This window comes from Vitis vinifera, chromosome 3 (assembly GCF_030704535.1).
Source record: "Vitis vinifera cultivar Pinot Noir 40024 chromosome 3, ASM3070453v1".
Lineage (NCBI taxonomy): Eukaryota > Viridiplantae > Streptophyta > Magnoliopsida > Vitales > Vitaceae > Vitis > Vitis vinifera.
The window spans coordinates 4,694,126-4,746,851 of record NC_081807.1 but is presented as its reverse complement, the minus strand read 5'-3'; the positions used below and the strand labels follow the sequence as shown (position 1 = coordinate 4,746,851).

General features: G+C 34.2%; 3 protein-coding genes, 2 long non-coding RNA genes and 1 pseudogene across 5 annotated transcripts; all 6 read right to left on the bottom strand.

Annotated features, from left to right (window-relative positions):
• Positions 1–14,376: 14,376 nt before the first annotated feature.
• LOC100248570 (jasmonate-induced oxygenase 2) lies at positions 14,377–15,863 on the bottom strand. Its single transcript, XM_002284904.5, has 3 exons — positions 15,353–15,863; positions 14,944–15,271; positions 14,377–14,849 (listed from the first exon to the last, which is right to left on the bottom strand). The coding sequence occupies exons 1-3, from the start codon at positions 15,793–15,795 to the stop codon at positions 14,592–14,594; spliced, it is 1,029 nt and encodes a 342-aa protein (XP_002284940.1). The 5' UTR covers positions 15,796–15,863; the 3' UTR covers positions 14,377–14,591.
• Positions 15,864–24,347: 8,484 nt separating this feature from the next.
• LOC109122054 (uncharacterized) lies at positions 24,348–25,138 on the bottom strand. Its single transcript, XR_002029496.2, has 2 exons — positions 24,925–25,138; positions 24,348–24,823 (listed from the first exon to the last, which is right to left on the bottom strand). It is a non-coding gene; the product is annotated as an uncharacterized LOC109122054 (long non-coding RNA).
• Positions 25,139–32,559: 7,421 nt separating this feature from the next.
• Positions 32,560–34,542, bottom strand: LOC100253676 (methyl jasmonate esterase 1). Its single transcript, XM_019218199.2, has 4 exons — positions 34,280–34,542; positions 33,354–34,203; positions 33,115–33,246; positions 32,560–33,025 (listed from the first exon to the last, which is right to left on the bottom strand). The coding sequence occupies exons 2-4, from the start codon at positions 33,735–33,737 to the stop codon at positions 32,744–32,746; spliced, it is 798 nt and encodes a 265-aa protein (XP_019073744.1). The 5' UTR covers positions 33,738–34,203; positions 34,280–34,542; the 3' UTR covers positions 32,560–32,743.
• Positions 34,543–34,916: 374 nt separating this feature from the next.
• Positions 34,917–40,042, bottom strand: LOC104878795 (uncharacterized). Its single transcript, XR_785440.2, has 2 exons — positions 39,815–40,042; positions 34,917–35,355 (listed from the first exon to the last, which is right to left on the bottom strand). It is a non-coding gene; the product is annotated as an uncharacterized LOC104878795 (long non-coding RNA).
• Positions 40,043–43,769: 3,727 nt separating this feature from the next.
• On the bottom strand, positions 43,770–44,750 carry LOC109122052 (protein DOWNY MILDEW RESISTANCE 6-like; annotated as a pseudogene).
• A 1,805-nt stretch (positions 44,751–46,555) lies between these two features.
• On the bottom strand, positions 46,556–48,003 carry LOC100258826 (jasmonate-induced oxygenase 2). The gene is made up of 3 exons (XM_003631571.4): positions 47,474–48,003; positions 47,066–47,393; positions 46,556–46,970 (listed from the first exon to the last, which is right to left on the bottom strand). Exons 1-3 carry the CDS (start codon positions 47,914–47,916, stop codon positions 46,713–46,715), a joined length of 1,029 nt encoding a protein of 342 aa, XP_003631619.1. The 5' UTR covers positions 47,917–48,003; the 3' UTR covers positions 46,556–46,712.
• Between the last annotated feature and the right edge of the window lie 4,723 nt (positions 48,004–52,726).

The window sequence follows — 52,726 nt, the reverse complement described above, 5'->3', positions numbered from 1 at the left end:
AATAAGGTGCACTTAATTAAAAAGTTGTTTAATTTAAAGATGTTCGAGAATGAGAACTTCAAGTAGCACTTGAATGAATTTAATGAGATCACAGATTAATTAAATTTGATGATAAGATTCAAGCTTTATTAATCCTCAATTAATTGTCTGAGAGTTGGAAAGACACAATTAGTAGTTCATCCAGAAAAATCAAAATTGGTGTTCTTGAAAGTAGTATACATGATTATAACCGAGGAGATTAGGAAGCATGAAGAAGGGTTTTCCGATTCATGATCAACATTAAACATGGAGAGCAAAGGTAGAAATCAAAATAAAGGTAACAGGTGTGATAAATCCAAATCGAAGAATGATAGGTTGAAATATAGAAATTCCATAAATTCCTAACACCAGACAAGTAAGAAAGATATCAAATGTTAGAATTGTGATTGGAGCTAAAATATGTGCTCTAATGACATATATTTGATATGATTTCTGCACCATAAGACACTCAAATCATCTAACTCTACCCAAATTGATGCTATGGCCTTAACCACGAGTTTAACTTGTATTTGGAGATTCATCTTAGGTTTAAGGGAATAAAAAGGTACAAGTTGAATCACTTTAGATTTTGAAAGAATAAGAAGGGGTTAAATGAGAAAATGAACAAGTCAAGACTCATGAAATATGAGGAAAGGCAAGATGAAGATATCACGAGTTTGAGAGATAAGGAATGACCATTATGAAGTAAGAAATAAGGCATACAAACATAGAAAATGAGGCATGAAGCTAAATTCATCAAGTTTGCATGGAAATTTGGGACCCAAAATCTGGTGGTAACATGTACTCTAACTTTAAGATGAAATTTGAAGCATTTCCCAAAGTCCATTTTAGGCAAGCTATATATTGTTTTGAAGCTCAGGAAGTTAGGAATTCAAAGCTTTAAATGATGTGCAAATTAGAGGTAAATAAAGAAGTTATGCACATTTAAAGCAAACTGGTTAGAGAGGAAAACTGAGTTCAAAATTGGTAACTTGGATTTGAAATGATTTTTGTCCATTTAAACTCAGAGGAATGAAATAAAACTTTTGGAATAGGCTAAGTTTGAATCTCTCTACCTATTTCAAACAAGAAGCATACATTTCAAAGCTAAACGAACATGCATGGGCAATGAGTGTGTTCGAAATTCATTGTGAATTTTGAACTCACCTTGTTGATTTCAAATTGGACCATTTATTTCCCACTTATGAGTTCAAAATTGATTTGGAACTCACCCAAATTTCGAACTCAACCACTAGTGACCGATTTTGAGCTCCGAGACATGTCAAAATGAGTTTCAAATGCCTCTATCCAATTCAAAATGCATCATACTCATTTAGAACTCGTAATTTTTGGGGCTTTTTTTAAAAGTTATTTATGACTTTTTGTTGTAATAAGTGGCCAATGAGAGTGTACCACATGTTAAGTCATTGAAGTTACTATATAAACTCTTTTAATTCTAGAGTTTAGGTGATTTTCCAAGAGTTAGACATTTTGTATGGAAGAATACAAGAACTTTGGTTTATTTCTTTTATTTTTATTGAATATATTGTTTGTAGTTTCTTTTGATTCAAATTATGAATTTTTACACTATTATGGATTGTGAATGTGACATTACCCCTAAGAGAGGATAAAAAGCTAACTTGGGGCTTAAAACATAAAAACCTAACGGTTAGAAAATTTATAAGGACACTAGGTAAATTATTATAATAATAAGATTACTTAATGGTTGAGTTACAATTTATTAATTTTTTATCCTATCATTGTGAGTTAGTTTGGAGAATAATATAGTAGGTTATTATTCGATACTAGTGATTCTTGGTAACTCTTTATCATTAGTTATCCTGATTTTCCTTATGGTTATCTGCCCCAAAACAAAGCTATAAGGAGTAGGAAATGTTAAAAAGCCAAACCTTAAAATGATTGTAATCTCATTCATTTGATGGCTTTAAGAATTTGTTTTTTGTTAAAAAAAAAAATAGGTTTTAGATGTAATTTTGAGTTATAAGGCTCAAGTTGATCGTAAGCGACCAAGAATTCTAAAACCTTAAGATCACTCTTGATTACTACTCAAAAAGTGCAATTTCATAGCTTATAATTAACTCTTTTAAACACTTTTGAGTAGTAGTTATTGCCTTTTAACCCAATTAACATGTTAAGGACCCTTGCAATCATTTCTAATCAAATTGTGTAAGTTTTGGTGTTTTTGTTAGTAATTTGATCACCAAAACAATCCAAGAATGAGGGAGAATTGTATATAGTTCATGGCAAAGCTTTTGGAAGCTCAAATTCATGAAGAACCAAGCTTTGGAGCTCCATAGCCCTTTGCCAAAGTCGTTCAAAGTATGCAAGGAGAGAAGCAAGGAGAAGAGGAAAACAGAGTGAAGAAAACAGAGGACAAGCAGCTTCAGTCTTCATGCGCACTTTTGGAGCACTTCCCGAAGTCCATTTTCTACATTCTATATACCATTTCAAAGCTCAGGAAGTCAAGAATCCAATGATTCAAACGGTGCGCGATTCGGAGTTGAAACGAAGGAGTTACAGCCATTGCAAGCAGATCACTCCAAAGTGTTGCGAAATCAGCCTTTTGTTGCGAGAATTTCGCAGCCTTTTTGTACAGTGCTATGGAATTCCTCCTGAAGCTACCCGATACATGCCGCAAGCTGGAACACTGAGAACCTCAAGGTGGAAGCCAATTTCGCAGCCCTCTTGAGTGTCTGCGAAATCTCGCAGACACCATTTTCACCTGCGAAATGTCCTTAGTGCTTCCTGATATTTGTGCACCGACTCTTTTAGATCTTTTCTTCAGATATTTTTGTATAAATTTCCATTCTTCTCCTTGTAAGCCACCAACCACAAGATTTCTTAGCTAGGAAGGTTGGAAAAACTCCTCTATATATATTCCCTTGCATCCAATGTAATCATATATATCATATATAGAATATACAGAGCCTTGCTCTGTTTTTCCTTCTCTTTCATTTTTCATTTACTTTTCTTTCTAGCCAACCAAACTCTGAGGATTTTTCCACAGAGGATGAGAGGCTAAGCTTTTTGTCTCTTGGAGTGAGGAAAGCCGGGTAAGTTTCCACATGCATAATTTGGAAGTTTTGTTGTTTTAGTTTTTAATGAAGAGAAAGTGTGACCCGTTAGTGATTTTTATCTTTTTAGTTAACTTAAAACGCCTTTAAATCACCTGGGCCAACACTTGGTAAGGCAAGTGATTTCCAACCATGGAAATGCACTAGTTTACCCCTTGCGAGCCTTTGGGAGGTGACTTGAAGGTAGGATTTTCTAGAATAGCCAACACTTGGTAAGCTTTTGGACTCCTAGGAGACATCCATTAGTTATCTCTTGCGAGCTTGAGAAGGGAAGTCCAAGGTTAAAGATCACCTTGAATGGTAAGTGCTCGTGAGAGGCATGAACCATTGCAAGTTGCATCAGTGAGAGGGATTTAGTGTTTGAATCCATTAATGGGAAGCATCTGTACAACACCGGTTGGAGAAGGAACTATATGTTAATTCTCTAATGCGAGGAAAATAAACAAGTGACCGGAACCCTCCATTTTGTATGAGGAACGAGCCTAGTGATCTGAACTCCAAGAAACATCTTTTCTTTATAAGTTAAAATCAGTTACTATTTTTAGTTAGCTTAAAACCAAACCTTTTTCATTTAAACATCTTTATGTTTTCTTTTAAAGCTAACCTTGAAATGAAAAGGCACCAATTCATCTTTGAATTAATATCAATTGTGAAGTGAAAACCCATCCCAGTGAACGATCCTAGAGCCACTATGCTATAGTAGCTTTGTCTTTGCTACCCTAGTATATGGTGTAATAGGTTATAAATTTTGTTGATCAATCCCTCAATCAAGGAGCACCAGCTGGACACGAATCAGCTGAGACACCAAGTGGGCACGAATCAAATGGCGCCGTTGCCGGGGATCGAACCCCGAATCAGATGGTGTCATTGCCACTGCCGCTGCTAGGGACGAATCAAATGGCGCCGTTGCCGGGGATCGAACCCCGAATCAGATGGTGTCATTGCCACTGCCGCTGCTAGGGACGAATCAAATGGCGCCGTTGCCGGGGATGGTGCCACTTTACAGTGATATCACCTTTTTAGAGTACTTGTGATCTTCATCACAAGTTTGGTGACTTTTCTTTTCCTTTAACTAACTCTTTTTATTTCTTTATTGTTCATATTTTAGTATACCTTTTATTTAGTTTTTAGTTTACCTTAATTTTCTTTCTTTGAATTGTTTTTCTTTTGTTTTCTTTTGTGTTCTCTGTTTTTAATTCACAAATTGCTAGTTGTGCATGCCATATTGAATACCATAGCAGAGGAAGCCATGAACTTCATGAGTTATGTGGTTGAAGTTTCAAGAGGATGGGATGAACCAAATGCTAGAGATATGGGAAGAATGACATCTCAACCTAAAGCTAAGGGTGAGATGTATATTTTGAATGATGGTATGAACATGAAGGCAGAAATTGCAGCTATGGAAAGGAGATTGGAAGAGCTAGAAATGACAAATATGCAACCAGTGCAAGCCATCTCTCAAACACCATTGCAAGCTATGCCTTGTGCCATTTGTCGATCATATGAGCACTTGGTGGATGAGTGTCCTACCATTCTAGTCGAGAGGGAAATGTTTGGTGATTGCAACACCTACAATTCCAATTGGAGGGACCATCCAAATTTCTCTTGGAAACCACAGCCACCTCAGTATCAGCAACCTACTCAAACACCACAGCAAGCCTCAAACCTTGAACAAGCTATGGTGAATCTTTGCAAGGTAGTAGGAGATTTTGTGGGAAAGCAAGAAGCCACCAATGCTCGAGTGGATCAAAGAATGGACAGAGTGGATCAAAGAATGGACAGAATGGAGAGTATGTTGAACAAAAGAATGGATGAAATGCAAAATGATATGGCCCAAAAGTTAGATATTCTCCAAGATTCAATCTCAAGGTTAGCCAACCTCAACACAATGCAAGAGAAAGAAAACTCTCCTTCTCAACCTTATCAAAATTCCATGAGTATCCATGAAATGGAGGCTAAGGAGGGAGAACCTTCACAAAAGAAGGAAATTGAAGAAGTGATCACTCTGAGGAGTGGTAAAGAGGTTGATCTGCCCACATGCAAGCTAGAGCATAAGGTAGAGAGTGAAACAGAGAAAGAAAAGAGGGAGGAAATCAAAGGAAAGAAAAAGGGGAAAAGCATAGAGAAAGATGGCTATGATGTTAATGTACAAAAAGAATCACAGAGGATAGTCATCAAGGAAGAATTGATGAAAAAACACATGCCTCCACCTTTTCTCCAAGCTTTGTATGGCAAGATCATACAGAGAAAGTCCCAAGTGGGAGATGCAAACTTCATATGGGATCCGGGCAAGCTAAATCAGGATCAAATTTTTTGATGGACTTAGTCTTTTTAAAGACTAGCTAGTCCATATCCTTTTGTTTTGTTTTTTTAGTTGTTTTAATTTTAATTTCAATGCTTTAATTTTGATTTCAATGCTTTAATTCTGTTTGTTTTGATGTAATATAGGTTTTTGGATGATCAAAATCAAGAGGAATTGCAAAGAAATTGAAGAAAAAAAAATCGGAGCAAAATCGGAGCAAAATTGGAGTCAAACGGAGCGAAAACAGGGGAAAAACAGGGGAAAAACAGGGGTCTGCGAGATTTCGCAGCCTCTGCGAAATCGGCATTTTGTTGCCAAACCATTCCGCAACACTGTAGAAGTCTCTGCGAGGGCATTTCGCAGCTGCGAAACCAAATTTGGCACACGAGTGCCACTTCGCAGCACAGGAGCCCCCATTTCGCAACTGCGAAAGCGGCTGCGAACCACCAAAGCATGAAATCCTCCATTTCGCAGGGAAAGCTCCATTTGGCAGGGTATTTCGCAGCTGCGAAAGTGAATTTGGCACACGAGTGCCACTTCGCAGTACAGTAGCATCCATTTCGCAGCTGCGAAACGCATTGCGAAGTGGTAAAGGCTGATTTCGCAACAAAAGTCCCATTCCGCAGGGTATTTCGCGGCTGCGAAGCTGGTTTTGGCACACGAGTGCCATTTCGCAGCACAGTGACCCTCATTTCGCAGCTGCGAAATGGCTGCGAAGTTCCAAAACGTGAAAAATCCCAATTTCACAGCCGCACCCATTTCGGCAACTGTTGGACACATCTCGATCACTTCCCGAAGCTCAAATTATGCATATGATATCTCGTTTCAAAGCTTGGGAAGTCAGGAGTCCATAGCTTCAAATGGTGCTCGATTTGGATTTGAAACGGAAAAGTTATGGCCGTTTGAAGAAGACTGTGCAAACCATGAGCGGAAATGTCGCACCTCAATTTCGCTACTGTTGGACACATTTTTGAAGCACTTCCTGGAGCTCAAATTATGCATACAATATCTCGTTTCAAAGCTTGGGAAGTCAGGAGTCCAGCGCTTCAAACGGTATGCGATTTGGAGGTGAATTGAAGAAGTTATGGTCGTTTGAAGATAAGCGCGCAAAGCTGAACGGGAATTTCGCAACCGAGACGCCATTTGGAAGGGTGTTTCGCAGCTGCGAAACCACTTTTTGGCACACGAGTGCCATTTGCAGCACAGTTCCCCTCATTTTGAAGCTGCGATACACCTGTGAAATAACCTTTGAGCTGCGAAATCACTTTTAAGCTGAGAAATGGGTTGCGAGAATTCCCCTGCTCTACGAAATCCACCCCCTGCTGCGAAAATGCTCCAAGCTTCAAAAATGGGCTGCGAAATTGCTCATTGCCTACGAAATGATCTCCAAGCTTTGAAATGGTTGCGAAATCACCTCCAAGCTTAGAAATGGCCTTCAAATTGCGAAATTGACTTGTGAAATGGAGGGTGATTTGCAAAAACACCTTGCAAAGCCAAGGGAAGTTGCTAAAATGCCATCAGAGCCCTGCAACCATGCATATGAAGAGGAGAGCCTCGCACACCCTGGGATCACACACACAAAGTCTCTCACTCCATTTCTGACCTCCTTAAACCATCAAATCTCATAGCTCCAGCTGAGAGCTCCAATTGAGGAGACTATGCCACTTAAGGAGACTACTTGAACAGAGGCCAAAGTCCTGATCCAACCCACTCAAGAGGCCATCACAGACACATCAGCTCCACAAGACCTTACCATTACTTGATCATCTTTTTATTTTTTTGTCTTTACATATTATATTAGTATACATAATTCCATGTTTTGATGTCTTACATTTTGGAATTGGATGTATTACTGATGATACATCATACATAGACATCAATTTTTGTTTAAACTTAGCATTTTTCTATTTCCTCTACTCACTAACTCTTATGTTTTCTTTGAAACATGTGGTTTCTCCTATACGACTCAAACTCCATGTCACTCAGGAGGTACCACTTCCTCCCTATTTTTTAATCGCTTTTGTCACATTGAGGACAATGTTCAACTTGGTTGGGGGGAGAGTTGAGGAAGTAAGTATTGTTAATAATGCTAAGTTATTTTGGTAATTTAGTTGCTTTTTGCTTAATTTTAAAAATTTTTGCTTTAAACTCCATGGATATTAAGGATTAACTCTCAAAATTAAATGAGAGAAGTCAAGTTTCAACTTGATTACAGGAGTCTTAGAGTTTGTATTATGCTCTTTTAAAAGTTGATGAATTGTTGAAACTCCCATTGCATGCAAACTTATCTCTTCCACCTTAAGCTATTCGCACACACATACATTAGATTCCGGTTATAAGATGTGAAACTATCTCACCCTCTAAGCTTGAGAAATCATAATTTGACACCTTTAACCTCTCTTTAATAGTGTTGGGACACCTCATAAAGACCAATGAGTCTTTGAAAAAATAGAAAAAAAGAAAAAAGAAAAAGAAAAAAAAAAAAAAAAGAATAAACTTCTTTACTTGCCTTGAAACCTGAGCATGGTCCGAAGGGGTGGCGAAAGCCTTTAAAGCCTGGTGCCCTAAGCCTTTATTGGTTGGGAGTCACCGATCCTCTGCTTGTTACATGGGTGAATTGGTTAAGTTTAGTAAGTGAAAAGAATTGTGAATAAGAGGTGCGTTCCTAGCCTATCAAGAGATGGTTAATTTTGCTAAGCTTAAAGAAAGACTTAGGTTGGGGGGAGATGATAGTTATCCATACTATACTCGAAAGCTAATCACATTAACACTTAGCTTTTAGTGGAAGAATTTGATTTGGATCTTTTGAGAGTGGAAATTCTTTTGATGCTTAAACTTGCATAATATCCATTCTTTGTACTCTAAGATCAAGTGAATGCTTTGACAACTCTTATTATAGGTTGAGTTTCACATCTTTATTGATCCATGGATGTCCATCATGCCACTCATATCATTTTTTGGAGTGATTTGCATGATCCCTTTTATGTATATTATTATAGTTACTTAGTTTTTATCTCCTTCATTGCTAAGGGACTAGCAATATGTCGGTTGGGGGGAGTGATTACTACTCAAAAAGTGCAATTTCATAGCTTATAATTAACTCTTTTAAACACTTTTGAGTAGTAGTTATTGCCTTTTAACCCAATTAACATGTTAAGGACCCTTGCAATCATTTCTAATCAAATTGTGTAAGTTTTGGTGTTTTTGTTAGTAATTTGATCACCAAAACAATCCAAGAATGAGGGAGAATTGTATATAGTTCATGGCAAAGCTTTTGGAAGCTCAAATTCATGAAGAACCAAGCTTTGGAGCTCCATAGCCCTTTGCCAAAGTCGTTCAAAGTATGCAAGGAGAGAAGCAAGGAGAAGAGGAAAACAGAGTGAAGAAAACAGAGGACAAGCAGCTTCAGTCTTCATGCGCACTTTTGGAGCACTTCCCGAAGTCCATTTTCTACATTCTATATACCATTTCAAAGCTCAGGAAGTCAAGAATCCAATGCTTCAAACGGTGCGCGATTCGGAGTTGAAACGAAGGAGTTACAGCCATTGCAAGCAGATCACTCCAAAGTGTTGCGAAATCAGCCTTTTGTTGCGAGAATTTCGCAGCCTTTTTGTACAGTGCTATGGAATTCCTCCTGAAGCTACCCGATACATGCCGCAAGCTGGAACACTGAGAACCTCAAGGTGGAAGCCAATTTCGCAGCCCTCTTGAGTGTCTGCGAAATCTCGCAGACACCATTTTCACCTGCGAAATGTCCTTAGTGCTTCCTGATATTTGTGCACCGACTCTTTTAGATCTTTTCTTCAGATATTTTTGTATAAATTTCCATTCTTCTCCTTGTAAGCCACCAACCACAAGATTTCTTAGCTAGGAAGGTTGGAAAAACTCCTCTATATATATTCCCTTGCATCCAATGTAATCATATATATCATATATAGAATATACAGAGCCTTGCTCTGTTTTTCCTTCTCTTTCATTTTTCATTTACTTTTCTTTCTAGCCAACCAAACTCTGAGGATTTTTCCACAGAGGATGAGAGGCTAAGCTTTTTGTCTCTTGGAGTGAGGAAAGCCGGGTAAGTTTCCACATGCATAATTTGGAAGTTTTGTTGTTTTAGTTTTTAATGAAGAGAAAGTGTGACCCGTTAGTGATTTTTATCTTTTTAGTTAACTTAAAACGCCTTTAAATCACCTGGGCCAACACTTGGTAAGGCAAGTGATTTCCAACCATGGAAATGCACTAGTTTACCCCTTGCGAGCCTTTGGGAGGTGACTTGAAGGTAGGATTTTCTAGAATAGCCAACACTTGGTAAGCTTTTGGACTCCTAGGAGACATCCATTAGTTATCTCTTGCGAGCTTGAGAAGGGAAGTCCAAGGTTAAAGATCACCTTGAATGGTAAGTGCTCGTGAGAGGCATGAACCATTGCAAGTTGCATCAGTGAGAGGGATTTAGTGTTTGAATCCATTAATGGGAAGCATCTGTACAACACCGGTTGGAGAAGGAACTATATGTTAATTCTCTAATGCGAGGAAAATAAACAAGTGACCGGAACCCTCCATTTTGTATGAGGAACGAGCCTAGTGATCTGAACTCCAAGAAACATCTTTTCTTTATAAGTTAAAATCAGTTACTATTTTTAGTTAGCTTAAAACCAAACCTTTTTCATTTAAACATCTTTATGTTTTCTTTTAAAGCTAACCTTGAAATGAAAAGGCACCAATTCATCTTTGAATTAATATCAATTGTGAAGTGAAAACCCATCCCAGTGAACGATCCTAGAGCCACTATGCTATAGTAGCTTTGTCTTTGCTACCCTAGTATATGGTGTAATAGGTTATAAATTTTGTTGATCAATCCCTCAATCAAGGAGCACCAGCTGGACACGAATCAGCTGAGACACCAAGTGGGCACGAATCAAATGGCGCCGTTGCCGGGGATCGAACCCCGAATCAGATGGTGTCATTGCCACTGCCGCTGCTAGGGACGAATCAAATGGCGCCGTTGCCGGGGATCGAACCCCGAATCAGATGGTGTCATTGCCACTGCCGCTGCTAGGGACGAATCAACTCTAGTTAAGAAACCTTTATTTTCTCTATTTCTATACCTTAGGTTAGATTGTGGAAAACCTCAAAGTTAAATCAATTAAATTAAAAATCAATATTCGTTTTATTATTAATTTAGCTTCTTTTACTTACTTTCACTTCATAAAAGTTAATTCACATATTGTTTTTCACTTTAGGATTTAAATAAAAACAATTCATTTATCATAGTAATGACAAATTCCATAAGTTAGTCCCTAAGGATAATACCCAACGTATTATAAAAGCCGGAGTGACTATTTCTCTGATTTTTTCTTGACCAAAGTTGCTACATAAAAAGGCTTAATATTTTAGATAATAGAGAAGATTGGTCAAATTGTGGAAAGAAGGGACATTATAAAAATGAGTGCAAGGCTGCCAAAGATAAGAATGGTGACAACAAGACCAATGAAAATGTTGTTTCAGAAGAATTAGATGATGCTCTTATTTGCTATTTGGAGAGAACAACAAAATCGTGGGTATTAGATTCAGGGACATCATTCCATGCTACCTCAAATGGAGAATTATTTGAGAATTATGTCTCAAGTAATCTAGGGAAGAAGTATCTAGGTGATGACCAAGCATGTGTTGTTATTGGCATAGGTGAAGTGTGGATCAAATTGAATGGATTTGTATGAAATTTAGACAACGTGAGGCACATTTCAAACCTCAGAGAGAATTTTATTTCCATTAGGTAGTTAGTAAAAGATAGCTATGTGACAACTTTTGTAGGTGACACATGGAATATCTCAAAGGGAGCTATTTTCCATGGCAAGAAGAATGATACTCTTTACATGACAATGGATGGTTGTGAGTTTATTGCAGTTGTTGAGAGCAAAGAAGATTCGAATTTATGGCATTAGAGGTTTGGTCACATGAGTAATGATGGGCTGGAAATTATACACTCGAATGGGAAGTTGTCAAGTTTGAAGTAAGTTGATGTTAACATGTGTGAAAGTTGCATACTTAGGAAACAAAAAAGGGTTAGCTTTAATAAAGTTGGAAGAACTCTAAAGGAAGCAAAACTGAAGTTAGTTCATACAAATGTTCGGGGACTTGCTTCAGTTTCATGTATCGGTGAAAGATCCTATTTTGTGACCTTCACTGACGATCATTTGAGGAAAGTGTGAGTATACTTTATGATACACAAATGAGAAGTATTTGATGTATTCAAGAGATGGAAAATAATGGTGGAGAATAAGAAAGGTATGAGAGTGAAGAAGTTGCGGTTTGATAATGGTAGGGAGTATGAAGACTTTGAGTTTAAGAAGTTCTATTATAAAAATGGAATTAAATTGGAGAAGACCATGCCAAGGACACCTTACCAGAATGGTATAACAGAATGAATGAACAAGACATTGATTGAAAGAGAAAAAAAATGTGTATACAAGCAAGGTTGTCAAAGGAGTTCTAGGTAGAAGCAATCAACACAACAACTTACTTGATCAATTGAGGACCGTCAACTTGATCACAAAATACCGGAAAAAGTGTGAACTAGAAAAACGGTAAAGTTTTCTCATTTAAGGGTATTTGGTTGTGTATCATATATATATATGTGTGTGTGTGTGTGTGTGTATACATATTAGTGATCATGACATAAACATACTTGATGCTAAATCACTAAAATGTACTTTCATTAGCTATGGTGTTAATGATTTTAGTTATCAGTTTTGGGATGACTATAATAGGAAAGTGATTAGAAGTAGGGATGTCATATTTAATGAGAAAGTTTTGTATAAGTAGAGAGATGCAACACATTCCAATAGTCTGGTACAACCTGAACTTATTTACTTTGAGCTAGATGATGTCCCATAGAATAACATGACAAATAAGACAAGTCAGAATCATAGATTGAGGAAAATACTACATAGGATGTTAATATATCACAAGATCTAGTTTCAATTCCTACTTTGAGGAGATCCAATAGGCCACATGTACCAAATAGGAAAAATTTAAATTATTTGCTACTAATAGATGGAAGTGAACCTAAATGTTATGATGAGGCACATCATATGGAAGATAATAGCAAGTGGGAGCTTACAATGAAAGACGAAATGAAGTCTCTTATTCTTAACCAAACTTGGAAGCTAATCAAGTTACCGGTGGGTAAGAAAGTTGTTCACAATAAGTGGGTGTATTAAATTAAGTAGGAGCATGATGGTTCTAAGATACATGAGGCTAGATTGGTGGTCAACGGGTTTTAGCAAAAAAAAATGGTTGACTATACATACATCTTCTCTCTAGTTGTGAAACTAACTATTATTTGATTTGCTTTGAGTATTGTAGTGATAGGGAGTCTACATATAGAGCAATTAGATGTGAAGATAGCTTTCCTCTATGGTGATTTGGAGGAGAAAATTAATATATATGCAACAACTAGAGGGTTTTGTAGTGAAGGGTAAAGAGAATGTGGTGTGCAAATTAACTGAGAGTTTGTATGGTTTAAAACAAGTCCCAAGACATTGGTATAAAATATTTGGCGATTTCTACAAAAGAATGGGTATCTCAAGTGCAATGCAGACCATTGTTGTTACTTCAAAAAGGTTGGTTCTATCTGTATTATTTTGTTACTGTATGTTGATGACATGTTAGTAGCTGACACAAATTTAGATGAAATTAACAAGTTGAAGAAATAGTTGTCTAGTGAATTTGAAATGAAGGACTTGGATGCAACAAATTAGGTACTTGGGATGAAGATTAACAGAGAAAAATAAATGGGCATTTTGTGGTTATCTTAGGCTAAGTATATATATTCATAAAGCATTGCAAAGATTGGACATGAGTAATGTTAAGGCAGTTAGAACATCATTAGCAAATCATTTCAAGTTGTCTAATTAAACATTGCCCATGGGCATATGAGGAAAGAGACTTCATGGCTAAGGTCACATATGCCTTAGCCATTGGAAGTTTGATGTATGTTATGATATGCACGAGACTAGACATTGCCTATGCAATGGAAGTTGTGAGCAGATTTATGCCAAATCCAAGTAAATAGCATTACGAAGCAGTGAAATGGATGCTTAGGTACTTACAGGGTACTACAAAAAACTGTCCATGTTTCAGAAGGGGTGAGTTAAAATTGCAAGGATATGTGGATATTGATTTTTCCAATGAGATAGATAATTGGAAAAGTACTATAGGGTATGTGTTCACTTTGGGTACTACTGCTATTAGTTGGATTTCTCAATTGCAGAAGATTGTTGTTTTATCTACAATTAAAGTAAAATATGTGGCTATGACATAAGCTAGTAAAGAAATGATTTGGTTGTAGAGTTTGTTAGCAAAGTTGGGATTCAAACAAGATATGAATGTTTTGCATAGTAATAGTCAAAGTGCAATACATTTGGCTAAGTATTCAGCATTTCATTCAAGAACTAATTATATTACACTTCGTTATGTACTTCATCAGGCTTTTGCTTAAAGATAGGGTGTTAACACTTGTGAAGATACAAGGTAGCAAGAATCTAGTTAACATGTTAACCAAAATAGTGATAACAGAAAAACTTGAGTTGTGTACAACTTCAATTGGTCAAGAGTGAGAATAGGTTGTTTGAGTGCACCCTCATACCCATTAATCATTGAAGGACAATGTTTACTTGTGGGCTCTCTTGAGAATTTATTTATTTATTTTTATGTAATGATTGACGATTTTAACCTTATTATATATTTTAACCTTTTTATGTTTTAGGGTTTTATTTTTTAATGAGTGTAGTCGCAATTAAGAGGTTTTTTGAAAGTTTTGTCATTTCCTTCTCATTCCTTTTGTAGTGAATTGTTGAGTGTTGGTGTACTCCATTGATGTAGGGATCAAATTGATTGTCAAACCATGATAATTTTTTTTTACCTCTGCTTATACATGTGTGTGTGATTTGGTTAACATCATTTATCTTAATAATTCTCTTCCTGGAATAGGAAGAAAATGATGATTCCATTAATGCAGCATGCATTGCTGCTTATTTATCAAGCAAATTACATTATAATTTTCACACCAAACCTCCAAATTCACCATGTACTTATCCTATATATTGCATGGTGAACTACAGAGAACTAAAACAAGCTCTTCTTGATTAAAGATAGATAATGTCCTACTGACTCTTTTACTCCGATGCCTTGAAATGAGAAATTTGGAGGTTTTCCACATCAAGCTTCTTGAGATTACTGCGCTTTCTCGTAGCAAAGAACTTTCCCCAGTTGTATGCTCTATACTTTGGTTTTCCCCCCTTCGTCAGCTCCTCCAACGGCTGCACCCAAAGATGGTGCGCGGGATTGGAAAAAAACGGAATCGAGAACCTTTCCCTCTCTGAATTCAGTATCACTCTGTGCTCTACACTCTCATAAGTGTCGTTGCTCCAAACCTGGTTTAATATCAGTATAATTAGTGGGTGCAAAATTCGGTGAGCGAAAGAACTGATAAGCAGGTACTTATAAATCAAAGTTCTTGGGTGGTACCTGAATTATATCCCCAACATTGATGATATAAGCATCTGGGGTGGGCTTCACTCGAATCCATTCTCCATCGGTTTTTCGCTTTACTTCCAACCCTCCGACATCATCCTGGCCAAGGATGGTTAAGGCTCCGGGATCCTTGTGGCGACCAACGCCCAGAGCTAGGTGAGGGACAGGGCAAGGTGGGTAGTGATTGAGGCGGACGAAGCTCGTTGATTCTTCAAAGAAAAGATTGAATCTGTTTTCTGGCAAACCTAAGCTCAGAGAGATGAGTCCCATCAGCTTGAAAGCTAGTTTTTCCGTTTCTCTAGCATATTCTTCACAGATCTCCCTGTATAAATCAGTTCAATTAGAATAAAAAAAACCAAGTAATTCACTGAAGTGACTGTGCCTTAGCTGGTGAAATTTGTACCTTAATTCAGGAGGGTACTGAGGCCACCGATTGGTCAGCTCTATGAGCTCCTTGTCGTCAGGATCATCCGAAGCAGGGCCGAAGGCGAGGGTTCTCACCACGAAATCAAAGACTTCTTTCCAGTCCCTAACGTTCTTGGTATGCTCAATATCAAAGTACCCCATAGGATTCACCTCATCTCTACTCACCTTCCTCTTCTCCTCCGCTGGCAGAGCGAAGAACTTCCTCGCGGCATCCAAAATTTTCCGGCGAGACTCCGAGGGCACCCCATGGTTGATGACTTGAAAAAAGCCCCAGTTCTTGCATGCATCAGCTATTTGAGAAACATGATTGGAAGCATTGGCGGAAGAGAGATCAATGAGGGGGATGCCTTCAGCTTCGATAACAGCGAGCTTAGGCCTATGTTGGGCGTCTTGGACGAAGGCTGGATCGACCTCTCCCATGGCTGTGGTAGTGGTTAGAACTTAGAAATGGCAATTATGCACTGGTAGCTGCAGGTGAAGATGGTTACAGGACTTGGGCAACTCGGCAGGTGGTTTTTATAGCTTAGGGGTGTTGGTTTAATACCTTGAACCTGGACATAATATGGGTTACGTGTTAAGTTTTAGTTCGGGGTGTGAGCTCATGGATTGCGCATATGTTAATGAGATTTGGTCAAGTGATACCTAGCTATTTCCAAAATCTCTGTCAATGATTTATTCACGGCACCCTCAATTTTCAAATATTTCATCCGTACTTGATTTGGAAGGTTGATTAGTAAATCTGATGGTGTAATGTCTATTTTTGAATTCAATGCTTTATATTTAACGGTGGAGATAAGAAAAATAGAAGAGTTGATAACGTTGAAGAAAAAATGCCAAAGTTTTAAGAAGGTAGAGTTTTGATGAGAAATAGGTAAAATTAAAATTGCATTATAATAATATAATTGAATCAAATCGTTAATCACCCATTTCATCTCATTCTTATTCACAATTGTTGATAGTTGATTCCTACAAAATTCTAAAAAAATCTTCCACAAAGACAAATCACAAGATGTTCAATAACTATGCTTTTGCACCAAAAATTGTATAAGGGAAAAAAAAATGATGCACAAATAATAATAATAATAATAATAATTGCTATATCTAATATTATTTCATAAGAAAACTAACTACAATAAATTTTAAAAGCAAATAGCGTTTAACCATATTTTGATTCTTTCAAATAATTTTTAAAATTAATATTTTTTCAATATAAAATTTTAAGAGTCTTTGTATTTTATATATAAATTACTAATATTCTCTTATTTTAAACATAGAAAATAAAAATGTAACCAAATGAATTAGAAAATAACAAAGTTGAATAAAAATTAGTCTAACCATATTAATGCTAATTAATAATGTTTGATAGAAAACGCTTAAATATACCTTGTATTTTTCCTCACTGGTCAACTCCTCCGAAGGCTTCACATTCACCTGGTGTGTCGGTAAGAAGAAGAATGGAATCGAAACCCTTTTCTTCTTGTGTTGACCCACATCGAGATCGAGCTGTGTCTTTACATCTTTAGTTGAGTTTGTTCGACTTTAAGTTGTGCCTTTATGTTTCGAGTTTAGTTTGTTCAATTTCGAGTTGTGCCTTTATGTTTTGAGTTGAGTCTATTTGGCTTCGAGTCACACCTTTATGTTTCGAGTTAAGTCTCGCTTCGAGTCACACCTTTACGTTTCAAGTTGAGTCTCTTTAGCTTTGAACTGCACCTTTATATATCTAGTTGAGTTTGTTTGACTTTTGAGTCGTGCCTTTGAGTTTTTAGTTTAGTCTGTGCGGCTTCGAGCCACACCTTTATGTCTCTTGTTAAGTCATATTTGGCTTCGTTCTACACCTTTATTGTTCAGCTTTGAGTCATGCCTATCTTTTCAAGTTTGTTATGCTTCGAGCCACATCTTTATCCTTAAAAAGTTTGTTTGAGTTTAGTTGTGCCCTCACCCATATCCTTAGTTTTAAGTTTATTTAGCTTCAAGCCATGCGTTTGTCCTTGTTAAGTCAGTTCGGCTTTGAGCCATGTCCTAGTTTTGAGTTTGTTCATCCTCGAGCTGTATCTTCCTTTCTTTTTTAGTTCATTTAGGGTTTTCTCCTTTTGAGTTGATCACTCCTTATCTTGGTCGTCCTTAAATTGTTCATTGTGTCATGATTCAGTGTTTTTCATTGCATATATACTCCCCACATTGTCTATATCTTTATCTTGATGAGTTTCTTCTCCAATACATGACCTCGATCTTCGAGTTTAGCATGTCATGTGCTAAGACAATTTCAAGTGCTCTTTTGTTCTTTGATGCAATTCACTTCATACTATTCATCACTCATGTTTCACTATTAATGCTCATTTCATTTGTGATCTACATCGGAGAGAGGCATATTTGTAGGTCCTTTATTTTGTCCTATAACACATATTTTCACATTTTTTTTATTTTTTTCTTGCCTTGTATTTATTTTTGGTGCTAGTTTTGGATCATTCTTACTTGATCATTCATGGTCCCTTTCTTGTCCACTTTTACTCGACTCATTATTCATTTTTTAGCCACATTTTAGAGGCCATGTTGGAGGAATTTTGAGTCCAAGCTTATTGTTTTTTAGAGACCCTTAGTAGGTGGCTCATATGAGGACACGTGTCCTCATTGGGTAGGTTTTTTCATTTTTTAAGAGGGGTTTTCTAGAGGCTTCTAGGGTACTGAGGACACTGTTCTCATCTTGGCCCCCTTTTTTTTTTTTTCTTTTTTTTGTCCCTTGTTAGAGGGGTTTTCTAGAGGCTTCTAGGATCAGCTAGGAGAGCACGTTGATTGATGCTTTGATATGGGTAACAGATGCCACATTTCATCTTGCTGAACACCGGTTAGCTATGGACTTGTTACTACTTTTCTCTTCTGTTTCGAGTTAACTTTGGAAATGAATCTGAATATAGACTGGTATTTGCAGCTTGATGTTTAGAGAATCATATTTTAGCTGTTGTTTAAAATTCATTTTGGCATGTTCGGTTGCTTCAAGCTCATTGATACAATAATGAAATGAAGCTTTATATATTTGTTACTGGGTTGGCTCTCTGTTTGGTTATCTTTAAGTTCTGCATCTTTTCTTTTCTCGTTGCCTTATCTTCTCTAGGGGGTGTCGTTTGAGAAATACATAGTGGAAGAAATGGGAAGCTGAAGGCTTATCCTGGCATCGACCTCGCGTTAGGGAACGACTTGATCGAAGAACATATGAGTTTTTCAGATACCCAGAACTCACATCAAAAGAAGCCTCGGAGTTTAGGTCAAACACATCATCTGACAAGGAGTATACCTTTGCCTCTGGTGATTTTATTGACTTCTGCATGATGGACATCCGAGGGTGGGGACTGGAAGAGAAATGATGAATCTGCCCGGCCAAGATAGTTTGTCTAGAAAGGAACTTGTATTAAATGATGGTTACCCACTATGTTAGATGCTGAAATTTGGGTATGAGTACTCCCGGTGGCATCAGAAAGATGAGTTGCACAATCCTTCTCACAGTAGAAAGCCTGAACTCCGAAGTTGGGCTTTTTCATGGCCGGACAAGAGGAGTGATCACAATAGTGCGAGCAAAGCCTGTCACGACCCAAATTCTGGGTGAACTTAAGGTTTGACTTTTAAGGGTTGTACCTATTCAATCTACCAATCAACCTTTGATAACTTGATTTTTTTTTCTCGATAAAACAATATCTAATCCCAAATCAATTTATTAAGCTAATAACTTGATTTTTTTTTTTTTCAATAAAACAACATCTAATCCCAAATTAATTTATTAAGTTAAGATTTACACTATCATATTATTTTATTTTATTTTTCAAAAATCAATCATTACACTATCACTTATTCACAAGTATAATAAATCTCTCAAACATCTTATCACCCAAAATGATAAGCCAAACATTTACAAAAAAAAAGTTTTACAAATTAATAAAATATAGTGTAAGTTATAAAAGTTCTTATAAATCAAATTAATAGTGCTAAAATATAATATAATTGAAAAACAACTATTATTATGGTTCTTTTACTTTTTGGAATACTTCTTATGGTTCCTTAAAAACTATATCTGCATCTAAAAATTTTAGAAAATAAAAGGATGAGTATTTCCACATTACTTAGTAAGGTGTTTTACGCCCACACAAAATATAAATTCTAATTCAATAAAACACAATCATATATCAAAGTGTAATTTTACATCTAATGTACTACAACTATATACATTTAAACTATTCAAAATTATCACTAACTATAATCAGACTCCAAATAATATAAATAATATTTATTTTCTCCCAAAAACATAATATGTAATTTTGTTTCAAAAAAAAATATTAAATAAAAGTTTTAGGGTTAAACCACCCTACATTAAATCTGAAAATCTAACTGTTAAAACTAAAATCAGATTCCGTGAAAATGTTCTTTACGTTAAATAGAGTGTTCTAAAATCTCATACAAAACGGAGCTCATTATTTCTTCTCTTCCTTTGTGTTTCCGTTTGCGCTCTCTCTTTTATATTCTTCTTTCTTACCCCACAAGACATTCCTATTATTATTATTTTTTTTCATTTTTCTTTTCTCTCTCTTTTCAACTTTAAGCCACCGTTTTGCCCCTTTTTTTTTTTTTTTTATTATTCTTTATCAACCATACCTTGTTAAGAAATTTATTTATTTTAATCCAAAAATCTACTTAAATATAATTTCACATTTTTCTTAATAAATTATATATATATATATATATATATATATATATATATATATATATATATATATATATTATTTCTTATTATAACAAATTTAAAATGTCACGCGTATCATTTTTTTAATGAATCAAATTATTATTATTTATTTCATATTCTATAATTATAAATTATACTCAATATATGATTTACTGTCTTACAAAAAATATTATTATATTCTTAATTAAATTTACTACAAGTCTACTTTTTTTAAAAAAAATAATTTGACTTTAATCACTTAAAATATTTTTATTATGAAATTCATTTAGGACATGATTTCATTAATTATATATTAAAAAAAAATTCAATTTTAGAAAAAATCTAAAGCATAAAATAATTCTTCAACATTAAGAAGCTAGAATTCATAATAATATTTAATCCTTTAATTTTACCAATATTTATTTACCAATAAAATTTAAGCAATATTCTAAAACTTAATTCCATTAGTTATTTAGTCATTCAATTTATACAAATCATATTCTCAACCTTTGATATAACTTTTATTTAATTTACTTTATTTTTCAAATTTCTCAATTGAATCAAAATTTCAAAAGTTAAATTCACTAAGTATTTAATTAATTTAGCCTTTTATATTCCCTAAATTCATATATCATAATTTACTCTTAATTTAATTTCAATTCAATTTTATTTGATGTTTTTTTAATTCTATAAGATTTAATTCTAATTATAAAATTATTGATTTGTTATAAAATTAAATTCGATTTTTTTTAATTATCCATTATAACCATTTGATATGATATAAATTTTTACCAAGTTTTTCTCACTACAATTCTCTATAATTAAATTAATGCTCATAATATACTTAATATTCAATTTTTCAAAAATAATATCAATAATTATTTGATGGTTGAATTTTTCTCCAAATTTAAATTTATTTTTTAAAATTTCTACTCTTTGCATCTTACCTAAGAAAATTTTATACTATTGACTTTTTATTAACTTTTTCAAAATATTAACACTTGGATTTTCGCCATTCTTTTTTACTATTCGACTATATGATAACTTTGCTGATCCTGAATCTGACATGTCATTAAAACCCCGGTTGTTATAGCGCCAGTCAAATTAAGCCTGTTATCCGAGGAGTGAAGCCACTGCCTTGTTCTTTCTCCGATGGCCTGCTCAGCTCATTCAATCCCCATCGCTCTCCTCTTTCCAAGTTCTCCATTGTCAGTCTAGAGCCAACAAGGGTCGCAGAAATCCTAAAGATTGACCTACATGGTATTGTGAGTACCGCGATGTGGATGTTCTTAATGTGTTGTCTACTAGAGCCAAATGGGTGTTTGATAAAACCCAGTAAAGGTGTAAAAATTATATGACGAAGCTTGCAGAAAGACTTAGAGTTGAGGGAAGGCATCTCAACGAAGTTGGGCTTTTGTATTGTGAATCTGGCAAATTACCTATATTGCATGGATCATCACTCTTTTCACGTGGAGGTAAACAGGTCCTTTGTAATGTGACACTTGGGGCATCACAAGCTGGTGATGCTCAACGACTGGCTTCTCTGGACGGTCCTGCAACAAAGCGCTTCATGCTTCACTGAAATTTCCCGGAGTTCTCAATTAATGAAGTTGGCCAACTCCTTAACCTGCACTGTTCCGCAGCAGTCACATAAAGATTTGACATTGAAATTGATCTGGTTTTTCCTTTGCCAATGGTGGTGGGCGCTTTGTATGTAGATTCCGAAGGAACTTCCCAACTTGATGGCTGTGAGTGGTAAGGTTGGAGAAGATACTACTGGGTCTGCCCCATTAGTTTTCCATTGTTAAGGTAGTTTGGTGCACAGGTTCCTGGATCATCTACACCACTAGCACTTCCGGCCGCCTGTTTTGATCAGTTTCTGGATTTCCATCTCCAAATTGTGCAAGCAGTGACTGATATGGTGTCCATACAAGCGGCTACTGAAATGGTTCAATCCCCAAATGCTGAAGGGAAAGGAGCTTTTGGAAAATATCATGAAGAAGACTCATCCATCTTACATGAAATTATACACAACTCCATGGACCAGAACCGGAACTCAGACTTAAATTTGTCCACGAGAAGATCAGTGTTATACAAGTCAACTGCAGTCATTCCTGAAAGAAGTGATCAGAAGAGTAAACCTGGAAAAGCAGTGAGTGTAACAAGTTTTGTGACATTGAACAATTTGCAGATGGTGTTCCCACAAGCTCCTTTCCCCTCTTCCCACGTGCATGAAATTCCTACGTGCATGGGCCACCTTCTTAGGTGTGCAATTCTGCGCATAATGCTCAAGTGTACTACCACCCTCTTCTTTTTTGAAAAATTGATTTTAAATTTAAATTTTTGACAAAATTCATTCCCCTTTTAAAATCCCTCCTCAGTAATTCTCTTCAAATTAATAAAATCTATTTTCAATAAATTTTTGCTGCCATTTTCCTTTCGGCATGGACCCTTTTTCTATTTTCTTTGATTTTTAATAATTTTCCAATTTTTTTTAATAAATATGAATAAATTCTATGTTTTTAAAAATAATGGAATTTTCTCCAAATTTCTATTATCTTTTTCTCCATGATCATTAGGAAGATGAAATTCCTAAAATTAATTCATGCAAATAAATTGGACATTGGTAGGCCCAACATATGATTTTTTCTCCTTTGATTATTGTTTTTAATTGCTAGGCTTGATTGACTAACGATTGATCTTTGCCTTCTCCCTTAGCTTACTGCTCAAGTACGTTCGTCCTTTCTTTGCCTCTTTGTTTAATTATAGTCAATGTTTTCAAAATCGGACCGATCATTGAATCGGAAAAGTTACTGGTTCACAGTTCACTAGTCGAATCGGTGGTCGAACTGCGGTCGAATCGATGACGTCATAAATATATAATTTATAAATTATTAAAATTAAAAATAATTATAAAAATAAAAAAAATAATTTATATGTTATTTGAAAATTTAAATTTTATTTAAAAATAAGAAAATTAGTTTCAAATTAGAAATTAAAATTAAAATCATAATTTTAAATTTAATTTTAAAATTTTAAAATTCATTTTTAAATAAAAACTTATTTTAAAATCATGAATTTATTTAAAATTATAATGTTTTCATTAATTTAAATTAAAATCATAAGTTTTAAACATCATGAAATAAAAATAATAAATATAAAAGAAAATAAATAATAATGAAATGAGGTAATAAATAATTAAAAAAAAAATGGAAAAAGAGAGGAGAGGAGCACACAAAAAAGGGTTCCAACGGGGTTTTGGGGGGTGGGGTTTCCACTTTTAGGGCTAGGTGGGGGGGCCTTCCGATGGGCAAAAAGGGGAAGAGCTTTTCGGCTTTTCCAGCGCGCGCGGGTGGGGGTGGCGACAATGGGAAAAAAAAAAGTTGAATCGGACGATTCCATCTGAATAATCCGGTTCATTGGTCGGACCACCGATTTAATTGGTCCAATTCTGGTCTAACCACTTTCTAGCCCAATTGATCAGACCAGACCGAAATCATGACTGATTGATTCGGTCCAATTTTTAAAACCATAATTATAACTCAATCATAATACATCATTGATCATTACTTGGTATTTGTTGACTTTCTAATCAATTGTCATTCTTATATTAACTTGATTATTAGAGACTTGATTTTAGGGTATAGAGGGGTGTTATGACTAATCATCCTACCTTCTCGATAAGTAACCTGACCCTTGAACCCAAATTCAGTTTTTCATAAACTTGTCTTTTTCTTTCAAGTTTCATACTTAGAATTTTCATTTTTATTTTGTTTTCCATTTAAAAATAAAATAAAGATAAGTGGCCTAAAACCATTTTCTAAAAATCAATTTTTCATCAATGCAAAGTGAGTCTTGTCCTTTTTTTTTCAAGTACGAACACGATCGCAGGTTTACAATACTATTTTAATATATATAATGAAATATAGATATTAACGCCATCTTAAAGATATAATTAAATTTTTTGTTTAAAATAAATTATAATAATTTAAAAATAATATTTTATTTAAAATAAATTTTAGAATAAGCAAAGTTGATATGTGGACATAGAGAATCGTGAACCATTGTAAATGTATTGATTATATCTCTTTCTTCCCATTTCATTTTTACTTTAGTTTTTATTATTCGTATCTTTTTCTACTAAAATTTGAAAAAGAAATTCACATTCAATTCATTCACTTCTTCTTGGGTGTATATCATAGGATTCAAAATGTTTTTAAAAATTATTAAATTTGTTAATTGTGACTACATGCTTATTTAGGATCCATTGATCTTAATAACTTTCTTCCCGATAAAGGAGGAAAATGACTATTCCATTAATGCAGCATGCATTGCTGCTTATTTATCAAGCAAATTACATTATTTTTTTCACACCAAACCTCAAAATTCTCCATGCATATACGCATCCTATACTGCATGGCCAACTTCAGAGAGCTAAAAGAAGCTCTTATTGAATACATGATAGATAATGTCCCACTGACCCTTTTACTCTGATACCTTGAAATGAGAAATTTGGAGGTTTTCCACATCAAGCTTCTTGAAATTATTGCGCCTTCTCGTAACAAAGAACTTTCCCCAGTTGTATGCTCTATACTTTGGCTTTTCCCCCTTCGTCAGCTCCTCCAAGGGCTTCACCCAAACATGGTGCCCGGGACTCAAAACGAACGGAATCGAGAACCTTTACCTCTCTGAATTCTCCATCACCCTGTGCTCCACACTTTCATAAGTATCGTTGCTCCAGACCTGGTTTAATATCAGTAGAATTAGCCAAATGAGTGTAAAATTCCTTGAGCCAAACAGTACTGATAAGCATGTACTTATAATTCAAAGTTCTTGGGTGGTACCTGAACTATATCCCCAACATTGATGATATAAGCATCTGGGGTGGGCTTAACTCGAACCCATTCTCCATCGGTTTTTCGATTTACTTCCAACCCTCCAACATCATCCTGAGCAAGGAAAGTTAAGGCTCCGGAATCCTTGTGGCGACCAACGCCCAGAGCTAGGTGAGGAATGGAGCAAGGTGGGTAGTGATTGAGGCGGATGAAGTTTGTTGATTCTTCATTCAGGGATTATTTCATCCCTTTTAACCAAATATTTAACATGATCAAAGACTATTCCCTAAATGAAGGCATACTGTAGCAAATACCCTTAATCTGAACATTGAAAGTACAACTTAAACTAGTATCAAACACTCTGTTTTTAAACCCATAGCTACTCCAAATATCCCAAATACTCTTTTCTATGTAACCTCTCTTTGTCTCTTTCTCGCTCACACACACATGCTTCCCCACAAAAATACATACACACATAGAGAAGAACACAATCTCTTATCCGATTCCCTTCCGATTTATGATTCTAAGCTGGCGGGTCACTCTCTTATTCTTTTGCTTTCTTGCGATGGAGCTCCATGCTCTCCTTTCCTCATTTTTTTTCTTGGATAAATACTCTATAAAACATCCTCTCTCGATGCTCTATCTAAACTCACTTGCTCATTTCACATTTTTTTCTTTTTGGATGCTTTCTTTATGCTCCCAGGCATATGCCAGTTTTTTATGACTATTTTTGAAGTTGGGATTCAGAATTCACTAAAATCTTTTCTCAAACTTGGATTTTTCTCAACTCAACCCTAACTTCTTTTCTATCAGTACCAAGGCTAGAGAATATAGTTTATACCCTTGTATTTCGTTATGTACCAAGCCCACAAGATGATCAATAAGTTTCTCTCTAGATTTTACATTGGAGTTGATTGATGACATACCCTTATTAGGTACTATATTCTCTTCCTTAGGTATTGCTTTTTCCTTCCTTAGATACTACCTTTGCAACCTTGGGTGCACGATCGAATCCATCGTTTCATGGCCACTTCAAGTAAGTCAGGAACTTATGTACATGTGTGCTACATGTCTTATAGGTATTACCTTTACATTCTGTAGGTACTACCTTTACCTTCCATAGGTACAAATATGATTAATAATAAGAATTTTAACATAAAAAAGGGAAAAATCATGTCTGATAATAAAATTGCATATATTTTCTTTCTTGCTTTTTTTTTTTTTTTTGGGTCTTTGCTTTGGTTTTTATTTATGTGTTTGTTTCTTTTAGTCTTTGTGTGTGTGTGTGTTTTATTTTATTTTATTTTTTTCATCCCTATGCAGAAGATGTAGAGGAAGCAACATCACATCATAAGGTGCATTTTTCTGTTCATTTAAGCCTAAAGGTTCTGGATTCACAAAATGGTGGGAACTAAGGGTGAGAAACTGGAAAAAAAAATGTTGGATTGAGCTACATTTGATCAATAGTGAATTTGCAAAAAAGATTGTAGGAGAGGTTTCTTGAGGTGGACAAGGTCAGAAGCAAGGAGCCTTTTCCTAGTTTTTGGGAAGAACTTATTGTTAACGTGTGAATTCATTAAGGGTAATTTATGTAAGATTTTCTAGATTTTGCAAGTGAATGCACCTTAGCTTTTCCTATTGTATTTGTGTTTTTTTAGGTTGATTATTTTATTGATCGTCACCACTCAAGGAATGGAAGCAATAGGGTCTCTAGATGTACTGCGTAAAGGCGGGCATACAGGCGTTGTTAGGAATGTGTTTCCCATGTCCAACAAGCATATTGACACCACCTAAAGCCAAGGCATCTTTGGACGAGGAGTTCTAGCTTCTACTTCTGTGGACTTTGTAGATGTCGTCTGGCTCTTCTAAATATTTATTGTTATGTAGTAGTTATACACATGTACTTTGTTTAAGTGAATTGATTATTGGATTTTTAGTTAAATCAAATTTAAGGGTATGTTGTTTAATTTACTAGTGATCTCTTGTTTGTAATTCTCGTTATCATATATAAATCTTTGTTAGCATTTTCCAATTTCCTCAATAGCAACTATATTAGTTTTCAGTGGAATGAATCTTGAGTAACTTGTAGTATCATTTTTGGTTTTGAATTGACTAATCTGTTTTGGAAGGATGAATTAGATATATGAGCTTGATTGCTAACAGTAGTTGAGTTTGTTTTGATCTCGGGATATTTGCCTTGTTGAATAGGACGTAGATTTTGGGTCCAAAGAGTTGAAAATTGATGAGCTTAACCAAGACATAGGAGAACCACATGCAACACTAACCAGAGTTCCTACAACAAGCTAATAACCATGATTTAGAAATGTGATTTCGTTAAAGGGAAGCATTTCTAATCTTATTTGAAAGGAAACTTTGATGTCTTCCCTAATACACTAGAATATTAATTTAAAAACAACAATTAAGGTTATATTAACTATTATAATAATTTATAAATTATATAAATATGATAATAACTATTAAAATGAAAGTATTAAATGTAAAAAAGTTTAATCTTGTTGGGTAAAAACTTCATCAATCTTTTATTATTGAACTTCTATTATATAATCAAACATAGTGATGATCCTCGGTTGGATTAATCAACACTTGTTTCATAAATTGAACAACATATAACATGATCAACCATAAACAAACAAGTAAACATCATACTAGATAAAACTATCTCTTAAGATTTCTATTATTACATGTTTAAATTACAAATCATATTTTTGCAACTTTCGTAAAATTATGCAATAGATATGATTAAAATTACGAAACATCGGAAATGTATATTGATTCATTATTCAGATTCATCATATCATATATATCCTTTAGTAGTCCATAAGATCAAATAATAACCAAAATTCAAAAAATATGTTTTATGATCCAAAATTGATTGACACTAATATCATTTGTTAAATAAACTTTATGTGAAATAATTATTTTGGAAAATCAATTTGGATGCATAATGCATAATAGGTATAAGAAATAAAGAAATGACAAAATAATAATTATATTCTTGTCTTAATCCATGATACTGATAACACTTGTAATGTGAATTTGAGTCATTTTGTGAATTGTTGGGTCAAGGTCTTCAACTCACCATTCTCATTTAGTAGATGAGTCAATTGTGTGGTATATGTTGTTATAAGTAAAACAACTAAAAACATAAGAATGCAATGTGACTTAGGACCTTAACTTTATAAAAAAGATTTATAACTCTTAATATTCTCATAAAAGATTATATGAAAGTTATACTCATTATTTATAAACATTATACACAGATTAATGGACAATGGTAAACTACCAACTTGAATACATTCATGTAATTGTATAAATTACACTTTTTCATCTTCCTCTATTAGTCATAAACTTTATGTACAAATGAAATCTCATAAAGATGGAGTTACACAAGTTGTAATACCATATTCTTATAAATGAAATTTTTCTAACTCTGTATTTATAATTTTAATCTTCTATGTTAGAAGTTGAATTTGTTCCACGTCGCCAAGTTATTGGGTTATTATGTTGTTCATATATGTAGATTGGTCACCTCTCCAAGCTAGCTTTTGGGAATGAATTCTATTCAAACCCATTTAACATGGTATCAGAGCTTGGTTTGACTGTGGGTTGTGGGTTCGAGCCACCTCTCTGCAATTCGCATGTTTGTTCCTTATTTGCATGTTTGGAAGTCTAGAAAAGGTTATTTGCATTTGTTTGTCTCTTCACGTGTGGATATGGGACCACACATAAGAGAGGGTGTTAAAAAGCTTGATATGTACGTATATTGAACCTAAATCTTATAAGTTTAAGCTTTTAGGAAAATTAGTAATTCAACATTCTATACATAAAATTATTTGATGTCCAATCAATTGATTCACCTACCTATCAATTAATATACTTTTAAATAAAATATATTTCAATCCATTACACAAATATAATTAAAACAAAATACTATAGTAATGTGAGTATGTGATAAATAAATAAAATAAAAATAATCACGTGTTACATGTAAACTATATTCAAAGGAAAAACCCACTATTAAACAATCCATTGTATAATGATCAATTACAAAGACCAAGTATTACCAAACTTAAAAGTATCTAAATCATACTCACTTTGCACATTTTCTTTATACTTGGATCCTTTAAACACATTTATCCCAATGTGGATGCATCTTGAGTTCTAATCAAGGAAATCAACCTTTGAGTAAAATTTTCATCAAGTTAAAGTCTCTTTATATCATTGAGAACCATATCAAGATTTCTTTTTGTTGGTTGCTTTCAAAGTCCCACTAGAATTAGAATGAACATTTTATAAATTCTAGGACTTTAACATATGAATTCTTCAATGAGTCAATCAAATATTAAATTTTATCTCCATAGATGGACCTCAATGAATTTTTCAACAAATTAAAGGTGTTAACACTAATTTCATATTAGAAAAAAAAAAAAAATCATGTGACACATATTGATATATATATATATATATATATATATATATATATAGGTGTTGTCTGGGATAAATAGATTGAATTCATGAGAAAATTATTCTTAATTTTGTAAAAATTATATATATAAGAAAGTTTTTAGACTTACTAAAACACATTACTAATCAAGTGGTAATATTTATATCTCATTATTTTGTAATCAAGTCTCATTCATTTGTATCACATATGAGTCCTATTATTTTATACCTTACTCTTATTATATTGTACTTTGATCTTATTTGTTTATACATCGATTTCATTTCTTTATATGTTCATCATATTTATTTATATCTCGATCTTAATTATTTATATCTTTCAATAGTTTAGATTTCAATACATATTTTTAAATATTTTAATTGGAAATTCAATATCTTACTATTTTTCTAAATAGCTACCTATAATCCTTTGTAGACTCAAAATTCACTTCAAGCCATCAAAAAAATCGACCTCTCTTTGTAAGTTGCTATACTCATTGCTAAACTATAATTCCAAAAATAGCAGAACTTTTCATACTTATTCTAGGCAATTAGAGTCGAGATGTTCCAGGCATATACCATTGTCTTTCAAGATTTGAAAGAAATGTTACGATTTCAGCATGAAATAATGCATGTCGATTAACAATATTGCTCAGATTCTTTAGGCAAAGGTCCCAGCCTAGAGATTGATAATGTTTCTTTGAAGCAAAATGACAAAATGGAATAACACAAGAAAGCCAGAACCAATTAAGTGTCCACAGACAAAAAAATTTATTTATTTATTTTCTGAACCACCCCTGAAATTGACACCTCCCATACAGTCTGCATTTCTGTGGCACTATTTCCCTTATTCCTAACCATAAATCTGCTGCCATCTCAATAATTCACATCCTTATCCACTCCTTATCTAGGGTTGTAACACTTTTTTCAAAAAGATTTTTTTTTTTTTTTTTCTAAGGGGTGGATAAGGGTCCTGAGACAAGCTGTGGAATAATTATAAACCCACTTGGGTAATGGTTTCATTGTCAGGGTAATACTATTTAAGGTGAAAATCAGCTGGGTCTATCATTCTTGTTTCCATATGACTGTTTCCAAGGATAACTCAACCTTCAAATCCATCGAGCAGTCATATAAAAATACACGCAGATTTCATATTTTGAAGCTTGTCCTGTGTTCAGATCGGATAACTCACTCATATGCCTAATCACCAATCGCCAACTTGAGCGTAAAAAAAGCGTGGGGCGATATTATTTGTATATGGGTTTGACTGTTTGAGAGAGAAAGGTGGGGTGTCCCTTGGAGGAGTCCAAAGGCCATTTTTGAACCTGCCTTTGATTATCGCCATGGCAAATCAACAGCTTGTAGTGTATATATATATATATATATATATTAATGGAGACCAAGACTCAAATAGAGAGAGAGACGCGGGATGCGATAAAGAGAACAGTATAGCCAAGAGTATATAAGCATTTCTATTGCTGTAATGGTGATTCAGAGACTGGAAATGTGTATATCACTGCTGAAAATGGCAGTAGAGTTTGTGCTTGTTTTCGCGGAGGCAGTCGGGCTAGTCATCAACCACAATGCCACGCCGCTTTTGGCAAACTCAGCCTCAGTTGGCAATGATGTTTCTGTCCCTTTTATCGGTTTTCTTCTTTGAATTCTTCGTCTTGTAGTTTCCTTCCTTAGCAGAATGCCCATTGGCCATTGTATACGTTGAGGTTTCATTTTTGTCTTGATAGATTTTGCCTTGGAAAGTGTCTGTACTACCAGCTAAAAGATGTGAATGTTTGATAGGAGAGAGTACATATAACATCTTTGTAAACTTCGATTAATTTTGGTTCTGGGTGAGCTTCATCTTCTGCAAATTCATTTGCTGGTAGCTTTGGAAATGAATCTTCAGTGGTTTGGGTGGTGATTATTTGCTTGCTTCACACGATTTTATGTGTTGTTCCTTTGGTAATAATCTTGTTGGATGGATCAAGGAGGAGCGATGATCAGGAAAATAAAGTCGGGAGAAAGAAAAGATATAATGATGATTAAGAAAGGCTTTAATATACTTGCAAGATCAGGAAAAAATATTTCTTGGTTAATCAATTATTTTCTTGCTTGATATGGGTTTGATACTTTTTGTCAATTGGTGATCATTCTGGGAAGATCAGGAAGAAGAAAATGGGGTCTAGATGAAGAAAAGCTATAATGGTGATTATTAATTGAAATCAGATGAAATAAAAGTCTGTTTCCATCATTCTTAATAGGGTTTCATAGTCCCCGCAGGACTTTAGTACTCATCAAACTCATAAATTTTGAACAACTTTGAGCTAACCTTCTGCATTAATTTGGTGCATCTGCGCAGTTGCAGAGTATGAACACCCACAAAATCTTAATATGAATCTTTTGGGGCAATAGCTTCTATATATGATGGATGATAAGAACAAAGCAAATCTTGGGTTCTCCATGGCCACGATCATTTATCCGCCATATAAAATGCAGATTTTCCTAACACCAACCCCTTATTTTAATAAAGTCAAGTTATTTTAAGGCCCCCATTATTAGACATGCCCTAGAAGCATTGGGTCTGTGATTAAAAAAATGTAGTAATATCATTTAAAATATCTAACACTGAAATTTTGATAATTTTGAATGTCATAGTGTGGATTTGAAGAAAGAAATCGTATCCAAGATCTCTTCCTTTTCCTGGGAAACATTAGTCTTGGTCAATTATGAACTGTTACACGTTACCTATCATGATCATATTTATATTAGCTTTGATTTCTATGGGGGTTATAATTTATTTGTATGCTAATCATAGAGGTGATACATGTGATCCACATGTCATATTTGGACTTGGAACCAATCATTGGATTCCTTTGATGAACTGGCAATGGAAGAATACTAATTGCTCCGGTCCCTTTCTTTTTTCAACGTAGGATGATCAGGTCCTTTGATCTCTTCCACACCCACTGGCTGTTTTTCTTTGTTCCTTTTTCAATCATCCATAGCTGAAAAGCCTTGATGCCCTCCTTGACTTTCCCAAGATAAAACACCTTATCTTCACTTTCTTTCTTTTCCCTTTAAATTTGATTTTAGATCTGAAATCCAGGGCTTATGACCCTGTAGAAGAAAGACAGATATGAAGCTTGGGATGATTTGAACTTCAGTTTGATTTTCTGCACACTGTTTAAAACTCCTGAAATATAGTTGTATATTGCAATACATTTATAATTGATACAACTGAACCATGATGTTTCTATTAGTAAAAATTTCTTTGAATCAATCCACAGTTCAAAGTACCAATTTCAATTGAAACTTTTTTCTTTTCCTGCTTATTCAATTGTTTCGTTTTCCACATAATGGTATGACAACATCAAGAATACTTCTCAGCAATTGCCTGCAGGTGAACCCAAAGCTCTTTTGGCTGAGACATCATGACCATGTGATCAGATCCTTTAATCTCTTTAACAGCATCAGGTGGGTTTTCTTCGATCATCCAGAGTTGAAAATCCTTTTTCGCCAGCTTGTCTTCCTCAGAAATAATAAAGACACGTTTAACCGAGGCATATTTCTTCGACAACATGAGATCCTTTGACATGTCTTCTTCACTGAACAAGCGTAAGGGTCTCATCAACATAGTCCCTAGTGCCAAGTCCTGGAAAATTTGTGCCCAAAATGATATAACAACAACAATGAAAAGTCTCATGATTTTGGCTGTAAGGCCTGAATTAATGAAGTTCTCACCTCAGTTGGGCTCAACTGATACACATTCAGTGATGAGAACAAGGGGCCAAAGGTGAAAGTGGTGGGAGGATTGTTGGGGCCATTATCATATGTGAACTGGCTGTCTAGTAGAGGACCTTGTCTCCTGAGTGACTTCAATAAGAAGTAGAAACCAGGCTAAAAGTCAGAAACAGGGGAAGCCTTCCCCTCTTAATCAACAAGTAAATTTCTGTAAAAGAAAAATAGTATGTATGAAGTACCTCTTGATTGAGAGTGGAAATGTTGAGAGTGGGACCAGGCATTGAGGCAGTAACAAAAACAGCTACAGAAACCTTTTCTGGGAACTTCTCCATGGCCTGAGAAATGGCCAACCCACCCAAGCTGTGTCCAACGAGAACCACCCTTTCATCTGCAGGGAGTGACTCCATGAAGTCCCTCAGTGGCTGGAAATACTCAGAAATAGATCGCAGATCACCCACTTGTTTTGGGTTAATTCCAGAAGCAGCCAAGTCCAGAGCAGTGACTTTGTGGCCAGATGATTTTAGTAGTGCCACAATCTTGTACCAAGACCAGGCACCATGGCAAGACCCATGAACTAGAACATAGTGCTTGACGGGATTAGCCTGTCTCCCCTCTGATGCCATTGAATACACTGAAGAAACAAGAAAAATCAGAAAGGAAACTAAAATCGTATGCTTCTTCCTTTCCTGCGTACTCCTTTCCTGTTACAGAGATGGTCAGCACCCAAGCATTTTAAAGGGCACAATTGGCTTTCACTACAACTACTAATCTAATGGATTAAAATTTTTCCTGTGAAATTGACTCTAGAAATAAAATAAGGATTAAGGATTCAAGAATATGTACACATAGACTGCCAGGGTTTAAAAGATGACACATGCACCTGCGTCACACTCTTTTTCAATGATAAAGAAGTTATGCAAAGGAAGAAAGAATGAAATATACAGAGTCTAGTAGTTAACTCCTCCCCTTGAATTCTTCTGTTGCCCGGATTGGTTTGTAACTGCAAACATTTTCTTTTCCCAATGTGATCTGTGGATTGAGTTCTGATCTCAATTTGTTTTTGGCATTTTTGGTTTTGCTTCTGCAAATCTTGAGATGTATCTTTCAATTAATATAAGTAAGTTATGCAGTAAAGGTTTTTGGACATATAAAATGTTAGCCAAACCTTTCCCATGGCGGGTTGAAGGTACTTTGGGGTAGGCTTGGTCACGCTTGATACCTCAATCGGACTGAAACATGATGTTTTCACCCATTTGAATTGGTCAAAGCTGTGTTGACTGGCATGATTCCTTTAATAAAGAAGTTGTTTTTGGATTAAGGCCTACAACACCAATTTCACTTAAATACATCTATTTAATAATTATGTATTAACATAATTATAATCAATTGAGTCGAAAACAATTAAATTAAAAAGTTAATTATATTGACTTAAATAAAATCTGACTCAACCAGATTATTAAATAAATTACTCAACTTATTACATGTTTAATAATTAAGTCGTATTTGGGTTTATACTTTTAACTCAATTATTATTCATGTTATATTTGTGTTGACTTATTAAGTCACAGTATCTAAATTTAATTTGATATGACATGAACACTACCCACCAACATTAATTGTATCCCCTGTTTTAAGTTCCGGTGGCATCATGAGTTTGGCCTCTGTTTTGAGTGTTGAATTAACCTTTCCCATGGTTGTCAAGTTCTTCATAAATTATTGGTGATTGTAATAATTTCCTCATAAATTAATGGCGCTATATGCTTCTTTAGGATCCATTGATCTTACTAATTCTCTTCCTGGTATGGGAAGAAAATGACTCTTCCATTAATGCAGCATGCATTGCTACTTATTTATCAAGCAAATTACATTATTATTTTCACACCAAACCTCCAAATTCATCATGTACTTATCCTATATACTACATGGTGAACTTTAGAGAGCTAAAACAAGCTCTTCTTGATTAAAGATAGATAATGTCCTATTGACCTTTTTACTTTGATGCCTTGAAATGAGAAATTTGGATGTTTTCTACATCAAGCTTCTTGAAATTATTGTGCTTTCTCGTAGTAAAGAATTTTCCCAAGTTGTGTACTTTGGCTTTTCCCCCTTTGTCATCTCCTCCAAGGGTTGCACCCAAACACGGTGTTCGGGATTGAAAAAGAACGGAATCAAAAACCTTTCCCTCTCTGAATTCACCATCACCCTATGCTCCACACTCTCATAAGTATCGTTGCTCCATACCTGATTTAATATCAAGATAATTAGACAAATGGGTGTGTAAAATTCCTTGAGCCAAACTGTACTGATAAGCAAGTACTAAAGACGATACAGGCTTTGAGAGTTAAAGGTCGTTCTTTCTATAAATCAAGGCAATAAGTATATATACAACATACAACATAGTTGCTGTTACAGGCTTACCAAATTAATTCCACAATAAAGGAAACTATACATGGTTGGTTACCAAAACAAAAATAGGAGATTAGCTATACATATTACTAAAATATAGGATTTGATAAAGATTGAAGTGGACTTTCAAATGAACCATTTTCCTTATCATGACCCCTCAAGATAGACTTCGATTGAATGCCTAGCTTGACGCACAAGTGTTGTAGATGAGCTAAGGATTGTGGCTTTGTTAAGGCATCAACAAGTTGATCCGCGAAAGCAAAATGAGGCACGCGAAAAGTGTAATCTTGAACTCACAAAATGAAAATAAATAGCAATATGCTTCATCCAAAATGTAAAATTAGGTTGGCGCATAAGTAGGTGGTACCGACATTATCACAATAGATTGGCATGGGTTTGGGAACTGAAATACCCAACTCAAGTAATAGGGAGTTAAGCCAAAGAAGTTTGGAAGAAGTTGTAGCTACAACATGATACTCTACCTCAGTTGAGGAACGGGCAACAAATGTTGCTTCTTTGAACTCCAAGAAATGACATTATGACCTAAAAACACAACATGAGCACTAGTTAAAGTACGATCATCACGATCACCAATCCAATCTACATCGGAGAAGGCATGAAGGCTAAGAGGGGATCCTTTTCGAAGAAACAAACAATGATGCGTTGTACCTTTAAGATAACGGAGAAGATGTTTGAGTGCCAACCAGTGAGTGGTAGTAAGTCTATGCATGAATTGAGAGAGTTTATTGATTGAGAAAGCAATGTTTGGTTGAGTGAAGAAGAGGTACCGAAGACCACCAACAATAGATCGATACTTAGTCGAATTGGTCAAGGATGTGCCATCCACAAGGCTAGGTATCTGAGATGTTGACATAGGAGTTGTGAATGACTTGGAATCCATCATTTTTGTGTGCTCCAAAAGATCTAAAACATATTTGTGTTGAGAAAGAAAGAGACCAAATGAGCTTGGAATAACTTCAACCCCTAAAAAATAAGAGGCAACACCTAAATCTTTAATGGAGAACCGAGTAGCAAGTGTGTGAACAAAATGATTGAGAGTACCATCATCATTGCTAGTAACAATAATATCATCAACATACACAAGTAGGAAAATGGTAAATAGAGACTTCTTATGGATGGACAATGAAGTGTCAAATTTGGGGTAGAAACTGCTTCACAAACCCTTGATGGAGTAGAAACTGCTTCAGTTCTTGATACAAGGCACATGGTGCTTGTTTGAGGCTATAAATAGCTTTCTTAAGATGACACACATGGCTTGGAAACTAAGGATCAACAAACCTTGGTGGTTGAGCCATAAACACATTTTTGGCAAAAGTCCCATGAAGAAAAAGCATTGTTCACATCAAGTTGACAAAGTGACCAATTGAAGGAAAATGCAAGACTAAGAATGAGTAGACCAGTAGTAGGTTTCACAACCGGGCTGAATGTCTTAGCATAGTCAATACCAGGGAGTTGATGAAAACCCTTGGCGACAAGAGGAGCCTTGTATTGAGCAATAGAGCCATCAGGATTGCGTTTGATTCGGAAAATCCATTTGCAACCAACTAGATTCTGTGACTTAGTAGAAGGATTCAACTCCCATGTGCCATTATGAAGAAGAGCATCAAATTCTTCAAACATAGCTTAACACCACTCAAGAAGCTTTAAAGTTTGGGTAACATAGGCAGGTGCAACATCAGGAGTGGTAGAGACAAAAGCATACTTGGTGGATGGTTTGAAGACATTATTCTTGGATCTTGTAACCATGGGATGGGTGTTGAGGGTAGGGGGTCGAGTGGGTGGGATGGGGGAAGGGGTAGGATGTGGGGTTGAAAGCAAGATTGGGCTTGGAGGGAAACTATGTTGGGATTGTGTAGTCTCAGCATTGGGGGGTAATATAATTGACTGGCCAGCAAGAGTGGTATCATGAATGGTCGAATGCTTAACTGGAGTGGTACCTAAGATTGTATTGTCCTGTGATGAGGGAATTGATACGAGAGGGAATGGAATAGATGGGACTATGGTGGGTGGAGGTTTCTCGGCAGTTGAAGAAAAGAGGACCATTATCTCAACAAAGGTGACATGATGAGAGGTGAATAACTTGTGGGAAACTCGATCAAGGCAAAGGTATGCACTTTGTGTAAGAGAGTAACCTAAGAAGACACATGGACGAGATTTGGATTGAAGTTTGTGGTCATTATATGGGAGTAACTAAGGATAACAAAGACAACCAAACATTCATAATTTGTCAAGAATTAGGTTTGTGATTGAATAATTTCTCATAGGAAGAGAGGAATGAGAGGTTTGGTTTAAGCATTCGATTAATAAGATAGACTATAGCTTAAAAGGCAAAGGGCCAAAAAGAAGTAGGAATGGATGCATGATGGAAAAGGATGAGTCTGGTTTTGACAATGTGTCTATGATGACGTTTGGAGTAACCATTATGCTTAGGAGTATGAGGTGGGGTGGTGAGATGAGTAATGCTAGCAAGAGCAAAATAATCTTTTAACGCTAGAAATTCACCACTATTGTCATAATAGATTTGAATTATTTTGGAACTGAAGTAGTTTTCAACTAGAGCTTTAAATCGAACAAAAACATCATAGACATTAGATTTCTTTTGAAGTGGATATAACCAGACATATTTGGTGAAGTGATCGACAAAGATAACATAGTATTTAAAGTTATCATTTGATACAATGGGAGAACTCCAAACATTTGAGTAAATAGTTTGTAAATGAGATGAACTTGTAATAGATGATGTAGAGAAAGGTAGTTTATGACTTTTATTGCACTTACAAGAATTACAAGCAAAAGTAGAAATATCATTAGATGATAAAGAATGACTCTTAGAGGAAACTAAATATTGAAGAACTTTGGAAGAGGGATGACCAAGTCGATGATGCCAATTTGGAAGTGAAGTCTTAACATTGGAAAATACAATCAAAGGTTTTTTCGTAGTAGGAGAATTCAACCATACATAAAAACCACCACTATAGAATATAGAATATAATTTTATATTTAATTAATTTTGCATTTAAATAATATATGATAAAGATATTACTTTTATATTTAAATAATATAAGATGGTAATGAGATAAAAATGAATGTTTTTATGGTTATAGGAATAAAGAAAAATAAAATAAAAAAGATTTCAATTACTTAATTAATAGTAATCCTAATTTAATTTCAATTAATATTAATCTTATTTATATCTTTCCTTTCTTGAATATACCATAAAAAGATTTAAGTAGTAAATAAATACATGGGTAGAAGGATACATCCAGTCATGAGGTGTACCTATATATTAATTTTATATTTAAATATTATAGAATATAATTTTATATTTAATTAATTTTGCATTTAAATAATATATGATAAAGATATTAGTTTTATATTTAAATAATATAAGATGGTAATAAGATAAAAATGAATGTTTTATGGTTATAGGAATAAAGAAAAATAAAATAAAAAAGATTTCAATTACTAAATCAATAGTAATCCTAATTTAATTCCAATTAATATTAATATTATTTATATCTTTCCTTTCTTGAATATACCATAAAAAGATTTAAGTAGTAATCTGGGATAGATATTAATTTTATATTTAAGAAATATAGGATATAATGTAGAGAATAGAGATACACAAACATATTTTATATTTAAGTAGTAATCTTCATGAGCTTTACACAAACAAAAAACTTAGATGTTTACATCATCTAGAAGCCCCACTTCGCCTCTCTCTCAGCCCTCAGCCCTCAGGCTTAAGAAGTTGTCATGAGAAACCTAACACAAACCTTTCTTATAATTATTGTTCATAGTCGTAGCTACCAAGAATTCCAAGTTAGGAAGAAAAAAAGAATCATAAATACAGCAAAAATAACTTCCACTACATGCGGCAGCAGGGGTACCAAATTAGGGAAATTAAGAAGTAAACCATGCCCAATCAATTGCTGGGAAATATTATTTGGATATCAAATTAGGGAAGCTATTAAGTGTGGTTTTTGTAGTGTTAAATCAGAGAGAAATTTAATTATATTATGAATTTCAAATTTAATTATTCTAAGAACAATGAATTACTCTAATAGAATTTAATGTATAAAAACATTTCAAACACTCGCAACATATATCATTTTCATTTTTTCCAAAAGCACCAAAACCCTATAACAATGAAAATAAACCCAATAACAATGGAAATAAACCAAATAACAATGGAATCTCAAACCTAATCACAAACATTTCCAAAATACCAACTAACAAAACCCAAAAAAAAAAAAAAATTCCCAAAACTCACCAAAACCTAGAGAGATGATTTTCACGGGAGTTTCTTGGAGGTGGCTTCAGCTTTACCGACCATAGCTTCCATGGGGCTTCTTCAGCATGGCTTCCATAAGCTTTTTTTGACAATAGCTTCCTCCAAGCAATGGGGGTTGTGGGTAGGTTTTGTGGGTTTTATGGCCGTGGGTTTTGGAGAGGAAGAGAAAATGGGTTGGCAGGAGAGAGAAAGAAAGGCTTTATATTCGATTAGGAAAGTGATGTGGCCGTGGGGTATACCCACATGGTTAAAAGAAAGACATTTTTCCATTAGAAAAAAATGTCTCATGGCTTTTTTTATTGTTATTGTTATACCCAAAAAAAATAATTTAATTTTATTGTTATACCCTAAAATTTTTTTATTGTTATTGTTATTGTTCTGTGTTCAGAACTATTAATTTAAAAAGTTTTTCAAGTTTTAAAATTATCAAATTTTTAAAATTTACAATTATTTTAAAATTTTAAATTTACAATTATTTTTAAAATTTTAAATTTAAATTAATTTTGAAAGTTCAATGTTTTACTCAAAGTGTTATTCTAAAATTTTTATTAAGTTTTATCAAGTTTTTTAAGTTTTAAAATTATCAAGTTTAAAATTTAAAAATTTTATATAAATACAAAGAATAATTAAAAATAAAATATAACATATAAATGTTATTTTTTAAAACATATTTAAAAACATAAAAAATATATATTAAGAATATTTTAGGTTTCTAAATCAACTTTTATTTTAAAATACATCGGCAAAAAAATTTTTAAAAATGTTTTAAAAAACCGTTTTTTGTATAATTGTTTATGAAAATGTCAAAATACTTCACAAATAAACCAGTTCGAGTCCCCTCAGGGCCTCGTGGGATTAGTCGAGATGTGCTTAAGCTGGTCCGGACATCCACGGTTATAAATAAAAAATAAAAATAAAAAAATAAAAAATACTTCACAAATAAAACTATAATTTATTGGTATTTTTGTGGGCCTTAGGTGTTAGGAAATGTTATATGTGCATCCTACTCCTACTCTGTCTTCATTATTTTCAGTCCCTTTATATCTTATACCAATCTACTATTATTTTATCATATGGTATCAGTTTTTCATATTTGATGATATTAATTTCTACCTTATCCCATATGCTTGTAGCTTAATTTCATTATACATTTGGACAACAGAATTTCAGACTTCCATTTGGTACTAAATATAATAAACATAAACAGAGAATGATGCATTTAAGAATATTTTTCCATGAATTTTAACTTTATAAATTTGTTAATTTTACAAATTTAAGAATTATAAAAGTTTAGAACTTTTATTTTTAATCATAAACAGAGGATGTTATTTTTGTAGTTATAAATTGTTTTTGTATTGCAAAAATCATAAAGATTAAATAATATTTTATGATTGAAAATTAAATAAAACTATAAACAATTTTACTAGTAATTGTTCATAGTAAAATTTAGTTATCATGACTATTGATACTTTAAATATAATAAGAATTATTTATCATATATAAAATCAAAATTGTTTTTTAATTTGCTAACTCACTTGCATTTAAACTTTTTATCAAATAATATCAAATTGAACCATCATATTTTTAAACTAATTTATTAAACTTTATTTTGCTTCTTATTAAAACATTAATTATAACAAGGAAATTAAATAATTTTAACTAAAGAAAAATAGGTAACACACTAATTTGTTTCTTAACTTAAAAAAAAATAGTAATATAACTTTAAACTTTTTATAATTAATAAGAACTATTATTATTACTATTAATGATAATTTCTATTTATGATATATATATATATATATATATAAGATTTTCTAAAAAATTATAATAGGTAACCCAAAAATTGTTTAAAATAAATAATAGACTTTGGTCACGATTGTGTGAACCCCGTGGCCATAGGTTCAAAATATTTAAAAAAAACTCTATGCATTGGTAATGGTCAAGCGAAATTTGTAACTACAGGTTCTTATACAGTCACGGTCAATCAATGGCGTGACTAAAAGTCACGGTCAATCAATCACGTCACTCAAAGTCACAAAATATCTATTTAGTGACGGTTTCACAAAAACCTGTGACTAAAACATCTTTTTCATTACACTTTTTGTCACGGATGATAAAATAACCGTGACTAAAGTTATTGGCGCCAAAATTTCCCTCCATAAATTTACAAATAGTCACAGTTTTAAATAAATCCGTGACTAAAATACCTCTTATTAATCCTTTTGGTGACGGTTGATAAAATCACCGTGACTAAACATGTTTTTTTTTTTTTCCAAATTTGATTTAACACATATAGTCACAACCTTACCCAATAATATCTTTGGTGGGCCGTGACTAAAGATTCGTCATTAAAAATCTATTTTTTTGTAGTGCTAGTTGGTCCATGCAAAATTCTTGCCCCCGTACATAGACCATTCACATAAAAACAAGTGGGTAAGAATTCAATGAAAACATTATTTGTTAAGCAAAATTGGGAAATTGAAATCAAGTTCTTTTTCATGGTGAGAACACAAGGGATATTATTAAGTTGAAGTAGCTTTAATGCAGTTGGGAGGGTGGTGGATCCTGTGTGTGTGATTTCTAGACCTTTACCATCACCAATAATTATGTCGTCTGGGCCAGCATAGTCGGAATGCAAAGATAGATTCTGAAGATCATTAGATATGTGGTGTGAGGCACCAAAATCCAAGACCCAATTTGGAGAGACAACAGTTGGTTGAGTTGTCGCATGTGTTTGTGCAGAAGAGGGGCGGTAACTGTAATTGGGTGGAACACCATGATGTTGACTGGCAATATATCGAAATGATGGACATCTTTTCGCTGAGTGTCCTTGAACACCACACAATTGACAAGTCCCCTTATATGGATGAGGGGTGTGATTCGAAGTATTCGAGGTAGTCATTGGTTGAGGTTGTTTGGATGTACGGTATTGAGACGAAGAGTAAGGCTGTTGATTGAAGAATCGATGCGATTGTGGTTGTTTGGTAGCAGCATTGGTGGAAGCAGGCAATGAGACATTCCAAGAAGAATACTTGGCAGATTCTCATAAAGTTTGAGCCTCAAGAGGAAGCAATTTCTCATAAAGTTCCTCAAAGGAAAAACAGTTTCATGGGCATGGATGGTTGAGTGTAAATCTTTGTACATCTCAGGCAAACCATGAAATATTTGAATAATGAAGTCCTCAGGGTCTATGGTGACGTTCATGAGATAGAGAACATCAACGCAAATTTTAACAAATTGCATATACTGTGTTATGGACTGAGTGCCTTTGGACAAGTTGTCGAGTTGAGTCCGATAATGAATTATTCGGCTTCGAGATGCTTTAGCATAGGTGTTGTGAAGTGTAGACCAAGCCTCAAGGGAGGTTGTGGCTGATGCAATGAATGAGAAAATTGTTGGACTAAGTGATGAAACAATAGCATTAAGAAGATGGTCTTGACGAATCCAATGGGTGTAAGCTGGGTTTGGGGTTGTAGTACCCTTTTCAGAAGTAAGAGTGCTAGAAGGACATGGTAAAGTGCCATTGACATATCCCAGTAAATCATAACCGACTAGGAGAGTGTAAAATTGGAGTCTCCATGCAGAAAAATTGTGTTGAGTGAGTTTGATGGGGGTTTGGGAAGAGGCGTTTATGGCTATGAGGTTTTGAGTAGTGTATATAGAGATGTTGGCAGCAGTGTCGATGGAGGAAACAATTGAGGGGGAAGGGCTAGAGCCTTCGTTGGTTTATGGGTTTGGTGAGGCATGAGAATCAACTATGTGAGCTATGGTTGCTCTGATACCATAAAGACGATACAGGCTTTGAGAGTTAAAGATTGTTCTTTCTATAGATCAAGGCAAGAAGTATATATATAGTATACAACCTAGCGTTACAGACTTACCAAATTAACTCCACAATAAAGGGAACTATACATGGTTGGTTACCAAAACAAATATAGGAGATTAGCTGTACATATTACTGAAATATAGAGACGATCACGGAGGATTTGATAGAGATTGAAGTTGACTTTCAAACGAACCATTTTCCTTATCAGGTACTAATTCAAAGTTCTTGGGTGGTACTTGAATTATATCCCCAACATTGATGATATATGCATCTAGGGTGGGCTTAACTCGAATCCATTCTCCATCAGTTTTTTGCTTTACTTCCAACCCTCTGACATCATCCTGGGCAAGGATGGTTAAGGCTTCGGCATCCTTTTGGCAACGAACACCCAGAGCTAGGTGAGGGATGGGGCATGGTGGGTAGTGATTGAGGCGGATGAAGGTAGTTGATTCTTCAAAGAAAAGATTGAATCTGTTTTCCGGCAAACCTAAGCTCAGAGAGATGAGTCCCAACATCTTGAAAGCTAGTTTTTCCATTTCTCTAGCATATTCTTCACATACCTCCCTGTATAAATTGGTTCAATTAGAACCAAAAAACCAAGTAAATCATTGAAGTGACTCTGCCTTAGCTGGTGGAATTTGTACCTTAATTCAGGAGAGTACTGAGGCCACTGATTGATCAACTCTTTGAGCTCCTTGTCGTCAGGATCAGGCGAAGCAGGGATGAAGGCGGGGGATGACACCACGAAATCAAAGACTTCCTTCCAGTCCCTAACGTTCTTGGTATGCTCAGTATCAAAATACCACAAAGGATTCACCCCATCTCTACTCACCTTCCTCTTCTCCTACAATGGCAGAGCGAAGAACTTCCTCGCCGCATCCTCAATTTTCCGGCGAGACTCCGAGGGCATCCCATGGTTGATGACTTGAAAGAAGCCTCGATTCTTGGATGCATCAGCTATTTGAGAAACATGGTTAGAGGCATTGGCGGAAGAGAGATCAATGAGTGGGATGCCTTCAGCTTCGATAACAACGAGCTTAGGCCCATGTTGGGTGTCTTGGATGAAGGCTGGATCGACCTCTCCCATGGCTGTGGTAGTGATTAGAACCTAGAAATGGTGGTTATGCACTGGTAGCTGCAGGTTGAGATTGTGAAGGGGACTTGGGCCACTTGGCAGGTGATTTTTGTAGTGTAGTGGGGTTGGTTTGGTTCATTGAACCTTGACATAATGACATAAATGGGATACGTTTTATAAGTTCAAGGAATCATGGTATTTGGAAAATATGAATGAGTTGAAAATTTTAAAAAATAGGTTTATAGGAGTATATTTTAAGGAAAATAATTTTCAAATCATATCATGTATAGGATAGTGACTTTGTACATGTTTGAGGGGAATCATGTCAAAGTGCACTATTTGAAAAACATGGCTAAATTGTAAACTTAAAAAAGTGGTTTCATGGAGAGTACATTATGAGAAAAATAATTTCCAAATCATGTACTAAAATAATAACTGTATCCATGCTTCCAAAACTACTATTCAACATATTTTCATCATGTCACATTTTCCTATGACGTCATTGCCCTCATTTCTTAGAAGAAAAACCCTTTCTGTTCTACTTTACTTTACACTGTTTGTTCCTATAACCCTTTCCTTTTTTTAATTTTAATTTTTTTAAAAAAATATTTCTCATCTATTTTCTCGATTTTTAAAATTCTATTTAATTAAAAAAATTAGAATTTTTTTTAAAGTACAATTCATTTATTTATTTTTTCATTTTATTTAAATGTGATGTATAATTAATACATTAACATAAATTAGTTTTTAATATAAAAATATATTCATCTATAATAATTAAAAATCTAATAAATAAATAAATAAATAAATATTAGTATTTTAAATAATATTGATTTCGTATATACAATATTTTATTTTGTTTCATTATTATAGATCTCATTTTCTATATTTTTTATTTCTAATTTTTCTTATAGAATTTTAAACCTAGATTTTTTAAAAATGAAATTTAAAAAAACACTAGAAATTAAAGTTTTTGTTTTCTTCAAAATAAAAACAAAAAAAAAATAATATACAAAAAAAAAATATTAGTTTACCTTTAATTTCATTCAACAAAAAATTAGTAATGATAATTTTTTAAGAGTATTTAATTTTAAAAGTAATATTTGAAGATAGGTAAAATAAAAATTTTAAAAGTGTTTGTATTAAAATTTTGAATATAAATTCACAACTCCCATCATAATACATTGATATTTAAAATAAAAAAAACCCCTAATGATTTTTTTTTATTATATTAAACATGTAAAAAAAGTACATTTTTGTTTAATTAAAAATTTAAACCATTAAAATTGTTTTTTTCTTTAATAAATAATGTTTTTAAAGAGTACATTATACCTATTTTTTTGGGCATGTTATTTAATAATTGCTACCAAAGTCATAACAATGACAATAAAAAACTAAATATAATAGTGCATATTTGCTATCTATAGTGGTACTTTTAGTTACTAACATTATTATTTTTAAGTAAAAATAATGTTATTATTTCCTGACATATTTGATGTAGAGGTTGAAGTGATGACAGTGCTAAATAAGTTAGTACATCCTATTATCTACAGTGATATTTTTAGTTACTATTATTATTATTTTTAGGTAAAGACAATGTTACTATCTCTAGTGATACATTTGATGTATGGATTGGAGTGGTGATAGATGATGTAACAACTGTGTATATGGGGTCAATCAAGTGTAATTGTCCTCTTATTTGTATAGATCGCAACCCACCTCCGACAGTGGTTGAAAAGTAGTCTTGGAAGCATATCACCAAAGGGACATTTTGAATAATAATTTGGGAAAAAGCGTTCATCAGACATAGCCTAAAAAGTATATCCCAACATTGCTGTTTATTTATCAAGCAAATTACATTATTATTGTCACACCAAACCTCCAAATTCAACATGTACTTAGCCTATATACTGGATGGTGAACGGGCTAAAACAAGCTCTTACTGATTACAGATAGATACTGTCCTACTGACACTTTTACTCTGATACCTTGAAATGAGAAATTTGGAGGTTTTCCACATCAAGCTTCTTGAAATTGCTGCGCCTTCTCGCAGAAAAGAACTTTCCCCAGTTGTATGCTCTGTAATTTTGCTTTTCCCCCTTCGTCAGCTCCTCCAAGGGCTTCACCCAAACATGCTGCCCGGGATTGAAAGAGAACGGAATCGAAAACCTTTCCCTCTCTGAATTCACAGTCACCCTGTGCTCCACACTTTCATAAGTATCATTGCTCCAGGCCTGGTTTAATATCAGTATAATTAGCCAAATGGGTGTAACTGAGCCAAACAGTACTGATAAGCATGTACTTATAATTCGAAGTTCTTGGGTGGTACCTGAATTATATCCCCAACATTGATGATATAAGCATCTGGGGTGGGCTTAACTCGAATCCATTCTCCATCGGTTTTTCGCTTTACTTCCAACCCTCCGACATCATCCTGAGCAAGGATGGTTAAGGCTCCGCCATCCTTGTGGCGACCAACGCCCAGAGCTAGGTGAGGGATGGGGCAAGGTGGGTAGTGTTTGAGGCGGATGAAGTTCGTTGATTCTTCAAAGAAAAGATTGAATCTGTTTTCCGGCAAACCTAAACTCAACGAGATGAGTCCCAATAGCTTGAAAGCTAATTTTTCCATTTCTCTAGCATACTCTTCACATACCTCCCTATATAAATCAGTTCAATTAGAACAAAAAAGATAAGTAATTCACTGTAGTTATTGTGCCTTAGCTGGTGAAATTTGTACCTTAATTCAGGAGGGTACTGAGGCCACTGATTGGTCAGCTCTTTGAGCTCCTTGTCGTCAGGATCAGGCGAAACAGGGATCACGGTGGGGGTTGACACCACGAAATCAAAGACTTCCTTCCAGTCCCTAACGTTCTTGGTAAGCTCCGAATCAAAATACCCCAAAGGATTCACCTCATCTCTACTCACCTTCCTCTTCTCCTCCAATGGCAGAGCGAAGAATTTCCTCGCCGCACCCTCAATTTTCCGGCGAGACTCCGAGGGCACCCCATGGTTGATGACTTGAAAGAAGCCCCAATTCTTGGATGCGTCAGCTATTTGAGAAACATGGTTGGAAGCATTGGCGGAAGAGAGATCAATGAGGGGGATGCCTTCAGCTTCGATAACAGCGAGCTTAGGCCTATGTTGGGTGTCTTGGATGAAGGCTGGATCGACCTCTCCCATGGCTGTGGTAGTGGTTGGAAGTTAGAAATGGGGGTTAAGCACTGGTGGCAGCAGGTGTAGATGGTGACGGGAAATTGGGCCACACGGCAGGTGGTTTTTGTAGTGTGGTGGGGTTGGTTTAGTACATTGAACCTGGGCATAATTTGGGTTACTTTTTAAGGTTTGGTTGAGGGTGTGACCTCATGGATTGCGCATATATTAATGATAATTGGTCAAGTGATACTGCAGTCCCAAAGGGAATCTCTCTCAATGATTTTGCCGACAGCTCCCTCCACATTAAAATGTTTCATCCGTATTTGAATTGGAGTCTAATGCTCTGATCAAAGATACCTTTCGCTTAGTCGATCAGTGTTTGATTACTAAATAAGATGGTGTCACAAATATTTTTGAATTCTAGGTCAAAGTTAACGAGTGCAAAGGTTATCAATTTGATAAGATAAATTGTTTAGAAACACTTTTAAAAATGATTCTTGAAAAAATATTTTTTTAAGTTTAAAAACCATTTTTAAATTTAGAATAAAGGTTTATTTAAAAACTTATATTATTATAAACTTATTTTTTATATTTTTAAAAAATAATTTTTATATATAATATTTTATTTTCAATCATTTTTTACATTTTTTTTAAAAAGGTAAAACTACTAAAAAAAATACTTAAAATAAGTTATCAACAAATGTCTTATTGTCATGACAATTTTCAAAAACATGTTTTAGAAACAATTGAAAATCAAAGTATTTTCATATTCCTTTATTCCCAAAAACAAAAAATTATTCTTGGTAACGGTTCCAAATGTATCCTTCATTTGTTTATCTTATTATATAAGTTTTAAAATAAAATACAAAAAATAATTTTCAATGATAATTTGTTACGGTTTTATCCAAAATTTTTATATTTTTAATCAATTAATTTATTGATACGTATATTTCTCATGAGACCTTTTTCTCACTAAAAACATTACTTTTTTATAAGACATTTTTAATAAATTAATTTTGATACGTAGATTAAAAATGTCTTATAACAATATAAATTAATTAAATCATTAGTTGGCCATTTGGTCTCATGCTTACACAACGACTTCTCTCATGGCTGCCTAACATGAATGAACAACTCTCTACAACAAGTAAGGTACACTTAATTAAAAAATTATTTAATTTAAAGATGTTCGAGAATGAGAATTTCAAGTAGCACTTGAATGAATTTAATGAGACCACAAATTAATTAAATTCGATGGTTATTAAATTTGATGATAAGATTCAAGCCTTATTAATCCTCGGTTAATTGCTTGAGAGTTGGAAAGACACAATCACCTCAATCAATAGTTCATCCAAAAAATCAAAATTGGTGTTTTCGAATGTAGTAGACATGATTATAACCGAGGAGATCAAGAAGCATGAAGAAGGTTTTTCAAATTCATGATCAACATTAAATATGGAGAGCAAAGCTAGAAATCATAATAAAGGTAATAGGCGTGATAAATCCAAATCGAGGAATGATAGGTTGAAATACAAAAATTCCATAAATTCCTAACATCAGACGAGTAAGAACAATATCAAATGTTGGAATTGTGATTGGAGCTAAAATATGTGCTCAAATGACATATATTTGATATGATTTATATATCATAAGACACTCAAATCATCTGACTCTACCCAAATTGATACTAAGGTCCTAGCCATGAGTTTAACTTGTATTTTGGAGATTTATCTCAGGTTTAAGAAAAGAAAATGGTGTAAGGTGAATCAATTTAGATTTTGAAAGAATAAGAAGGGGTTAAATGAGAAAATGAACAAGTCAAGACTCATGAAATATGAAGAAAGGAAAGACGAGGATATCGTGAGTTTGGGAGATGAGGAATGACCATTATCATGAAGTAAGAAATAAGGCATACAAACATAGAAAATGAGGCATGAAACAAAATTCATCAAGTTTGCATGGAAATTTGGGACTCAAAATCTGGTAATAACATATACTCTGACTTTAAAATGAAATTTGGAGCATTTCCCAAAGTCCATTTTAGGCAAGCTATATATTGTTTTGAAGCATGGGAAGTTAGGAATTCAAAGCTTCAAACAATGTCCAAATTAGAGCTAAATAAGGAAGTTATGCACATTTAAAGCAAACTAGTTAGAGAGAAAAACTGAGTTCGAAATTGGTCACTTGGATTTGAAATGGTTTTTGTCCATTTAAAACTCAAAGAAATGAAAGAAAACTTTTGGCATTGGCTAAGTTTGAATCTCTTTACCTATTTCAAACAAGAGGCATACATTTCAAAGTCAAATGAACATACATGGGCAGTGAGTGAGTTCAAAATTCACTATGAATTTTGAACTCACCTTGTTGATTTCAAATTGGACCATTTATTTCCCACTTATGAGTTCAAAATTGATTTGAACTCACCCAAATTTCGAACTCAACCATTAGTGACCGATTTTAGGCTCTGAGACATGTCAAAACGAGTTTCAAATGCCTTTATCCAATTCAAAACGCATCATACTCATTTAGAACTCGTAATTTTTGGGGTTTTTTTTAAAGGTTATTTATGACTTTTCGTTACAATAAGTGGCCAATGAGAGTGTACCACATGTTAGGTCATTGAAGTTACTATAAAAACTCTTTTAGTTATAGTGTTTAGGTGATCTTCCAAGAGTTAGACATTTCGTGGGGAAGAATACGAGAACTTTTGGTTTATTTATTTTCTTCTTTATTGAATGTATTGTTTTTAGTTTCCTTTATTTCAAATTATGAATTTTTACTTTATTATGGATTGTGAATGTGACATTACCCCCATGAGAGGATAAAAAGCTAACTTGGGGCTTAAACATAAAAACTAACGGTTAGAAAACTTATAGGGACATTAGGTAAATTATTATAACAATAAGATTAATTAATGGTTGAGTTACAATTTATTAATTTTTTATCCTATCATTGTGAGTTAGTTTAGAGAATAATATAGTAGGTGATTATTCGATACTAGTGATTCTTGGTAACTCTTGATCATTAGTAATCCTGATTTTTCTTATAGTTATCTGCCCCAAAACGAAGTTAGAAGGAGTAGGAAATGTTAAAAAGCCAAACCTTAAATTGATAATAATTTCATTCATTTGATGTGTTGACAAATCAGAGGGTTGGCTGCATCCATCAACTCTCTTTGTGTTCGCCGTGAGCACTTGGGTGAATGCACTATAAGGTTAGAGTATGCACATTTCTTAACAGCAATTGCTTTTAGGAGAATTGGTAGTGCCTGAGGTCCTACATGATAGTTTTAAGAACTTGTTTTAAAAAGAAAAATTAAGTTTTAGATGTACTTTTGAGTTATAGGGCTCAAGTTGATTGCAAGCGGCCAAGAATCCCAAAACCCTAAGATCACTCTAGTTAAGAAACCTTTGTTATCTCTATTTCTATACCTTAAGTTATATTGTGGAAAACCTCAAACTTAAATCAATTAAATTAAAAATCAATATTCGTTTTGTTATTAATTTAGTTTTTTTTTTTTTTTACTTAGTTTCACTTCATAAAAGTTAATTCACATATTGTTTTTCGCTTTAGGATTTAAATAAAAACAATTCATTTATCCTAGTATTGAAAAATTCCATATGTTAGTCCCTAAGGATGATACCCAAAGAATTACAAAAACCATAGTGACTATTTCTCTAGTTTTTTCTTAACCAAAGTTACTATGTAAAAAGGCTTAGTATTTTACATAAGAGAGAAGATTGATCAAATTGTGGAAAGAAGAGACATTATAAAAATGAGTGTAAGGCTGCCAAGAAGGATAAGGATGGTGACAACAAGACCAATGCAAATGTTGTGTCAAAAGAATTAGATGATGCTCTTATCTGCTATTTAGAGAGAACAACATAATCGTGGGTATTAGATTCAGGGGCATCGTTCCATGCTACCTCAAGTGGAGAATTATTTGAGAATTATGTCTCAGGTAATCTAGGGAAGAAGTATCTAGGTGATGACCAAGCATGTGTTGTTATTGGCATAAGTGAAGTGCATATCAAATATTTGAATGGATTTGTATGGAATTTGGACAATGTGAGGCACATTTCAAACCTGAGAGATAATTTTATTTCCATTGGGTAGTTAACAAAAGATAGTTATGTGACAACTTTTTTAGGTGACACATGGAATATCTCAAAGGGAGCTATTTGCCATGGCAAGAAGAATGATACTCTTTACATGACAATGAATGGTTGTGGGTTTATTACAATTGTTGAGAGCAAAGAAGATTCGAATTTATGGCATTAAAGGCTTGGTCACATGAGCAATGAGGGGTTGGAAATTATACACTCAAATGGGAAGTTGTCAAGTTTGAAATAAGTTGACATTGACATGTGTGAAAATTGCATACTTGGGAAACAAAGAAGGGTTAGCTTTAAGAAAGTTGGAAAAACTCCAAAAGAAGTAAAACTGAAGTTAGTTTATACAAATGTTTGGGGACTTGCTTCAATTTCATCTATCGGTAGAAGATTTTTTTTTGTGACCTTCATTGATGATCATTTGAGGAAAGTGTGGGTATACTTTATGATACACAAATGAGAAGTGTTTGATGTATTCAAGAGACGGAAAACAATGGTGGAGAATAAGACATGTATGAGAGTCAAGAAGTTACGGTTTGATAATGGTAGGGAGGATGAAGAATTTGAGTTCAAGAAGATCTATTATGAAAATGGAATTAAATTAGAGAAGACCGTGCCAAGGACACCTTACCAGAATGGTATAGCATAATGAATGAACAAGACATTGACTGAAAGAGAAAAAAAACGTGTATACAAGCAAGGTTGTCAAAGGAGTTCTTGGCAAA

What these genes read in the sequence shown, in the direction of transcription:
- LOC100248570 (XM_002284904.5), bottom strand. Translation starts at nt 15,795, where the DNA reads ATGGGAGAGGTCGATCCAGCCTTCGTCCAAGACGCCCAACATAGGCCT. An exon ending in CAGTACCCTCCTGAATTAAG is followed by an intron (nt 15,272 to 15,352) that starts GTACAAATTTCA and finishes TGATTTATACAG; the next exon opens with GGAGATCTGTGAAGAATATG. An exon ending in ATGTTGGGGATATAATTCAG is followed by an intron (nt 14,850 to 14,943) that starts GTACCACCCAAG and finishes ATATTAAACCAG; the next exon opens with GTTTGGAGCAACGACACTTA.
- LOC100253676 (XM_019218199.2), bottom strand. Translation starts at nt 33,737, where the DNA reads ATGGCATCAGAGGGGAGACAGGCTAATCCCGTCAAGCACTATGTTCTA. An exon ending in TTTCCACTCTCAATCAAGAG is followed by an intron (nt 33,247 to 33,353) that starts GTACTTCATACA and finishes TTCTTATTGAAG; the next exon opens with TCACTCAGGAGACAAGGTCC. An exon ending in ATCAGTTGAGCCCAACTGAG is followed by an intron (nt 33,026 to 33,114) that starts GTGAGAACTTCA and finishes CAAATTTTCCAG; the next exon opens with GACTTGGCACTAGGGACTAT.
- LOC100258826 (XM_003631571.4), bottom strand. Translation starts at nt 47,916, where the DNA reads ATGGGAGAGGTCGATCCAGCCTTCATCCAAGACACCCAACATAGGCCT. An exon ending in CAGTACCCTCCTGAATTAAG is followed by an intron (nt 47,394 to 47,473) that starts GTACAAATTTCA and finishes TGATTTATATAG; the next exon opens with GGAGGTATGTGAAGAGTATG. An exon ending in ATGTTGGGGATATAATTCAG is followed by an intron (nt 46,971 to 47,065) that starts GTACCACCCAAG and finishes ATATTAAACCAG; the next exon opens with GCCTGGAGCAATGATACTTA.